Below are 72,089 nucleotides of genomic sequence, written 5' to 3'. Positions count from 1 at the left end.
GAACAGTGTTCACATGTCACTTGATGAACAGAGAGGAATGTAGCCCTAGAACATGGATTGACTTGGTCCATCAGATTGTCACCTCATTCTCAAGGAATGAGCAGTCTCGTACTATAGAATTATAAATATTTCCTGAATTGTCAAGTCTAATTTACTGTTCATCAGTATGCTGAACTAACTTCTTTTAACCAGTCTAGTCATCTTGTCATTAAAGGAAACTGAGTGTAGTCTAGCGTGCTGATTTCTGTTTGCTTTTCCAAGGGCTAAGAAACTGGAGACAATTCTAAGTTCATCCTTTTGCACAGGAGTAGAAAAATAATGGTGTTATCCAAAGATTAGGTGCCATACTGAAAAGGCCTGCAAGAGAGGCATCCAAAGAGCAGTGAGAGAATTTACCTTTGGTCTGTTCTATTTATGATACTTTAGTTCTTTCACTCATGCCTTGCTGCTTGAACCAGAGACACCGTATAGTTAAATAGTCCATTTGTTCTTGAGAAAAGTAAGACTTGTTTTGTTGGTATGTTTGTTGGAAGGTTGGAAATTTAGTGGCTAGGCACTTTAGAGCAGAGGTTATAACCTGATGGTCACAGCATTTTTTAGCCTGCACAATGTAAACATCGGCAATGTTTTGTTTTGCTGTTTTTTCTTTATTGTAGCCATCTATATTTTAGATTTTAGCCAAAAATAAACAATATCTTACAGCAGAAAAAAGGGATTTTGTCCTGTATTCTCATGCAAAATGATACCTAAAATCACCTTTATGATTAAATTATCTGGATTAAAATCAACGTATAGTATCTACTCACCTTCTATAATGTTCTTATTTAACTCTTTCTAAAACTAAAAGAATAAGATTGTGACTGATACGTTGATCAATTATCTGAATTGTGTGGCCCTGAGAAGGCATAATGCGTTAATGGGCTTCTGAAAATTATAGACTTAGTTTGATTAGTAGAAATACAATCTTTAAAGTAGGGGAGATAATGATCTTATTCTACTATTTACTGTGGTCAGATTGCGTCATAGAATTATGCTCAGTTTTGGAGAACACTCTCTGTGATGTTTAATTTTGTGTCAACTTGACTGGGCCTGGGCTGCCCAGAAATTTGATTAAACAGTATTTGGGGAGTGTCTTTGAGAGTGTTTCTTGGTGAGATTAACATTTGGCTCTGTAGACTGAGTAAAGCTGATTGCCCGCCTCGGTGTGGGTGGGCTTCATCTGACCCACTGGAGAACTGAATAGAACACGACAGAGCAAGGGAGAATTTGCTGTCTCGGCCTGGCTGTTTTTGATTTGGGACATTCGTCTTCTGCCTTAGGACTTGGACTGAAACTATATTATGGGTTCCCCTGGGTCTCCAGTCAGTTTGCTGACTGGAGGTCTTGGGACTGCTCAGAACCACATTAACCAGTTCCTTATAATAAATCTCTCTGTATACCTATACTCCTATTGCCTCTGTTTCTCTGGAGAACCCAGACTAATACACACTCTAAGAGTAGTATTGGTAAAGTAGAAGTTATTTATAGGATATATTCAAAATGGTTATGGGGTGTATTGATTATGGAAGTCTAGGCTACAGGAATGTATAAATTAAAAACTGTATAACTGTTTCAACATAATAGATTATCTGTAGCTCACCTAAGAGTTCAAGCTGATTCCAAGGTAGAGACTGGAATTTCCACACATTCATTTAATGACCCGGTTTGACGGAGGCTGTGATGATTCAGTCCGTGGGGACCATAGTCAGCTTGGGCATTGCCATCTCAGGTGGTTAGAAGGCTAAAGCACGAAGGGGCAAGCACAGAGTCTCATGAGTCTAGCAGTAGAGATAGACTCCAGATGTCATGAGAAATGAGAACAGTGAGAGATTTCTCCATTTTGTATCTGGGAAAGGCGCCACATATAATGCAGAAGTTGAACCTGATAATGAGGTAGAATTTTGCTCGATTGAAAAGAGAAGGAGAAAAGTATTCACAAAAAGTGACAGATATAAGGCAGGGGATCTGAACTATAAAATTCTGAAATTTGTTAATTGCGGTGGAATCAAAATCATAGTGTTTTGGGACCTGCTCAGGGCAGTTTCATAATAGTTAAAATTAAATTTGAAAATTAAAAAAAAAATGTGATTCTCATCTCAAAAATAGTCTCTCTCTCTCTCTCTCTCTTTACATTTTAATTTTCTGTTTCATTAGGATACCAAATCCTTCAGCATGGGGACTTTCAAGTTTTTATATTCTGTTAAGTCTATTGCTAATACAATGCCTCCAACACAGATGTTTTGAAGAAATATTTGTGTAGGGTGTCCTGATGTTCCCCAACACATACACACAAAATTTTGTTCTATCTGGTGACTGCTACTTGAAATATATTAATAGGAGACAGATGCTTCTATCTCTTGGATAGATAGCACCTCAAATCCTTATTCTCATAGATTAAACATTTTCAGCATAAATTAACAAGAATTTTAAAGATTTTCATCAATCACTCTCTTAAAGAAGGTTTTGCTAAGGAGCTTTGGAGAATTCCTAAATGAGGAGGAGGACATGGAAGTCAGGGCTTAGAAGTCTGCCTGCCTCTATTTAAACTATAAGTCTTGGTTTATAGACTTTATATTATGATGTTGCATTGGTTCAGTTCTTTGCCAGAGTATAGAACTTAGATCTCTCAAGTGAAGGAGGAGGAATATCCAATTACTCCCTGTGTATGTTACAGTGTGCCTGTTAATCACACGAGGTGGTGCATTACATTTATTAATGGGTGGCGCTGGGAAATGTTACATATTCCCAGTAAAATTTAGAACTAATACAAGGAAGCATAGAGTTAGAAAATGAACAATATCAGCAAAATAAAAGTCTCCTTTGTTAGAAAACACATTACGTGAGACAACATCCTATCAGACAAATATGTACTGGATATAAGTTCAAAAAATGAAAAAGCATACTAGGGCTATCAAGCTTCTGTTTGACTCATTTTTACAGAAAGGGACTGTGAGTTGATTCCAACCCTCTTTTGAATAATGTTTGCAGTTAATTCTCCCTTGGAAAATTTGGAGCTGTTCCCCCTGCCACCGAAGAAAACTACAGGTTATTAGTGAATTTTCTGGTACTATTGGCCTCAAGTTGTTCTCTGTCGGCTGCCTCATAGACATGCTGTCCTTCATTTATGCAGACGGCACAGATGACCCACTACCAGTAGGATATTGCATCAATTAATGGCACATAATTGCGAAATAACAGATTGGGGTTAGGGGTGCAGTCTGTGAGTAGAGAACAGAATTTTCCCAGTCAGAAGTGTACTAGCCCGTGTGGAAATTAAATATGTGACCTTGACTTTAATACCACCAAGATCTAATTGAGTTAACCATCTCTGTCACACAATGTCGTATAAATAACTAATATTCTTGTCATTATCACTCCATGATACCTACTAATGTTATAAATCTCTAAGTTTCACTATTCAAATAATACTGTTTCTACAATGACATTTCTAATGATATATTTTTTTTCATGTAGTGCAGACTTCATACTATCTGGAATCATTTCAAACTTTATTTAAAGTTATAATGATAAAATATAATTTTGAATTAAAATTTATAAACCGCTTAAAAGACAATTACAGAGAGCATTTCTGGATTCTAACTCATAAGAGATAAGACATCATGGTTGCTTGTTGTTAATAAAATAATAGCAATCACATGTTAGATTTTTAAGGAGACATAACAAGGATCTCTCTCTCCAAACACCATACTTACTTTTCCATATCAGACTTTCAGTGTGTTTGGTAACATGCTGGCAGTTTACATGGGTGGCCTCATTTCATCTTCCAGGTAAGGCCTGAGTCAGGGATTAGTATCTCCAAGAGTAGAAGAGGGATTGGAGATCCAAAGAAGTTAGTTAACTGTCTTAAATATTAAGTGAGAGATCCTGATTCTGAATTCAGGGCTCTCTGATTCCAAAGTCTGCATTCTTTGTTTCTATAATTTTCTGCAAATAATCACTTGTGTCTTATTATACATAATGTCAGCAGATACCAGCAGATAGAGAAAAAAAACATTCTTCTTTTTGAATGGTTTTGTAGCTTCAGATTTGCAGAAATACTTTTTGAGCTGCTAATAAGCTTTACAAATATAATCTTCAGCTCCTAAGCTCTCTCCTCACTTCTCTCCCACTTTCTTTTCACTTCCTCACATGTAAGAGATCCAGAGAGAAGGCTTGGAAGCATGTATTGGAAAAAATAAACTCTGTTTTTCTTCTCACTCAGTGTTGCTCCAAATACTTATTCCACAAATATTGAAGAATTGTGTACAAATCTCTCTTTCTCTCTCTCTCTACACCTATCTATCTTTCCTTCTAGCCAGCCAGCCAGTCAGCCATCCACCTACCTATCTGTCTATCTATCCATCCATCCATCTAACTACTGATCTCTCTATCTTATTTATCACAATTAAATAGAACTCTTGCAAGAGTTTAGCTTTTTCAATTAACAATGTTCAACACTTGTGACATTGGTGTCCATTTTAACTGGTAATTTGAGCAATCTAGAGTTTCTTAGATAACTTGAGGATATATAACTAAAAGTCTGTCTTTAGGCAATTCTGCCATTGATTTTTCAACTAAAGTTGTGTATAAGTCTTATATGGTCACTGATCTTAAGTTTTCTCAAGGTAATAATTAACTTGAACACATCATTGCAACTTACTCTTTCATTTCTGAAAATGAAGTATATTTCACATCTCCTTGAACTCTTCCCGCTGCTTCTTTAATCTTAAATATCCCTCTCTTTCTGTGGGTCCATTGAAACTCCTACTCTATGAAGTCTCAATAGTAAGCTACTCAGTAGAGATTTTAACTTCTTCTTTCAACACGTCTATTTACTACTTCATTTTCATGTCTTTCTTCTATTTTTTGTTTGTACTAAAAAGAAGAGATGATTACATCTCAGTTATTTCTCTATACCCCATACATTTATTCTAGTCTATTTCTTCACATAAAGTAAACATAAAACGTATTTATCAAGTGAATCCTATCATAACTTATTCAAATCCATTATTCACATAAACATGTTTGCACTATTTTGCCAAATATAATATTTACAAATAAAAATGCTGCACACGAAAAGTCACCTAATTTTGGTACAATAGTTCCCACCAGACTTGAAAAAATGATGTATTCCTTAAATTATAGTTGCTTTCTCTTTTTTCCTCTGACACAGATACAATAATTATGTGTTGTAGAGAAACTTCTGAGTGTATTTGTCTCTGTTCCATTATCAACAAAATAATATTTGATCCAGTTTCTTTCTTTTTCTTCAGCAAATGTGTACTGATTTTTTTAATTTACAGAAAGTCATGTAACTGTCTTTCCATCTTGAAGTTTGAAGTAACAGTTCCCAGGCAGTTGCCTCAGATTCTACTTTTTCCTCAGTGCTCTATTTTCACAATTTTACAACCATTCATTATGTTTCTCTATGGATTTTAATCCTCTTAGAGCCTACTCATTTCTAAATTTGTCACTGCCTAAATATCATCATTTGCTTCCTCTTGTTTATCCCTACAAATAATATTTCAATCCATTTTATTATATAGCTTTATTCAAATGTAAAGTGTTCATCTTCCTCACCATAATTATGTGGTGATGTAACATGATAATCTGATGAGGAAAAACACAGTACAACATAGACATGACTGGCTCATGTGTTGGCATTGACTTGTAGGAGAACCTTGCAAAATGATTCCTTTGCTTTGTCTCCCTTGTTTGTCAATCCTCTTCCTGTCTTAGGGAGATGATTCTCAAATTTGATGTGAATCCATTTTAGTCCAGGTACTTGCTGATTCTGCATGATTGTACCCTACATGGCTCTCCTTGATGAAGACTGGCATGAGGACCAGCTATATCTATATATCTCTATCAATCTAGCTAGCTAGCTAGCTAGCTATATTTTTTTCATCTCTGGTGATACAGTTTTTGTAGAAACCCTGATCAGCATTTGAAAAGTGAAGCTTAGAGAACATTGTAAATTACAGCCCATAATTGAGAAAAATTTTTGCTGTACATTGGTGATTGATTTCACCCCCAAACAAGATGTTACAAATTTCTGTTGTCTCCCCAAACACTGTGGCAGTCCATTCCTTGTTTTAAAGTTTTTGAGAATTGAATTCCACCCTATGTATATGTAATTTTGTATAATCATAACCTCAAGAGGGCTAAAATGTTTTCTGGATTATTGAGGTAGGATTGTATTTTGCAAGACTCTCCTAAAGGTAATATAACATTCAGTAGGTGGCAAGTAGACCTGTGTATGTGCCCCTTTCAAATCTATTTGCATGCATGCACGTGTGTGTGTGTGTGTGTGTGTATGTAATTCTACTCTATGTAAAGAGCATGTGCATAGCACAATGTCAGTAGTGCATAGCAATTGTAAATGGGCTTTCTCATATTAGACAGCCTTTATTTCTCTTTGTTCTGCTTATAAAATTTGTAATGTTTAGCAAATTATTTCATATCTCTCTATCCCATTTTCTTCATCTTTATAATGCAGAAAAGGACAGTGTTTTTATAAACATTTCATGAAATAATACAGGTAAAGCAGCCTTCAAACACTGTTAGATGATACCATAGGCAGAGGGGCATAAAGATGAAAGTATACAATTTCTGTCTCTCATGACTTAAATCTAGAACTGCTCATATCAAATGAAAAGGAAAAAGTTAGAGGCTTATCTTTGGAAAAATTTATATCACTGATATAAAATGACAAATTTTTAAATTTCTTTATAGAAAATGACAATATTTAAAACTTCTTTCATGTGCTAGCTGCTAATTCTTTCTCCAGAATACTTTTCCTTTAAAATAAGCATTTTAGCAAGCAACATGAACTCATAAAATACTATAAAGTCAAAAGTTTGAAGGCCCTCAATACTACTAGCTGAAATGTAAGAGATGTTCACGTGAAAATTTTGGTGTTGTTTACATGTGAGGTATTTTGACTTTTCTTTCATCATGCTCTATATAAATATGGTATTTAATATAGAAATGAGTTAATGTCAGTGCGTCTAAAGGATCAAATTCCTGGCATCTTTCTCAAAGGCAGAACTTAATAAAGGATGAGAGAGCCATACGAATATGCATTTTATTGTGTGGACTAGCTCACTAAGCTACGTGAGGAAAGATGGGGAGAAAAATGAGAATGTGACATTATGCCCAAGCTTGGCTCAGTAACAAAGAGGGAAAGCTTGTCAATGTAAAAAACTAAAAACAAAAACAAAAACAGAAACAAAACAAAGCAAAAAAAACCCAAAAAATAAAACCCCAAAAAACATTGAAATTAAGGTGGTTATGACAGAAGAGGGTTGATATTTCCCAGAATATTTTTCTGACAATTGGCAGTAAATTTGGCATGCTTTCTTAGAAAAATCATAGCCTGCCCTGATCAGTATTGAATGAGCTTTCTTTTAATAGAGTTAGAAAATTTATATGCAGATACCACCATTTGACAACTAAAGAAACACAGAAGAAAGCATGGCAACTTTCCGGCATTTTCAAATTCCTATGAATTTCATGCATTTGAGCATGGATTTCTTCTCCACAGGATATGACGTAGGACAGCTGCACAGTGTTTCTCATTGGCCTCTGCCCTTTTCTGCTTGTTTCTTATAGGGAACTCTAAGACTCTAAGAACTCTAAGAATACTTATCATGCAACAGGAATTTTGGTTATTGATGCAAAGTACTTTACTTACTGGCCTTTTATCTATAAATCAAGATTTAGGTATGTGCTTCTAATGATTTTGTTCAGTAATAGTTAAAATAATTTTGCTGCTGACATATTTGAAGCATAAGTCCAATTCACTATATCTTCTATATTATGTCAAAATAGGAAAGAACTCTTAGGAACCTAGAATCGTAGCACTAAGGGAAATGATTCTTTTTGTCTCAGCCCAACTACAAATATCAAAATTTGGTGATGAAACTGAATTCCTTTGAGTAAAGAATTTGAGCATCTTTTTATATGGTGCTTTGAGATAAAAACCAAGAAGTTCTGATTTTTTTGTTGTTATGTAACAATCTGATGATGTTAATATGCTACACATACTTTTTGGACTCTGTAGCGCATTCTTGGGAAGTTAGCAATTTATGGGTATTACCACATGAGAAACAAGAAGCTGGACATAAGAAGACATTTATTTCCTAGGTTACTGGGAGAAGATTTAATAATTAGTTGCATGTGAACCTCAAGGCATATTGCCAGGAAGCCCAATACATAGTGTCTAAAAGGTGTTCAAAGTGAAGTTTAGTTCAGACCTTTCCAGTAAAGTGACATTCTTCTCCTCTCAGTAAACATAGACTTTCTGTGGCCTCATAGATGGCAAAAAAAATCCATCTTCAAAAACCTCAGGATCTTTGATTCCCATTGACGTTAAGAGAACTGTTCATGTGACAGCTCAAATGTTTCACAGAAAATAGTATCTATCCTCTAAAAAAAGCCGAAAAAAAAAAAAGAATGTAGGTTTTCATTGCCAAGAAAAACAACTACAAATATCAAAACTCTATCATATGTGACAAAATGGTAGACTTCTATTCCTTGTTCTAAATGGCAAATATAACTGCATTATTTGTGTCATGCTAACATGGATCATATTTAGTTTCAGGTAGAAAGAATTATCATAAGTGTTTCAGGAAGAATTATTAGTCTTTCCAAAAATGTCATTCCAAATATGATGGAATACTTTATGTGGTATTACAAGGAGCAGATGTGGAAAATATTGTGATGATTGTTCTCTAGTTTGTGGATATCCAAGTCATTGTCATGCCCAAATTCTAGGAGAATGCTGGAGTACTGAGCATATTAACAGAATAATAACATGGGGTGAAGGTTGGAAGGCAGAGTTAATGAATACACTGCAGGAGGCATCTGGATACCAAATGGTTGTGACTGAGTATCCCCATCTGATTTCCAATGAGTATCACTCATTCTAAGTTTGTGTAGATGCTAAGCAGAAGCTGATGATCTTCTGTGTGGGGCGTAGGAATTACAGATGTAGGAAATTCTAAACTTGTGAGTAGGTTTCCTATTAGATTTGTTTGAAGGGAAATGCCAAAGTCCAAAAAACTAGATTGGAGCTAACATAGTGAAAAAGTCATTTCTTTTCAGATGAATTGCACAAATAGGACAAATATAAAATTCTGATAAGCATTGCCACCTTTTTTCAGTGGCACAGCATTCATGAATATTCATTCATTCAAGGTTATCTTTCTATTCATCATATATGTTACCTTAGTTACCAGGGGAAGAGGCTTTGCTGGTTGACCTTGTTCTGCACAGAGAGCACTATCACGTTGTGAAAATACTCTCTCCTAAACGGAAACTTTTAACACAAGCTAGCGATTAGATATGGTAGAAGATTAACTCCCATTTGGTTGGCTTTCTAGTACAGGTTTTACCCTGTTCCCTGCTTGTTTGTGTCAACTTTTCTGAATCTTTTTGTACAATCAAAACACAAAAGTCTTGAGTCAAGATCTCAAAGTTACAATTTCGTCTTTTCAATAACTTGTTATGTAAATTTGGTAATTCATTTGTTCACGGTAATCCCTTTCTCAGCTTAGAGGAGGAAATGATATCTATCACTTGCCCCCATTCTTATTGACATTCTAAAGAATTAATTATTAATGGCTTCAAAGCACTTTTCAAACATAAAGAAATAGGTGTTCTTTTAAATTAAGAAAGTACTTTTCACAATACAATTTATACTGACTCTTTGTATTTGATAGAAATATTAGTCTATTTATAATATATTGTAAAGAAAATGAAATTGTTTACAAGGGAAAATAAAAATCATCACCAAAGAAGTAGTTAAAAGCTTCCAGCTAGGGTTTTCATTTTTATCCCTTTGTGTTCAGACTATATGCAGTAGTCCATACTTTCATTTAGTGATTTTTGTAACATTGACACATAAATGAAAGGAGTTAAAACTCATATCTTGTGTGTATTTGACAAGCTCTAACAGAATTGTTTGCAAAATTTTATTGAAATCCCTGCTTTCATTTATCTTTGTTAGCACAAGCCTCAGAAATCAGTGGTATGGAATTTTTGTATAATTTAACTCTAAGAGAATTAAGTGTGCAGGTGTTCAGAGAATAGCCTATTTTTCTAAGTAAATAAAATCTCTTGGAAGAAAATGTATTATTTTTATTACCTTATGAAAGAATATTCAATTGGTTTGATTCATTTCTAAAAGAACCAACAAGAAAGGTATTGCAAAGGAGTTGAGAGACCAAGAAACAAAAATGCAATTAGTTGCCAGTAGTTTCATGAACTTGAATTAGTAAACAAGCTTAAATTGCTTGAACAGCTACAAGAAGTTTTAGAGTTGCAGTGCTACTTAAGGTTGCTATATTAAACAAGGGTATGTGCATACTTAAAAGCTGCATTTCAAAGAATTTGATCTGCGAACACTCTTTTCCTTGTCATGTACTTTACCAAATCTGTAACACAGATTCACAATTCAGACACAAATGGAAAACGTTCATAATTCAGAGGGGGAAGGGGCAGGGGGGATAACTTGGGGAAAATAGTCCTTGCAAAGACTTCATGTGTTTCTCTTTGCTCCCCACTTGTTAGGCTGGCCTTCGTGTAAACTTCCCTAGACAAATGAGTTTCAAGTGCATTTTGAAAGGTCTATACAGAAGGAAATTTAGTGCTTTCTGTTTTAATGGCTTGCAGTCCTGATGGAAGTTCTTTCTTTTAGCCAACCTAAATGCTTTGTACAACGTTTCAAGCTCACTTATTCTTGTTCTGCCCTCTGTGGCATCGGAGTACTGATCAGCACCTCCTAGGTAATAATCCTTCATGTAATTGAAAACCAACTTGTTTCCCCCAGCCTGTTTTCTAACTTAAATAATATTAGTTCCCTTAACCTTTCCTCTGAGATTCTATTTTCCAAGCTATTAATCATGTTTATTGCTTGTCCTTAAACCGTCTTCAAGTTTTCCAAGGTCTTTTTAACTTAGTGAGTCCAAGCCTGTACACAGCACGGTGATTATGCCGGGAGAATTACTTCTCACATCATGGGCATTGTTCTTCTGCTTCGGTGTCCAGGGAGTTCCAATTGCTAATTCACCTTTGAGATGTGACTCTTGTACTGTTGTAGTTATTACTGTTGTTGCCTTTACTCCGACCAAATCCATCCTTTCACAGGTTATGATCAAAGAGTTCACTTCTAAGTATTCTCCTTCTGCATTTGTTTAATCCTGAACCTTTCTGGTGGAGAAAAAACTATTTTAATTTGATATTTCTTGCTCAAAATGGGGTCATCCCTCCCACCTCACCTAACTTAGTATTTGTTTTATTCAAATCATCATATGTATTTGAGGGTTTAAAATACACATACAATTTTATATCAAAAGAGGTACTAGTATTTGATTAAACACATTTCTTAATTTGGAAACTTTGTTTCATGTGTCATTCAGATTTTATGCGTGACTCATTCTGAAATGAAATAAAATTTAAAACAAGGGCAAGTTATTTCTTACATAGCTATAATCACTCAAACATTTTTCACTTCCAATTTCATCGGTGCCACTGTCCACAAGATAATTTTCTACCAACATCTTAGTTGTATTTCAGAGTTTCTCCATTCCCACAATGGAGTATATTTAACTCGTACTGTTACTTGGAGTACTTAGCACACTAATTCCAGTCTTTCTTACATTCTTCTCTCCAATTTTTCTCCACAAGAGCAATAGGAAATAAAATTTTATTCCTCTTCCATCTTATATGATTTCCATCATACAGTTCTGCTGATACTTTTACCATGCCTCACCTTCAAGTTTTTAGTCAATTTCATATGCTATAATAAAATGTACATGCATTAAACCAATAAATTTTTCTTTACCAGTATATTTTAAAAGTTAAATAGACCATCCATGCGTTTTACAAACACATCTACATAATGCAGTGCATCACTTAGAAAGGACTGGTATATTACTAAATTTTCTATAACTATCTATTCTAGAATTAGTTTAAAACCCATTTGCCTGGAGGAAAAATAAATTATCATCTTGTAAAAATAGAAAGGTTAAAATGATGAAGTGTGGTTCCTTCCTTGTCATGGGCAAAAATCGATTGAAATTCTGATTCCTTAAGCCAAGATGCTATCTTATGGGACAGATTAATTAAAGGCTTTATTGTTTATTTCTCACTTAAAAAAAATTATTCTGAACAGTACATTTTGGAATTTATGTAAAGATTCCTGTGAGTCTCTCCAATTTTGCTGAATCTTACAATTCTTGCTTTGTGTTTAGTTTATAAGTTGATCACATCTTTAATGTGCCTGCTGTTCAGAGCATTTTGTCTTAATTTGATTTCCAAGAATCTGTGAGGTATATGAAATCATTAAGACCTAAATATAAATGGGTGAAACTCTGCTAGGCACCACAATTCACATGTTTATCTAATCATCACAATAATTGTTGCTATTAAGCAGCTACGAATAAAGTTTAAATAGACTACCTTATACATACTCACAACAAACCACGATTACTTAACCACTGTCATCATCTCTGTTTCATTGAGACATGAAGTGGTCCCATCTCTTGATTGTTTATGAAGGTGACAAGTGGTGAAGCTGGGATTTCATCCCAGGTTCTAAAACACCAGAGCCAATGTGCTTCTAACTAAATCACCCAGCAGGGCACAATTGATGTTTCAAATGCAGTTGCTATCGGAAGGAACACCTAACTGATCCCCCATCAGCCATTCAGTACATTGTTTGTTAATTCTCTCTGGGGAGAAAATGAATGAAAGTCTTCATCAGCGTTTTTTCTGCTACAATTATTTGTCAGTTTTCTGAATGATTTATTGTATCATTAGTTTACAAAATATGGCCACATTTCATGTTTACATTCATTTTTAATTGGTCCCACAATAATGATGCATTAGAAAAGTTTGACCTCCATTTAAAAATAAGACTAATTGACACATGTTTGTAAACTATCATTTGGCAAAATAATATTGTAAAATGTACAGCTTTTAAAATAATTAAATGCCCATGGTAGCTTATCATTTTCGTTATTTATCAGAAACTTGGAAATGAAATCTCTTCTCCTTTTAAAATTGTTTTAATAAACAATTTTATAATTAGGACCTCCTGAGAATATTCTAATACTGTGTTAGAGTCCTCAAACTTTCTACCTTGTTTTTATTAAAGATTGAATTCCTCTACTTTGCATTTCAAATCTAAGACCAGGCAAAACCAATCCTGGCACCTGAATTTATGTTTTCACTCTTCACGTCCAGATGAATTATAAGTATGTATATGGGAGAAATGCATGACCTTTCAGTCAGTCTTTTCATTTAGACCATTAGTATAGAGATTGACATGCATTGGCAAACCTATAGTGAAGCCAACAGAGGTAAATAGTGTAATCAGGGCAGCAGCTCGGTTTCGGGTAGGCCAGTCATTAACCTGGAGCTACTTAGGCAGCTGGGGCCGGTGTTAGTGATCTAAATGAGGGTGGTGGAAAGACTTTTATTACTTTACAGTAGTTCTGGCAACTAGACCTATGTTCCTGCCATTCCAGTCTTGGTTCCCACTTTGTTTTCTACGGTTTTCCAGCAGGTTTTTAAAAGTTTTATATCCACCTCCCCCCCACAATTGCTTCACTACCACGTCTCTCTCCAGGCCAGATGTAGAAGTAATGCACAAAACTGTAGTACTTCATTTTGCAGTATACGTTAGAAGCAGAACCATAATTTAAACATCCTGCCAGTAGTTCTTTTATTAACAAAGTGACCCAGCCACAACTGCAAAACCCACTCTATTTTGTAATAAAAGGGATGTATTATCTTTTCCTCAAACACTAAATCAACAAAATTGATGGAGTGCCTACCATATATAAGACATTTTTATAATAACTATTTAGAAGTAGTTTTCCTGTCTTTAAGGAGGTTAAAGACGTTTGGGGAAGCAGGCTATAAACTCTGAAATAAAACTAACAATAGATGCTAGCAATTGACCAGTGCCAAGTTAATGGTCTAGGTATCAAGCACTATAGGATGTTCAAGGTGAGAGAAAGTACACAGAAAATTCACACAAATGCGCTCTGTGGACCTTGCTAGGCACAGAGATAGTTAGAATTTAGAGAAAACAAAGGATATATAAACAGCATAGAACTGGCATTTATTCCAGTTTATCTGTAGCAGGTGGCCTGTATGTGAGAACAACGGGAGATAATAAGGGAACGTAATGAAGTAGTTGTGATGACAGGGTCACAATAATTATAATAACAATCATAATGATGGTAAAGAGCTAAAACGAGGATTCTTCCTGTGAGCTAAACACTGTGTGCATTCTTTGTGTTAAATAGCATCTAGTTTAATCCTTAGAACCAAGCCACATAGCAGGTGGTATGATTTTCTAGATCTTACATGTAAGGAAATGGAGGCTTAGAAAAAGAAAATACTTGAATAAGAACGGATTTCCCTAGTGGTGAGGCCAGGGCATGAATGTACATCTCTTTGATGTGGAAACCTTTTCATTTAGCCAGGGCTCACTTTACCACCAGAGGCACAACTTAAGGTCTGGGGCATGAGGAAACAGCTAGGACAGAGAAAGTTCTTTAAGAGGATTGATTTGTTACATATGTATCAGATAGATGAACACATCTCAGATATATTTCAGAGTGGGGAGAGACACAAAGTCATTTAGTCATTTGAGGTAACTTAGATTCTCTCACCTCTTCTCCAGTGTCCCCTGAGACCCCTATCTGGCCCCCTGTTCTTCCCCAAATGTGGCAGGCACATCATGGCCACTATATGGTTGTTCCCTCCTCCTGAGAGGTACTTGCTGTTCTCTCTTCCTCTGGATGTACACGTGGTTCTCTCTCCATCTCCATCTTCATCCTAGCCAGCTTTACTCAAACATCACTTCACATTGGGGCCCCTTTTGACAATTCTACCCAATGCAACCGTCCCCTTCCCCAGGCACTTCTGATCTCCCTTCTGTTACTCTGATTCTTCCTGTTTTTTGATAACACTTTTAACTTTTTAATACATTCTATAATTTAATTACTTATTATGTGTATTGCTCTTTGATCCCCTCCACTTTCTAAAATATAAACTCCCACAAGGGCAAAGGATCTTTTCTGTTTTATTCACTAATGTACCTAAGAGCCCAGAAGAAATTCAAATACATATAGCTTCTCAATAAATATTTTTGCGTGAATGAGTATATTAACAAAACTTTGTTATGCAAATAGCAAATGCTAATTCTAACAAATATTGGAAATACACAAAACATAATAAAAACAGTCAAAACAACCATAATCTCACCAGTGATTAATATTAATGCTATTATTACATTTGTATGCATTAACATCTTTTTATTACTAAAAATTAGTTCTGAATCTATTCCTTTTAAAAGACATCAAAAATAACTCATTATCAAGATTATTTCTGAGACTCATTAGGAAAAAAATATTTGTTACTGTGCATTTTACTTATTCAAAGGTCAGAGTGACTTGTTTTTCATAATTTCAATATATTTTACAATATTTATATATTTAATTTTGAATGCAGAATATAGTTAGAGATATAATGATCAGTAAGTTTTTTTTGCATTGAAGATGAAGGTACTGTTTAAAAGTATTATTCAAAGATTTATAATCTCAAATGTGATTTCAAAGTAAAATCTTTCAGTGAGATGAGCAGGAAAGATGAATGCCGAAATGGTACTACTGCTAAAACACTAAATGTCCAGATCAGTAAACTACTCTCAAATGAAAGACTTTCAATGCTTCCATAGCAATATTAATGTACCTTTAATATCGCATTCGTCACCTTGAACAGGATTTATTAGTTATACATTTTGCTGTCTTTTATATTATTTGTCTCTAAATCATTCTCCATATTGCAGGAAGTGATGTATCTGGTATATCTTACAACCAAATATCTGACTTCCACATATATGTGAGCATTTGCAATTTTAAAAAAGCCTGAATAGTAATAAAATGAAAGAATTGTAATTTTATTAAAAAACCAAAAAAACTAAAAGACTGCAAGCATTAGTGTTATGATTAAAGTAGATGGGGTACTTCCACAGAATGAAATGCTGAGAAAGTGTTTTAAATTTTGTGATCAGGTAGAGCCTCTCTGAGCAGGTGAAACTCTAGCTGGGAGTTGAAGGATGAGAAGAAATCAAAGAGTCTATGAGAAAAGACTTCTAAGCTAGTGGATCTTTAAGTGAAGAGCCTTGAGGTGGAAAATGCCGTCCACGAAATGTGACTGGAGCTCTTTGAACAAAAGAGAGTGGTGTGATCTGAGGTTGGTAAGATGGACGGGTGCAAGATCATAGATATTCATAATCTCTGGTTATGAGTTTGAATTTTATTCTGTGTGAAATTAGAAGCCCTTGGATGATTTCAATGTAAGGTGTTCCATTATCTAATTTAGGCTTTCAAAATCTTAATCTGACTTCAGCCTGTTATTGGACTGGAAAGAGGAGCAGCTGGGATTGGCTATAATGAGTGTTAGAAGATTAGAAACTGATTACTATATAATATACTCTAAAGTTACTAAGAGAGAAGATCTTAAATGTTATCATCACAGGAAAAAATATCATAATTATGTGATATTGTGAGGTGATGGATATGTTAACTCACCTTGTTGTGGTAATAGTTTAATAATATATACATGTATAAAATCATCATGTTGTATCGCTTAAACTTACACAATGTAATATGTCAATTAAATCTCAATATAACTACAGGGAAAAGAGAAAGGTTAGAAGCATGGAGACTGCAGGACATGGATGAGCTAATCAGATGTTCTAGCCAAGATTTTTAATCTTGAGACCAAAGTTGAAGGAATTAACTTATTTTTTTCTAATTTCTGATACCTCACCATACACTTAAATGATTTGGGAATCAATGTATTTTTATATTTATTATTTTTATATTATGGGAAAACAATGTTGACAATTACATATAACAAGGAATCTTGATCTGTTAGCAGTCTTTTAGATATACTCTGTTTTTAGACAATTAAATATCATAATTTTCTTGAAATGGCTTCCCCATTTGTAAGTTAATTCATTTATCTTTTCATTTGACAAAATTATATCTTCAAATAAATTCTTCTGTAAGTGTGTATGATTATATTATTGAATCATTAAATAGTTTAAACTTATTTTCCATTTCCTTTTCATATAAAAATAAACTTAATTGGGTAAAGGGTCATCGGCATGGGTCTTTTCCCCTGTACTTACTTGTCAAAGTTGATTTATTGGCTTCTGGCTTCTGGTGTTGTTGAGTAGATGTTGAAAACTGTAAAATAATTCCAGTTATTTGTTTGCTTTGTGGGCAGCCTATTTTTCTGCCTAGACCTTTGTAGATTTTTCTTGTTCTTTTTTTCCTGAAGTTAGTGACTTTACAAGGATACGTCTTACTTTGCTCTTATATGTTAAAGTTTTTTATGTCAATGAGCTGTTTTCTTTGGCAGGATAGGAACAATTTCCTTCTCTAAAGTTTCTTTTACTATACCAGAGAAGAGTTTTGCTGTAGTTCAGCAAAACTAAACCAGACAAAGGAGTGATAGCTATTTAAACAAATTTTCCAGAGTTTTGTATGCATCCTGGATATTTTTACTAGAATCAACTAACATTTTTAATTATATGTATTTTTTCTAATTTTAATATGTAAATTTATAAATAAATACAAAACTAAGTATCTTACAGCCATTCAAAAGTAAAGAATAACAATGTCAAATTATTCTATGAGTAAATTATTTCAAATGAGTGAAAGATATTTATAAAATGGCAAAATGAAAAATTGCTATTTAGCTAAGAAGATAAAAGTAATTGGATACGTATACCTGGCCATATGATTTTTTGAGGATGATTTTATAATATGTTATATTTTCCAAATATTTCTTAATAAACATGTACTTTATAATTTAAAAATACGAAGTTCATGCTCAGGAGTATCACAAGACTGTCTTTGAGAATATTTGGTTATTTATACATTTTTGGAAACGTTCTGCCTGTATTTAAAAACCATAAGTTTTGTGACAGCCATAAAATTAAGCACTGGCTCACAAACCCTATATCTAAATCATAAAATTTAAGTAATTAGTCAAAATGAAATGAAATAAGCTAGTGTTTTCTAATTCCCTTTTTGTTATGTTTCCATGGAAATCAAAGGTTCACACTATCTGAATGCTTAAAAATAAACTGGAATCAGTGGCCTGATGCTTAGAACATTTACTGGCTATCAATTATATGCTAATTATAGTAAAAATGTACATTCCCCTTTGTCCTAGTGTCCCTGAGAAGAAAATCCGGTTAGCTAGTGGCTAGAATTGATTGGTAGGTGGAAGATTATAAATCCTTTTGTGAGATTGGTATTGGAATCTTGGTAGTCAATTTCATTTGCTCAAACTTACTAACAAATGGAAATTCTCCTTTTCAAAATGTCCATTTGTAGTTATGAACACATTTTTGCTGTTATGATTGCTCACAAAAATTTTTGACCAAAATATTTGTAATAGGAGCTTCGTGTACTTAGCTTATGTGTACTGGGAGAAATTTTCCCTAGCTAAGGTGTCAGGCAGATGCTTTAATGTCTTTGCTAAATTTTATCAGGTAGGATTATATTTAGCTATGATGAGAGAAACCCAAAATAGCTATGATTAAAAGAAGATAGAGAAGTTTATCTCTTTCTCAAATAAAAGGCCAGAGGTAAGTAGTCCAGGGCTGGTGTAGTTTTCTGTTGTGGTAGTTATTTCAGCTTCTTTTATATGTGCTCTGCTGTGCATGTATTTAATTTCTAGGGTCATTTCATGGTCCATAGTGGTAGTTCCAGCACTGATATCACATGAATTTCATGAAGAAGCATGACACCTACGTTTTGCTCCTACTGGCCTGAGTGTGGCCACCTTTCCATGTCTAGTTGCAAAGTACAGGAGGAAATGTAATCTTTAGGCAAAATGGAATGTATCCTTCCAAAAATGTAGGGCTGTATTTCTAAAGAATTTGAGCAACTGATACTGGGGAACAAATATTCTTTGGCAGAGACCATTATTAGGCATATACAGAATCTGTCAACACCTTATTTCTGTACATGGGAAACTTCCCAAATTAAATATACATATACATATACATAAGAGTGCACCCTGACTTTTTCCTTTTGCTTCTAATCCTCTTTTTAATGTAGGTGAGTAATTGTATTGAAACATAAGGTAAAGTATCTCATCTCTCTGTTTATAAACTTCCGGTGGCTCCCATCTCACTTAGAATACAATTTATTCTTCAGCATGGCATGTAAGGCCCTCCATGAGGTTGGCCCTCTCTGTTTCTCCAAACTCCTATTTCTGAATCTCCATCATATTTAGGTACCATGGCTCCTTTCTGTCTTCCAACTAAGTCAAGCATGTTTCCAAATTAGAGCACTTACACACTGTAAGAAACATTTCGTTAATCATCCATCATTCTCCATCACTGACACTTGTTTCATTTTTCTTCATAGAAATATCACCTCCTAAAAATGAATTTATTTTTATCTCCTCCCACTAAATGTAAACTCCTTGAGATCAGGGACTTTTAAACATTTATTGTTAGTTCTGTCTACTCCAATTTCCTGTTTCTTTAAATAATGACCTTTTTTTAAAATCTATTCTCCTAATCAGATATGAATGACTAATATTTAATTTTTAAGAGGATAACTGTTCTTCATCACTGAGATATATTTTCCCCAACCATGCCACTTTAATTTACCTCCCCTTCAAAAGAAGGATCTTTATAATAATCTAACTTTCCTCCCATCTGTGAGTTTTTGTCACATTTTTCCATGATACTTTAGAATATACTTACATCCTCCCTCTCAGCCTTCATTTCCTAGCTTTTTTTTTTTTTTCCTAATCATTAGTATCTAATAGAAATTTTCTTATTCTATGACCTTCTGATTCAGGAAACTTCCTTTGATATTGATATCACATAGTCCTAAAGAGGCTGTCTTTAGCCATTAAATCCCTAAATATCAAGGTTCACTTCTTACCACTATTTCGTCTGCTGTTCATCTTGCCCCATATTGAGTTCTCTGTTTCAGTTTATTATTTTGGCTGAAATCTTCCTTCAAGTACTTAAATAATAAGGTTTCTCAGTTTTAAATTAGCATAATATATCTTTTTTTCTCTCTCTCCTATGACAGATATGGTACTGTTGGAGTGAATTACTTCTCTCATTTTCTCATTTCTTAACTCTTTTGTTTTCTCATTTCTTAATTGTTGTAACTTGTATTTTTGCAAATAAGTTCAATGAAATTTTTTTAGGTTTTTGTCTGTTTGTTTGTTTTATGACTCCTTGAATTTTAGACCTGTGTTTTGAATATCAGTAAGAGTGGAATCTCCCATCTAGTGAAAGGTAAAAAAGCTAATGACTTTTTCCTGACGTTTTTCAGTGTCAAGGACATCAGCATACTTGTTCCAGTTGAAGTTCTTTTTAGACTTGAGTACTCAGACCTTTGACATCTAAGCTTTTCCTGGGACATATTGCCTGGACTCTGCCCTTTCTACTGATTTTTTTCCCCCAAGACTGTTGAGGGAGCCCTTTGAATATTAACAGAGGATTGCCACTCCAAGTTGTTTTCCAGGTTTAGCAGGATCCTCGTTCAGCAAAGGCAAGTAAATTATAGTTGAGATTGGAGGATAAGGAAGGTGTAGTCAGGTTGCCATATTCCCAGAATTCCTCAGCCAAAAAGGATCTCTTGTTAATAATAGCAGGATGTTGAGATTAAACAAGCTATGGCTTTTCTCTCATGAAGATTTGTAAACAAAACAGTAAATTATGAAGTGTTAATATTGAAAATGTTTACTTTCAAGTGATTGAATTATTAGCTTTGGAAATTATTTATTGCATACAGTAAGTCTTTTCTAGGACATAATGAAAATGGTTAAATTTTAGTTCAAAGTGAAGATAGGAACAAAAATAGATTTAATTGTTAAACATTGAGAGGGTACACTTATGTTACTATAAATCACAATGACTTTTACAAGTGAACTTTGGAGCAAAGAAAGGTTAACCTAATTATTCTGTTCTGGCAAGATTGGTTTTTGTTTTTTGGTTTTTTTAAATATGAAATAAAGGAGCTTACTAGGAAATCTAATTAAGAAAAATTCATGGATTTCAGAGAAAGTTGGTAGCATATGAATAGACATGCAAAGATAAACTTTAAACATCTGACCTAAATCATCAGAGAAAAAGATGCCTAAAATTATTTTAACATCATTGAAACTAAAAATTCTATGAGAATGAACCTCATGAAATCACTTACATTCAACCATTTTTGATGTACAAAAATTACAGTTTCATGTGGTTCAACTTAATGTAAAATACATCCTTAGGAAAAATTCTGCAGACACACTATAGCTTGATCACATATGATAAAAAAACACATAACTCATATTAAAGAGAGTTACGCATTATTATAGGAAGTTAAAAAAATTTAGTGCATAGCATTGGGTTTTTTAATTACACAACTACTGTATTGTAATTTAATTTTAATTAAACACTCAGTTGGCTGGATTATGTACTCAAAATAAATTTTTTTCAAAAAAGTATACGCATGCTATGCTTTCATAATTCCTGAGTATTTGAGAATGTATTTCTTTGTTTCAGTGATGTAATATGAGGGATATTATTTTCCATAAAAATACATAGATAATCCTTCTTGTTTTCTTTCTTTAGAGGCAAATTCCACAGACAGGATAATTCCCTATAGAATTCATTTTTTTAATCCATGTAGGTCAGTACATTCATCAGGAAATGTCTTAATCATTATGCTTTGTCATTTTTTTTTTGTATATTGAATAATTTATACCTAAATTTTAGGCATTTTTAGTATTTCAAGAACATTTCTTTAAATTTTTGGAAGTTTTTTCCTGTACCAATGTTTTCCTATTTCCTTCAGGAACACTAATTATCTCTACACTGAATCTTAGTTGTCTTCTCCTTAATGACCGTTTTCTCACTGAATCCCTTTAATTCTGATGGAAATTTACAATAATTTTCTGTGATTTTTCTTAAGCTTTTTCAATTATGACTTTAAATAATATTTTACTGCAGAATAGATGCTCTAGTATAGCTTGTATTATAACAGAGCAAATTGATACTATTCAAATAATTATGCAAATACATATATAATTAAAAACGCTGAAGAAAAAGTACATGGACTTTTAAAGTGTATGTGAGAAGAATCTTATATTTTCCAGTTGCTATATGAAGAAAATTAACAGAAATTTGCTAAGCAGAATAGTAAAAAGGAAAGAGGGTTGCACACAGTGAGAAATTGAATCAAAGGCCCTGAGATGGGAAGGATTGTTATTGCACATTGAAAATTCTACTATGAGGCTAATGTAGCTACACTATAGAGATTGAATGGGATTGTCACAAACAGAAAGCTAGGAAAAATACGGCATTTGGGGTCTTGTAGACCAGCTTAAATTTTAATCTGTAAACAATGAGAAACAGTTATAATTGAGGGATAATCAGATTCTTTTAATCGTATCATCAAGCTGAAGTATTAAGAATGAATTTGGTAGAGGACAGAGATAGATGAGGATTTAGGAATCTGTTGAAGTAGTGAAGTGAGAATCGGCAGAATATAGACATAGACTATAGCACAGAATAACACTATGGTATTAATATTATTTTCCAGCAGAGTTCAGATATCCAGACAAAGTATATATTTTATTTCACTTATATTTGGAATATAGATACACAGTTATAATGATAAAGCTTATGGAAATGATGTTCCATAAAATCTAACCTGGAAAATACAGGTAAATTGAGAGGAGGATGTAAACTGATATGAGAGAGGAAGGAATAAAATGAGCTGGGGCTCTTAATACTTTGCAAATAGCTTATTTAATCATCATCACCACACTGAAGTATTATTATTATCCCAGTATATCGATGAGGGGGATAAAGTACAGAGAACTTAAGCCCCTTGTTTCAGCTTGTAAATGTTGAGATATGGTGTGAATCAACCAGAGAAGGGAGAAGCAAGCAGGTTTAAGCATCAAATCATTCCTGGAAGCGGATATGGGCAGCACGCACTCATGTTCGTCATAAACCACAAAGGAATACTTTTGAAGCAGTTATACATTCGCCTTGTTTCAATTCTAGTAACTTCCCTTTACTCTCATTCTGTTTTACTGTAGTGTCTCTTTTGACTTCTTAGTTCATACAGATGATGAAATCTAAAAATTCTCTTATGGATCAAAGCAGGAGAATTTTTTTCTTTTTTCTGTTTTCTAAAGTAGATCATCATCTAAAGTGATCTCTTCATGGTTTTTTTGTTTTGGTTTGGTTTTTTGTTTTTGTAATCATTTTTACATACTACATTTCTCTTCCATTTTTGAATAGGTTCTGTATTGTGTCTTTGCTCTCATTTCATCTTTGACTTAAGACCATTTTATCTGAGCATGACTGATACCTCTATTAGGCAGTATTCAGGTAGATGATGAAGTATATGATGCCTTATAGCTAATGAAATGAACGAGCCCTGCATTTGGTCTCCCCATTTTAATGAATAATAAATAAGTCTCCTTCCTGATCCCTGCAGGCTGGTTTACTTGAGAAGTTTAGGAGCTCTTCCCTAATAACTTGAACTACAAAATGGGTTTTTTGCAATGTCATTTAGTGTTTAAGTGTACAAGGGAGAAGATGAGAGTAATAATCATAGTCTGAGTGGACAGTTTTGGCAGATACTCCTCTTCATTTATCAACTTTCCTATCTTGGCTTATCTGTTCTTGTGGTCAGAGAGGGGTACCTCCCTTCCAGCACTCACATCTGCTTCCTTGCATCTTTATCCTTTCTCTAACACAATGCCAAGAGTAGACCCTATTAAGAGGTAAGGCCATTGCAAACCTTTGTGGCAAACATACTTTATTCCATAGATTTTTCTGTATATTCCTTTGTTCAGTCCACTTTGGTTAGTACTTATGAAGATGTTATAAGGATTTTCTTTTCTGTCTTGCCTCGCCTGCCTCAGCAGGCTTCTATTTCTCCCTCCCCTGTGCTGAACTCTCTATTCAAATTTTAAAAATACATCAATTAAAACAAAAATGAAGGAGCCATTTCGCCTCCTCTTCAGCCATCTTCCTTTGCTATTGAACTTCATCAAAATTTAAAATATTTGCACTTCAAAAGGTACTATTATTTCTTTCCCTGAGAGTACTATTTCCAGCTTTGTACTTCTGCTTATATTAATCCCTGAGACTATGATGTCCTTTCTTCTTTTCTCAACTGTAAAATCCTACTTGTTCATTAATATTCAAATGAAATGTCATTTTCTCTATGAACACACTTCTTATTTCCCAATGTAGAAATACATTGGGAAATAAGAAGTGTGTTCCTCCCAAATACTTCTTTCCTCCCAAATACTTAAAATTATCTCTTAACACTGACAAGTAGTATAGTGTTTATTTCATCCTGCTGTGTATTACAGTTATCTTTACAATCTGGTGGCCAACAAGTGTGTGATCCCGAGGACAGAGATCGTGTCCTTTCTAATTTTAATTTATCACATCAAGCATAATAGTGTATTCATTGGCTAAATAATGATACTCTTAATAGCTACCAAATAAATAAGTCAGTATAGCCAATACTTCACTCTTACTAACCTAATAATAGAGACAATGTAAAAATCCAGTTTCATAGATATAACTAGAAATAGTGTCAGGGTCTCTATGTTGAAAGCTTATTGCAAACCAATCTAAAGTTAGATTTTTAAAAGTATTTTCAAAACAGATGATAAATAAAGAGATCGAAATAACTTAAATAGATTAAAACTATTTTCTATTTAATGTACTGCTGGTCCTTGGTAACTCAAAGCTTAATTTAAGACACTTTATTTCTTGAAATCACCCTCAATAATTGTCTTCTACACAATGAACTGAATCTTGACACTATGTAACATAGTCATCTTTGTAAAATGGGACCTTTTACTTTTCACGAGAAAAACATTGAACAAAGGTCTGTGTGTTAAGGGGAATTATGAATCACAAAGACAAATCACTAAGACTTGTTACTTGAACAACCAACTAGGATTTATAAAGTATCTACTAGCTAAGTTAAAATTGAATAAGCTTATTTTAGGACCATATCCTAAATAAATAATTTGATCTGTAGATAAGGATTGATGTGTAAGATTGCTCCTTAAAGTATTACTTTTAATTGCAAAAAATGGAAATAACTTAATGGGCCAAGTATCTTCTACTGCACCTGCAACTGACTGTCTGTAAGTCCTGACCTTGCTTGGATTTGGGACCTGCCTGATAAGGACTACATGAGAAGGCTCCCTCACCCTCTGATTTCAGGTTAGGTTTGGCCTGTAAGGAACCTTGGCAGGAGGTAGGAAGAAAAGAGGAGAGACAGGTCATACTGTAATCCTGCTGTTTATCCCCATGGGGTCTCCTTAGCTAGGTCTCCCCACGGAGGTCACTGTCATTCTCCAGGGGCCCCATCTGCAGTCCCCTCTCTTTCCAGGTTTGCTGACCTCTTCTTCCCTCATCCAGCTCCCATTCCAAATGTATTGCACTAATTGCCTTAGGCTCCTTCCTTTGTATTTGAACATTCCTCAAGTTATTCTTCATTATTTACCATCTGTTTCCTGTACAGACCCCAGCTAAGACAAAATATAAAAAACTCTGAGAGTCAAGTCATGCTTTCCACTGTTCCCTTTCTCCTTTCTCCATGATCATGGAGACATGTATGAAATGGACTCTCCAGCAGCCTGGATCTCTGACAGACTGCAGTGAGGGAAGGAGCCCCTATATAGGATATGTAACATACACTAAAATAAACTTTTCATAAATCACTGGTATGAGGGTGTTTCTTACTATTGTATAATAAATAAACCTATCATTACTAATAAACATTCAACTGCCAGGCACTGTTCTAAGTGTTGTGAATAAAACAAAGAACAAAGTTCTTGCCATCAGGAAGTTTACATTCTACTGGGTAAGAAAGATCATTTAAAAAATAGAGACTATAGTGTCAGTTTTTGAGTGAAAAGTTTTATGATAAAAAAAAATGAGAGCAGAGGTAGTTTGCATATATTTCCTAGGGCTGTCATACAAAGTATGACAAACTTTGTTGCTTAAACAAGAGAAATGTATACAATCACAGTTCTGGAGGCTGTTAGTCTAAATTCAGGCATTGGCAGCACCACGCTCCTTCTGAAACGTGTAGGGGGGGACCATTTCTTGCCTCTTCCTAGCTTCTGGTGATGTCTTTTAATCCTTGGCTTCCCTTGGCTTACAAGTTGCATCATTCCAATCTCTACCTCTGTTGTCACACTGTATGCTTCCTATGTTTCTATGTCCTCTCCTTTAAGAACATCAGTCATTCTGGATGAAGACACCACTCTACTCAAGTATGAACTCATCTTTATTACATCTGTAATGACTATTCCCAAATAAGGTCACATTCTGCAGTAATGGAGGCTAACTCTTCAACATATCTTTATGGAGAATATAATTCAACCCTTAAAACTATTAGCTTCATTATCTCTAAATGCAATGGTATAATAACAAATCTTATTCAAATAAGCATATTCTACATTTGCAATGAAATAATAAAATAATTTGTAATTTCTAATGACCTCATTGTTATCATAAATCATAACAGACTGCTGTTTCTTTTTTTCCTGTACTCTATAAATCTATAATCTGCCAAAGCAAAACTGAAGAAAAAGAACAAAGCTGGCGGAATAACCCTCCCAGACTCCAGACAATACTACAGAGCTACAGTAATCAAAACAACTGTGGTACTGGCACAAAAACAGACACATGGATCAATGAAACCGAATAGAGAGCCCAGAAGTAAACCCATGCACTTATGGTCAATTAGTCTTCGGCAAAGGAAGCAAGAATATCCAATGGAAAAAAGAAAGTCTCTTCAGCAAGTGATATTGGGAAAACTGGACAGCAGCATGTAAATCAATGAAGCTAGAACACTCCCTCACACCATACACAAAAATAAACTCAAAATGGCTTAAAGACTTAAACATAAGACAAGACACTGTAAAACTTCAAGAAGAAAACATAGGCAAAACATTTTCTGACATAAATCTTAGCAATGTTCTCCTAGGACAGTCTACCCAGGCAACAGAAATAAAAGCAAAAATAAACAAGTAAGACCTAATTAAACTTATAAGCTTTTGCACAAGAAAGGAAACTATAAACAAAATGAAAAGACAACCTACAGAATGGGAGAACATATTTGCAAATGAGGTGACTGATAAGGGCTTAATTTCCAGAATATACAAACAGCTCATACAACTTAACCAAAACTGTGCAGAAGACCTAAACAAACACTTCTCCAGTGAAGACGTACAGATGGCCAATAGGCACATGAAAAAATGCTCAATATCACTAATTGTCAGAGAAATGCAAATCAAAACTATAATGAGCTATCACCTCACACCAGTCAGAATGGCCATCATTCAAAAGTCCACAAATGATAAATGCTGGAGAGGGTGTGGAAAAAAGGGAACCCTCTTCTACAGTTGGTGGGAATGTAGTTTGGTGCAGCCATTGTGAAAAGCAGTGTGAAGATTCCTTAAAAAACTAAAAATAGACTTACCATATGATCCAGCTGTCCCATTCTTGGGCATATATCTGGAGGAAACGCTAATTCGAAAAGATACGTGCATTCCAGTGTTCACAGCAGCACTATTTACGATAGCCAAGACATGGAAGCAACCTAAATGTCCATTGCAGATGACTGGATAAAGATGTGGTATAGTTATACAACAAAATACTATTCAGCCATAAAAAATGACAACATAATGTCATTTGCAGCAACGTGGATGTCCCTGGAGAATGTCATTCTAAGTGAAGTAAGCCAGAAAGAGAAATAAAAATACCATATGATATCACTTTTATGTGGAATCTGAAAAAAATTACACAAATGAACTTATCTACCAACAGAAACAGATCCATAGACATACAAAACAAGCTTTCAGTTACCAGGGGAAAAGTGAGGGTGGAGGGATAAACTGGGAATTCAGGATTTGCAGATACTAACTACTATATACGGAACAGATAAACAACAAGATCCTACTGTATAGCACAGGGAACTATATTTAACACCTTGCAATAGCCTATAATGAAAAGGAATATGAAAAAGAATATATATATATATACATATATATATATATATATCTGTATTACTGGATCACTATGCTGTACACCAGAAATTAACACAACATTGTAAACTTACTACACTTCAATGAAAAAGGAAAAAAAAAATTTATAATTTCTAAAGACCTCATTGTTATCATGAATCACAACAGACTGTTGTTTTTCCTGTAATCCATAAATCTGTTTTTTTTTTTGTTACAACCAAGATGTCCCACCACACTTTTGTATGTAGAGAAGTGTACTAAGAATATTTATCAACATATAATCTTTTACACAGTATGAACCCATAGTAAATAATTCAGTGAGCCCTGAGAAAGTTTTGTTTTTATTTCTTTAAACTGAGTATCTCTGCGATGGACAGGATAAAATGTTTAACTATGAAATACATCCATATTGCTCATTGTGATGCTCATCTTTGGGTAATTTTACTTTTATCCTGTCAATTGATTTTGTTTGGAAACAAAAATCCATTGAATATTATATAAATATGTTAATGCATTCTTATAGATTAATAATTCCCTGTTACTGTAACATATCTTCTGAATAATAAAAGCATATTTAATTACTGTCTTTACTGATTAGAAAAGAGTCAAGCTAAGCTAGAGGTTATTAAAAATACACCCTGAGAAAGAAATAATGGGCAAAAAAATATTAGGGAATTTATATATATTTAAAAACTAAATTGCATGTTGCCATGACAATATGCTTGGCTTACATTATCTTTTGGTTTGTTTTATTAACTAGTAGACTTAATTTATTAGAGTAGCTTTAGGTTACAGAAAAATTGAACTGTAAGTACAGAGTTCCCATATACTGTCTCCCTTCTCATCACGCCCCACCCATGCCATCAGTTTCCCTATTAACATCTTTCATTGGTGTGGTACTCTTACTGCAGTTGATGAACTAACACTGATACATTATTTATGAACAAGCCTGTGGTTTAGAGTTCACTATATCGCACAGCTCTGTGGGTTTTTCCAAGTGAGCAATGCCAAGTATCCACCATAAGAGTATCAAACACAGTATTTTCACTGCCCTGAAGACCCCCTGTGCTCCACCTCTTTATCACTCCACGCTCAACCCCTAGCAACTACTGATTTTTTTTTTAACTATCCCTATAGTTTTTCTCTTTTCAGAAAGTCCTATAGTTGATTTCACACAACATGCAGACTTTTCAGACTGTTTTCCTTCACTAAACAAAATGCATTCAAGGTTCCTTCATGTCTTATCATGACAGGATAGCTTATTTCTTTTTATCCCTGAATAATATCCCATTGTATGGATATACTAGAATTTATCCATTGCATTCCATTCACCTACGGGAGGACATCTTGATTGCTTCAAAGTTTTGGCAATTATGAATAAAGCTGCAGTAAGCTTTTATGTGCAAGGTTTTGTGTGGTACAGCATGATTCCTCTTTGTTTTTAAATACTACTGTATAAACCAATCGAAGATAGCATTGCATTGCTGTTGTTCGTTTCTAATCTTAAAAGCAATCTACCGTAATTTTTAAAGAGAAGGTTTTTACTGCTAATTTTGTAGAATGGTATACTTTGTTGGCCTTGACATAATAATGTGTTGCTGTTCACTGTCCATTTCTTGATATGTTCAAGAAGTTAGCCAGCAAACATATCCCTGGACCAGCATCCAGATTACACAAAGAAAGGGAATCATATCAGGAATTGTGCTAATAAGCATTACAGATCTATGATCTCCACCTACATAAATATGATAAGAAAATTGAGGCAGAGACAGTAATAAGACAATGCTAATATTTCCATTTTTTAAAGGAACAATCTATATTCAAACTCAATTTACTTTTACTGAGAAACAGTATACAAAACCAAACAAAAAACCCTTTAGTTAATTCAAAAAAATTCTAAATTATATACTAACTGAATCTTTATGCAGACTGATTATTTTCTTTAATAGATCAAATCATATTCAAACCATTGCAGTGCTGCTCCTTATTTTGTTTTACCTAATTTTATATTTATACACTCAAGTTCATCTTTTCTTCCCTTTTCCACTACAGTAAATGATACTCTCTTTGGTTTGGAAACCCGGTGGCAAATTTAAGGTTTCAACTATATTCTCTTAATTTCTCCTTTTTTCATTGCTCCTTTCAGAACTCATATCTGATTGATGACTCAATTGTAGGGAGTAAGCATTGTATTGGCAAGCATCATGCTTGTCTGTATTCCTGTAGTCATTGTCTTTTCCAAACCTCATTTTTTGATTTCTGGATTGCAAAATTCTAGTCCTCTCTTCTGTCTTTTTCTCACTTCTCTCTAGGCAGAGTAAATATAACCACTGGAAGCAATTAACCCTCAGTGTCAACTTGGAAAAAATTTTAACCTAAGGTCGGGGAAATGATGAGAGATGGAAATAATAATTAAATATACTAGCTTGATCAGTGTCAAGTAGTAATTTAGAAACAAATAAAGTTTAAAACTTGAAGGGAAAAATAGGTTTTCACCAGAAGAATAAATAAACAAGAACAATAAAAACAAAACAAAAAGATGAACAAAAACCAAAGCAATAAGGTCTATGACACAAAGAGGCCACAAAAGAAGAGCTGAACAAATTTAACGTCACCAGATATTTATCAGAAATAACAGAAATTAGACATCTATACTCTGTAGAATTTGAAATAAAAGTAAAATACGATGCTTTTCTCCAGGCATTTTGGCCAGTGGACATACCTTGAGTGATTTAAATACCTAGAAATCTACTTGCTACATAGCCAAAATATGGTCATTTTATTTTGTAAAATGTCCTGTTTGTTCTTGAAAAGGGTGTGCCTTCTGTAGATATTTCAATTAGGTCAAAACAAAATTCTAAAAACAAAAGAACAAGAGCTGATCACCTACAGAGAGCTGAAAATTAGCTGTATATCAAGTCTTAATACCTGCAGTCTGGTTGCAAGAAGATAATGGGGTATCATTACAGTGTGGAAGGAAAACAACTCTGATGTAGAATTTTACATCCAACTAAAATGTTACTGAACACTGAGAATGTTAAAAAAATACTCCCAGGCACATTCAGCCTCAGTTGCTCTGGTATACAAAGCGTATACTGAAAATATTTTTAAAGAAAGTATTCAAATAACAAAATCAATATAGATTACCTGCCAAGAGATATAGGATGTCCAAATCCTAAAATGTCAATAAAATTTATCATTACTTATTTATTCATTTTTCAAAATAAATGTTTTAGAGATGTTTCACATGCATAGAAAATTATATGCAAATCATAAATATAAATACATATCTTAACAAATAGTACATAAAAAACATTTCAGTGGATACAAAATAAAAAGAAAAAACTGACTAGAATTTTGCAATAAACATAAGTAACAACAACATAGGTCAGAAATTAAACATTACTAGCAACACAGAATCTCTCAGTTCCTTTCTAGGATAATTTCCTCCTAATCTTTTCTAAGTAAGTAATATCTTGATTTTCAAAATTTTCTGCATAATGCTTTTTAGGTTTCTCTTTTGAAGTCTTATACTCTATTTAGTAGATTAGTTCCTGGATAATTGATTCTGATATTAATATTAGTGGAATCATTTTTTCAAATTTTATTTTGTAAGCTCCCTTTTTTTGGTAAATGGAAATACAATTGATTACTCATCTTATAGCTAACTACCTTGTAAATGTATTCATATATAAAAATAGTTTATCTGTACATTACTTAAGCTTTTCTGAGAGAAATGAGTTTCATTTCTTCCTTTCAAGTTCTTGCACCTTTTTTTATCCTTGCCCTTTTCACTGTCTATATTGTCAGGTAAAGTGTTTAACAAAATTGATAATAGAGAGTATAATTTTCTTGTTCCCAATATCTAGAGGGAAATGTCCAATATGTCACCATTACAAAAGATGTTTGCTACACTCATTTTGGAGATAACCTTTGGTCAATTGGGGAATTTTCTCCTATTCATAGTTTTGGTAATAGTTTTTACCATGAATAAAATTAGGAATTTATTATTTTTTTAATTATGGAGTATTTCTTATTATTTTTCTACTTTCTGCTATTAAGGTAATAAATTGTTTTTAAAATTCTGAATATCAAACTACATGATTTCTTTAGCAAATGCAACAATTGCTAGATTTGATGTGTAATCTTTAATTTAGAATGTTTATATCTATATTTGTAAGAGGGATTGGCGTATAATTGTCTTTTCTTGTAATGTCTTTCTCAGATTTCCAAATTAAAGTTATGCTAGATTCATAAAACAAGCTGGGAATTATCTCCTTTTTATCTCTAGAAATAGGTGTATAAGGTTGGTTTTATTTCCTTCTTAAATGTTTTGAAGAATTCCCCATTGAAGCATCTGGACCTAGAATTTTTGCATGTGTATGGCAAAGTTATTTATTATGGATTAATTTTTAAAACAGGTGTAAGAATACTTCAATTTTCATGTCTTCTCATGTCAGTTTTAGTAAACGGTAATTTTCAAAGATTTTTTTTCCATTCAATTTGAATTGTCAAATATATTGGCATAAAGTATCTCAAATCTTACAAATTCCTTTAGATTCTGTAGGTCTCTCATTATACTGTGTTTTAAATTACTGTACATTCTGCTGTCCTCTCCCTCCCTCTCTTCCTTCACCCCTCCCACCTCGAGTTTTGCAGATTAGTGATTTTACTTTTCTTTACAAGGGAGCAACCACTTTAAAAAAATGTTTTTGACTGTGTGATTCTCTTTTCTGTTAATATCTTAATTTTTCACATTGCTTCTATTTTCATTGAATTTGGTTTACTGTTTAGTTTCTAGCTTCTGTATATTAAGTTTTTTAGGCTTATTGTTTCTTTAACTGTTGATTGTAACCTGAATTTAGATTTTCTTTTTCCTTTTTAATATATACCATTGAGGTTATACATTTTTCTGAGTTTTCAATATGTCATATTTTTATTCCCATTCATTTAAATGTTTTCTAATTATTTTGTTGTGATTTATAATTACTTAGGAATAGATTGCCTGACTTTAAAACATTGAGGGATTTTTAAGTTGCCATTTGTAGTTGATTTCTAGATTAATTCAACTGATGTCAAAAACTGTGTTCTCTCAGTCCTTTAAATTTGTCAAGACTTGCTTCATGGGACAGCATATGGTCTGTTTGAATGAATATTAAATCTGCACGTCAAAAGGATGCATTTTGCCATTCTTGAGAGCAATGGTTTATGTACGTTAATTAAGTCAAAATTTTAATAGAAATATTTAAATATGCTAAATTCTTATTGATAAACTTTTTTCTAATTCTTCCTATAGATAATATGGTAAAAATTCCTAATATGATTATGGAGTCATATTTTTTTTCACTATCACATGCATACAAATTTAAAAGTGCCATATCTTCCTGATTTACTGCTCTTTTATCATTATGAAAAATGTTTCATTATCCCTAGTACTCGTTCGCAACAAAGTTTATTTTCTGTCATGTTAGTATAGCTATACCAGCTTTCTTTTGGTTGTGTTAGCATAATAGAGCATTTTTCATCTTTCTTACCTGGGTTTTCTATGTCCTTGCTATTTTTTGCAAAAAGCTTTTAAATAATTTTAAAATTCATTTTGGAAATTTCCCTTAAGTGAAGTATTAAAATCATTTGTATTTAACTAAAGATACTTACATTTTAAGCTAGCACCTTGCTGTTTTTTCCAGCTATTATAGGTTCCTTTTGTTCTCCTTTCTTGTCTTCATTTTAATTAAGCATTTTTATTCTTCTATTTGCCCCTTTATTATCCTGTTAGTTTTAATATCTTTTGATTTTACTCTAGATATCATATGATTCCTTGCCTTATTAATGTCTAATATAAAATAAAACTTTAATCATTTTCTTAAACTATAAAGATCATAGATTACCTCTGATACATTTTATTTAGGTAGTTTTTGTCTATTTTTATTTAAAATTTCACATTATAGCATTTTTTTGCTTATATGGTCACCATTCATTTAGATTTATTGACATATTTTATCCTTCCCTTACATGACATTTGTTTGAATTCCTTTATCTATATATCTGGAATAATTTTTCTTTTGCCTGAAGAATACTATTTTTTTCCCTTTAGTTCAGTATTTATATCTGATGTAGACAAATACCTCATTTTTTTTGTTTTTCTGAAATAATATTTCCTTATGTTAAAGGATACTTTAACTGTGTGTTGAATTCTAGTTAGCAATTGGTTTCCATCTGAGAAGTCATTGCTGTCATATTGTCACTCCTTTTAAGTAATATCTTCCTCTAGAACTACTTTTATGATAGTCTTTTGTCATTAGTTTTCCTTAATTTTAAATTAGGAGCTATTTGGTCATCTCTGTATTTGTCCTGCTTTATTGCAGTACATCCTGAATCTGTGACTTAAAATGTTTCATCATTTGGAAAAATTCTAAGTGTTTACCCCTTTCATTGTGGCTTTTGCCCATTATACCTCATTCTTTCTAGAATTCTACTTACTAGCTAATTCTGGTTAACTCTAAACATATGTTACTGCATATAAATGCTATTAGGACTACCTTTCCATTTCTTAATTTTGATTATTATGTTATGCTTAGAATTTCTTTAAGTTTCTTTACTGAATCACAAGTATTTAAAGTCTAAGTCTGATTCTCCTAGTATTTGGATCCAGGCTTGTTTCTACTGTCAATATTTTTTTTTTCTTTAGTTTTTAGTCAAACTCATTCTTTAGAATTTTACTGTTTATACACGCGCACACACCCACACACCCACACACACACACACAAACACACCCACACACATGCATATTTAAATGATGCTCATTGCTTATGAAAATTCTTTTGAAAAGTTAAAACATCAGGTTTATATTACCTTTTTCTGCTAAAGACTAATTTTGTTTTTTAGGGGTGGTCTGAGAGTCAATGCAGAATCACTTCCAAGCAAGTAGCAATTAAACTGGTTTGTGGTTGGGCTGCAATTCTTCTGAATGATAATCTGTTTCATTTCCATCCTTGCTCTTAGGCTTCTGAGGTTTCAGATGAAAGCTTTGAATGGTTGAAAGGGGACTTCCTAATAGTGAGTCTTGAATCTTTTTTTTTTTTCCACTTTTTTTATTGAAGTATAGTCAACTTACAATGTTGTGTCAATTTCTGGTGTACAGCACAATTTCAGTCATACATGAATATACATATATTTGTTTTCATATTCTTTCTTATCATAAGCTACTACAAGTTATCAAAAATAGTTCCCTGTGCTATACAGCATAAAATTGTTTATCTATTTTATATATACCAGTCAGTATCTGCAAATCTCGAACTCTCAGTTTATCCTTTCCCACCCTCTTCCCCCCTGGTAACTGTAAGTTTGTTTTCTATGTCTATGTTGAACCGTATTTTTTTTATCCCCCTCAGCACTGTAAGACTGTTAACGTTTCTGTCTAGCTTCTCAGCCTATCAACAGACATTTACAGATGGGAAAATCTTTCAAGGGGCAAAGGATAATCAACAGTGTTCTTTCCTTTCTGAAGTGCGCTTTTCTTCAGTATTTTGGCCCTTTAATCTTTAATGGCTTGGTATCTTTTTGACACTTCCATTCAGATTTTTATACTGTTTTTCTTAAGGCGAGAATTGAATCCAGAGGGAGTTTATGAGTGGTTAGAGAAAAATAGGAACAATAGAAATAAAAAACATATAAATTAAAAAAAATTGAAATTATAGAAATGCTAGGATATCCATCTGGTTAAGATTAAGGAACCTTTTCTGAAAGAAATTTTATAGAACCATGAAAGACAAAAATGAAGTTTATTGAATGACATCACAAAGATTGGTTTGTTCATTAAAAAAAAATGGATTGTTGCTCTGTAATTTTCACCAATTTTAATTTCCTGAATTCTTTCTGATTTCCTGAATCTTTCCTATATTTTTCGTGAATTCTTTTATTATGTAGAAATATGTGAGATGTAGCTAAGATATCAGAGAATTGTTAGTAAAGGTACTGAGAAATAGCAAAATATAATTTTATTATGGAATTATAACCTAACCGTGTTATAACGCAATTATACTTCTGTCTTTCAAAATGGGTTAGTTAAACTCCAATCTGTCAATAAGTAGAAACTAAACAAATGGGAGTTTAAAAGCTGTACTATGTGGTAAAATTATTTGGGAAAGTTTGGTATTCAGTTGTTTTTGTTTTCTGCCAATACTGCAGGTTTAAGGGGTAACTGAGCTCATGCAACACAGAAGTATTATTTATGATATTTATGATACAGACCCCTGAGCAATCAGAGTTCAGTGCTAAAACAACAATGGGGGAAATCGTACTAATATAATCTTAAACAAAATAAACAGAAAACATAATAAACCCAAATGGTGATGCTTCAATGGATAAAACTAAAAGAAGATTGTAACTAAACTTTGAGAATGTGTGTTTACCCTTCATTATATTTCATTACAATAAAGAAGCTGCAGTTACAGTATTGAGTGCATTGGCCTTTCAGGTTCAAAAGGCTGGAGTTCAGGCATTATGAATGAAGAGAATCATCAGGACCTTTTAATCTGTATTAGTTCCAAGATGGCTGGGCAACTGGTTAAAAATGCAATTTTATATGATCGACAATTTCCTGATTTTTTTCCATAAGTATTTACTCAGATTGCTAACTGTAATCAGAATATATGTGTGTGTGTGTGTGTGTGTGTGTGTGTGTGTGTGTATAGTTGCATAGTTGTTAGATTTTTCAAAAATAGAGAAGTATATTAGAAAACTGTATGCAATAATTTGAATGTTACTACTTTTTCTTTCTTTTTTTTTATTGTGCTGCTGAGTGCAGACTGTTCTGTTTCACATTTGATTACAAGACTCAGTGAATAAAACATATTTGATAGCTTGGCAATAGAAGAAAAATTTGTATTTAAATGAGGACAGAAGACATTGGGCTCGAATTGATATGATTATGCCACAACTGATGAGTCATAACTAATGACACAGTCTAGTGCTCGCAAAACAAATCTGCTGATGGGAGTGAGAGGAATGCAATCAGTAAGAGATGTGCAGGGAAGACAGGGGCACGTCCACACGTGCATGAGAGATTCGTGAGCAGAGAGCTTGCTTCTGATGGCGTTATCTGTGGGAAACAGTTTGTATGATTTCTCAGCAAAGGTCTTTGGGGTGAAGATATTATATATCATGAAACAACAACAAAAAAAGTTGAGCCGAATGACACTTGAAAATGTGCTGGTTTTGACATACATGTCTGTACTGTTAAAGATAGATATATATGTATGTATGTATATGTATAACTGAATCACTTTGCTGTACATCTGAAACTAACATTGTAAATCGACTACACTTCAATTAAAAAAAATAATTAGAAAAAAATTTCTGTCCACAACCACACACACATACAAAAAGACAAATCAAATGGTTAGCTAACAGACAGTTTGGGACATTTAAAACTCAGATTTATTTTATGTCCTTTTTATATATGAAAGTGATATCACAGATTAAAAATTACAAATTTTTCAGAAATAGCCACTCCTGCTTTTTTCTTTTTCCTTTTTTTTAATTGAAGTATAGTCAGTTACAATGTGTCAATTTCTGGTATACAGCATAATGTCCCAGTTATGCATCTATATACATGTATTCATTTTCATTAGAGGTTATTACAAGATACTGAATATAGTTCCCTGTGCTACACAGAAGAATTTTTTTTTATCTATTTTTATATATAGTAGTTAACCTTTGCAAATGTCAAACTCCCAAATTTATCCCTTCCCACCCCCTTTCCCTGGTAACCATAAAATTGTTTACCATGTCTGAGTCTGTTTCTGTTGTATAGATGAGTTCATTAGTGTCCTTTTTTTCTTTCCTTTTCTTTTTTTTTTTTTTTAATTCCACATATGAGTGATATCATATGGTATTTTTCTTTCCCTTTCTTTCTGGCTTACTTCACTTAGCATGGTGATCTCCAGATCCATCCATGTTGCTGCAAATGGCATTATTTTATTCTTTTTATGGCTGAGTAGTATTCCATTGTATAAATACACCACAGCTTCTTTATCCAGTCATCTGTTGATGAACATTTAGGTTGCTTCCTTGTTTTGGCTATTGTATGTTGTGCTGCTATGAACATTGGGGTGCATGTATCTTTTAAAATTCGAGTTCCCTCCAGATATATGCCTAGGAGCCATTCCTACTTTTATCATACATTTTGAATGATTCAACATTGACATTGTGTTATTACTGTTTTTCTTATTTCTCACTGAAGTTCATCACCTATCTTGTCTAATATTTTCCTTTTCTTCTGATAATTTATTGCTTTGTTATAGTCATACATATGACTATAACAAAGCAATAACAGACCCATGAAATTTTGCTTTTCTTAGCCTAAGAAACTCTCTGAGGGAATGTATTGTTTCTTTTTTATCTTTAAATTTTGAACTGAATAGAATACCTTGCCTGTTAAGGTTAAAAAAGGATAAATGTGGAATGACTGAAAATAAGTATATAAAAAAGCAGCCTTAAAATGAAAAGAGATGGGATATTTATAAAAGAGACATCTGTTTTATTTTTTCCTAAAGCAAAGCTATTACTATTAGTTGAAGATTGTGTCATCTTGAATTCCTTTATAAAAGGCAGAACAAAACTAGTGGTTTAAAAAAAGTTGCCCCACCTCCTCACTATTCTTCCCTCCAAGATGTCTGGAATAGTTAGCCCAGGGTGGATACAAGAGCAAGCCAAGGACATAATCAAGGACCAAAATTCTTGAAATATTCATACTCCAATATTTTAAGAGTCTTGCTTAGTCTTCATAGCTTACAGCACTTAACACTGTACCTACAGCCTAGGTAGTAAGGACACAGAACACTGGACTCACGATGCTGGATAATTTCCTTTTAAAGGGCTTTCCTAGAAGCATCACCTAGTACCTTCTATTTGCTTTTCATTTGCCACATCCGTGTCAGGTAGCTTCTCCTAACTGCCTAGGAAATTGGGAAGTGTTTTTTCACCAAATTCAGACTACCATAAATACAATCAGGCTTCTCTTAATAGATAGAAATAAAGAATTGTTTGGGGAGGCACCTGATGATGTCTGACACAGAGATTATCAACCCAAATAGACTTATCTGGGACTTTCTGTGATGACAGGAAATTTTTTTTTGCATGGACGTGGGGAAGAGTATTATTTGATTACTTTGTCATTTGACAATATCTGGAGAAATGTTTGCTAGTCACAAATGTGTGAGGGTGCCACTGGAATCTAATAGTTAGAGGCCAGGGATGCTGCTAAACTTTCTGTAATACACAGGGCATCCTCCAACAACAAGTAATTTCTGTCCCGAAATGGCAGTAGTCTAAGTTGAGAGAGCCTGGTCTAGGTCACCTGGAGCTGGGATTTGATCTCCAAGGGAAATGTTAAAAGAAATGCAAGATGAGGAAGCAGATAGGGATAAACTATAGCTACCAGGATCAACTGCAGAAGTTAATTGTCTTCAAAGTATCCAAAAGATTATTTAACTTGTCAAAAACAGAAGCAAGTTCTCAGTGTTTCTTTAAAAGGCAACCCTAAAACAATGCTTGAAATTTGTAATGATGAATATGTTAAAATTTTACAATCATTTGAACTGTCCAACAGTAAAACATTAGACACCGAGTACTGAGTATGCTCAGAGGGTATTATCATGTCTGTTTGTGAAGAATTCTTTATACCAAAGTTTTGACTGAGCCTTTGAACCAGATCAACACAAAGGTTATTTCTAACTCTTTAATAAAAACCACTTTGAGGACGAGAAAGAATATCATTGTAGGTCTAGAGGGGCTGCTAGTCTATGCCCCAGATAATTTATGCACCAAGAGAAATGTGATTGAGTAATAGATTGTCTTCTGGTAGGCTCTCCTACACCTGCTGGAAGAAGAGTGGCTGTTCTTAATCCCCCTGCAGTCTTAGAACCATTCATCAAGACTGACCTCAATTAACCATGAGAATTATATATTGAAAACAATGTGGTAAAACTATGACCCGATCAGAAGCATTCTCTTACCAGTGAAGGATTTTCCTACTCATCCTGGCCTCTTTTCTAATCCAAGTGCAGACAGAATAACCCTGAACTCAGACTGCAGGTGTTTTAAATCAGCAATAAGAGCAGAATTACAACTTTAATCCGAAAGCTAGGAGCATTTTAATTTCCTTTCCTTAAATGTCTCTCTCCTCTGGTCTTTTCCCTATATAGTTATTTACTATTTTTCATTCATTTTTGGTGGGATCGCTGATTAAGATTTACAATAAACTATCCTTGAGAATACAAATGCATAACTATCCTATATAATTATAAACAGAAAATGCAATTACTTGATATATTTATCATAAATATCAGTCTATAACATTTGTGATCCACATGAGGAATTTATTTGTAAACATATGTTTAAAATTAAGTCCAATTTTTTGTACTTCAGTGACTCAGCTTAATGAGGGTTATATAATTAATACAAATATTTTTAAAGTTATTATAACTTAGCACACATCTAAAAAGTATATTAAATGATATACTTCTAAAAGGAGCAAGTCATATCCACTGAATACATATAAGTATTGCTTTCATAATTCTCACTTTTAACCGATAATCTTTATATCAGAATTTTATCTTTTACAGCATGTTAGCTTTTCTTTGCTATTTGAATGGAAAAATTTAACTATTTTTATGAGAATAGAGAAACTTATTTCCTCTGTATCCCTTTCTATTTGTTGGTTGTGATGGCATTTATATTTGATATTTTTCCATTGAAAGAGTGGGTTAAATTTTGGGGAAATGGTAATACAGTCTCAGTTTGCAAGGAAAAATAAATACTAGAATGAGCAGAGAACTTTTTATTAAGATAGAAGGTGGCACATTATTTGGTGATCTATGACAACTCACCTCTGAAGTACATCATGTTATAACACAGAGCCATTTACTCTGGACAAAGTCACTTTCAGGAATGGTTTTATTACCATGAAAATGAATAGATGTACTGGCTCTAAAGTGCCACCATTGCTCTTTATGAGAATGGTGAACTAGATTAGCTGGCACGCTTGCTTCCCTCGCTCTTTATGAGCCTTATGTGTTTTGGGATATTTTCAACATTTTTATCTGGATGATGTTATTTTCAGAAAAATCCTATAATGTTTTTCATATAGTCAAAGAAAAGGTAAACACTGAACTTGCTTAATAAAAATTCAGTCATAAAAATGCATTTGAATACATTTGTTTAGCAATCCTAACAAAGTGATCTTTAGACTCTGCCTAGAGAAATCTTTGGAGGTTTCACATTAGAGTAACTTAGAAAATCATGAATGCAGGGGGTTAAAAAAAAGGAAAATAAAGAGGTTTAAAATGATGAAAAATATCTGTTCATTTAGTTTCCTGATTAAAATTGTTTTGCAATTCTGCAGAATATAAATATATTTGTATAGTCATAGAAAAGCAAATAGAATGCATGAGATTGGTTGTCTAGGTAGAGAAAAAGACAGTGTGCTTTTTTTCCTGCCTTTGCTGTGGTTAGTGCTAATACATGTATATTGAATGAGTACCTTATTAGAAAAGCAATTCAATGGTAATTTACATATACCTGATATTTTATATAATACGCTACAGAAAATATTCATGTAAAAAAGGGCATTGCAGAGGTGAACTGGGAAAAAGTAATTAGTGAAGATTAATTCTGTGGGGGTAAGTGTTTTTCAAATATTCTTGTGGAAATTGATTGGACAAAAATTTTGAGGAGGTTATCTTCCCCTACATCTTTCTTACTTCCACTTTTGAAAGAAGGTAACAGTACTACTTAGTTCTGTAGCTTTCTAAGATGTCTTTTTATTTTTCATGTTAAACATAAAGCTATGCACACACTTCACTGATTGTATGCAAGGAGTTCTCTATCAGGAAAGTGTCGACATGAAAGCCCTCTTCCCACGGAGGAGTCTCTCCATTACTGAAGGTCAGCTGGTAGAGGTTATTATAGCCCCAGTAATAACAGTTTGATCCTTTGTTAGATTTTTGTGCACTCCATTATTAAATGAATCTCTGCTGAAAATTATGAAATCAAAACTGTTGTGCCTTAATAACAGAGAAAGAACATTGTGAGGCAGTCTCTCAACATCAAAGCGTCAGGGTATGTCTTTTCAAAGTGAAAAAATATAGCTCATCTGGTTAACAAAAAGGGCAGCAAGTTCCTTTATTGGTGTAAAATGGAGGCAGCAGAGTGGTGATTGTCAGGCATATGCTGAAGTTCCAACTTCTGTGTTCGATGATCAAATATATATTGTCTGCATAAAAAATGCAGTTATCACAGGATCCAACATACCGTATCAAAGAGAGGGCAGTCCTCATCCGTCCCAAGTAGAGGGATTTCCTTTTTTTTTTTTTTTTTTTAATTCCATCCTATACTTGCAGACTTCCTAACTAGCCTGGAGAAAAACAGGGGGAAAATTTTTCAAGGTAAGCCTTGAATGATGAGGAGAGGAAGTGAAGTAAATGTTATGGTATAAAGATGTAAAATCATGACGTTGTGGGTGACCTTGTGTAAGGATGGTACATTTCCACACTAGAGCTGAGAACAAGTGGACTTTTTTATTCTGAGCTCTAAATATCCATTCTCTTTTGGTCCCTTCTTTGACATTTTTACTAAATCGGCCAACAGGATGTTCAGAATGGTCAGATCTTCTGCCCCAGGCAGCTGGGATTTTCATTTAATAATATGTACTTCATAAATACATAGATTCAGTCCTTCACACTCTCCTCCCATAGTAGATGATGTGTGTGTAAAGGGATGTCTAAGGGGATATACACAATCAACTGTGTTATTGAGAGTCAACTTTGAAGTGCTCGAGAAATATTAGTCTTTGTATCAGTTGCCTAGTAAGCTTGTCATATAGATATATACAACTTAGGTCAAATCAGTGCAGAGATTCGATTGTTAAAGCATGGCTTTTATCCATCAGGATGTCACCAACTGAACATAGATATATTTTTAATTTTTTAATTAAAAAAATTTAACACCTTTATTGTGGTATGATTCCTGTACAGTAAACTACACATTTCAGATGTACAAATTGGTGGATTTTGATATAAACACCAATGAAACTACCACCACAATCAAGATAGCTAACAGTTCCATGACTCCCCAAGGTACAAATTTTGAATTCCCAATTTATCCCTTCCCACCCACTTTACCCCCTGGTAACCATAAGTTTGTTCTCTATGTCTGTGAGTTTGTTTCTGATTTGTAGGTAAGTTCATTTGTGCCCTTTTTTTAAAGATTCCACATATAAGTGATATCATATGGTATTTTTCTTTCTCTTTCTTTCTGGCTTACTTCAGTTAGAATGATGATCTCCAGGTCCATCCATGTTGCTTCAAATAGCATTATTTTATTCTTTTTATGACTGAATAGTATTCCATGTATATACACATAAACCACATCTTCTTTATCCAGTCATCTGTTGATGGACATTTGGTTTGTTTCCATGTCTTAGCTATTGTAAACAGTGCTGCTGTGAACACTGGGGTACATGTGTCAAATTTTATTTTCCTCTGGCTATATGCCCAGGAGTGGGATTGCTGGATCATATGTTAAGTTTATTTTTAGTTTTTTAAAGAACTTCCATGCTGTCCTCCATATTGGCTGCACCAGTTTACAATCCCACCAACAGTGTAGGAGGGTTCCTTTTTCTGCACATCCTCTCTAGCATTTATCATTTGTTGACTTTTTAATGATGGCCATGCTGGTTGGTGTGAGGTGATATCTCATTGTAGTTTTGATTTGCATTTCTCTAACAGTGCTGTTGAGCATCTTTTCAAGTGCTTGTTGGCCATCTGGATGTCTTCTTTGGAGAGAAGTCTATTTAGGTCTTTTGCTCATTTTTTGATTGGGTTGCTTTTTTTATATATCAAGCTGTGTGAACTATTGGTATATTTTGGAAATTAGTCCCTTGTTGATCACATCATTTGTAAATATTTTCTCCCATTCTGTAGATTGTTTTTTTATTCTGTTGATGATGTCCTTCGCAGTACAAAAGCTTTTAAATTTAATTAGAGCCCATTTGTTTATTTTTGCTTTTATTTCCATTACTCTAGGGGCTGGTTTGAAAAAAATATTGCTGTGGATTGTCAAAGAGTGTTCTGCCTCTGTTTTTTTCTAGGATTTTTATAGTATCTGGTCTTACATTTAGGTCTTTAATCCATTTTGAGTTTGTTTTTGTATATAGTGTTAGAGAATGTTCTAATTTCAGTCTTTTACAAGTAGCTGTCCAGTTTTCCCAGCACCACTTGTTGAAGAGGCTGTCTTTTCTCCATTGTATATTCTTGCCTCCTTTGTCGTAGATTAATTGACCGTAAGTGTGTAGGTTTATTTCTTGACTTTCTATCCTGTTTCAGTGATCTATGTGTCTGTTTTTGTACCAGTATCATACTGTTTTGATTACTGTAGCTTTGTACTATAGTCTGAAGTCAGTGAGCATGATTCCCCCAACTCTGTTCTCCTTTTTTAAAACTGTTTTGGCTATTTGGGGTCCTTTGTGTTTCCATACAAGTTTGAACATTTTTTGTCCCAGCTCTGTGAAAAATGTCATTGGTAATTTGATAGGGGTTGCATTGAATCTGTATATTGCCTTGGGTAGTGTGGCCATTTTAACAATATTGATTTTTTCAATCTGTGAACACGGTATATCTTTCCATCTGTTTATGTCATCTTCAGCTTCTTTCATCAGTGTCTTATAGTTTGTATTTTGAGTTTAAACTTTTAGAACAGCACAAATAGAAAATTCTGTAATGATGGAAATTTATATAATATATAAATGGCCTTTTAGGTATGGCTAGAAAAATTGTGGAGTGCATTTGGAATTTACTTACTTTTGATTAATTTAAATATAAATGTAAATAGATGCCTGCGTCTGTTGGCTTCATACTGGACAGCACATATTTAGAGTATCAACAAGACAAAAATGCAAATCCACAAATAGTTGGAAATATCTAATCTATTGAAACAAATGGGCAGGACATATACTTATTTTGGAATAGAACCAAGGTGACATTTTTGCTGTAGCCATGTTCATATAAAGCAACATTATCAACAGTATTTCCTAATTACTGTATGGCTGAAGGAATTCTAAGTATATTTGGCTAAAAGCAAGGCAAACAAATTAATCAAACACAATTTTATTAAGAATCCTGAAAATTCATAGGTCAATTGATGGCAGGTACTAACTTGAAGAAACAAATTATTTATTGAAGAGCAAAACAGATTAAAAACCAACTAGGATAGATGCTGATGAAATAAGATCTCTGGTATAGGTGAAGCAAAATGCTGTAGGAGAATATGTGTATTTAATTCCACTATCAGATAAAATAAGTTTGTTTTCTAGAAGAAGTGGTACTTGTGATGATCCTTGAAGGATGAGGAAAATAAGAGAAGTAAACTACATAGTAAAGAGACTTAGAGGCATGGAATGGCATGTTATATTTATGGAAGTTTAAATTAGAAAGGTGCAGTTTAAAGTCATGCTAATAGGCAGTTTGGCACCAGGATACGAAAGGTCTTAGATGTTATGCCTAGACATTTGAAACTTATTCTGTGAATGATGGAGCCCACAGATAGTTTGATACAGATACTTTGACAAGTATAGTAACCTGATTTCACCCATGCTTTAGGAAGCTAACACTACGGCAATGTGTAGGGGTGATTGCCAAGGTAAGAAATTAAGGGCGGGGAAACTAATGCAGAAGCTACTAAGTATAATCCGAGTAAGATGATACGGTCTGAACCAGGTCAGTATTTTAGAAGGAATAGGACACTGCAGAGTTTGGAGTTGATTATTTAAGTCCAACATCTTCAGGAGAGAGAGAAGTCAAAGATAGTTTACACTGTCTCATTTCAAGGCCTGGTATAAAAGGTGATGTCCCTAACAGAAGATTTGGTTTTAATTTGTTTACTTTTTTATTTTGCTTTTTAAAAATGTTTTGGTTTCTTTAATTGGTGGGAGTCCTGTATTTTTGTGAAGTCAGTGTAGAAACTGATAATTAAAAGGAAAGAATGTGAGTTAAACAGACATACAACTCACAAACTAGAATCTGATTATAGTTATATTTAAAAAATATATCTTATGGAGGTAATGCAAATTCAACTGAAATATTCAGGCCATACAAAGGTATGTAAACAAAAATGAAAAGCAAAATTAACCTCACCTCTATCCTTTCCACCATCCTACCTATTAAGGGTTTCCACTGTTGATAATTAGCACTGTTTACTCCGTAACTTTTTCTACTAGATGGGAATACATTTTTAAGTGCTAATAATTTCTCTTCATTGTACATTTGTATGCAGAAGTATCTAGAATGCATATACAATACTGATGCGCTACTGAATTATGCACTTGCTAGAGGTGCACAATGATACAGCCCTACAGGCGTATAATTTTACTTATACAGACAGAATAATTTTCACTTAAAGAAACAATTTACCAATATATCAGATACCCCTTTTATGTCTACGTATATAGATGTATGGCATTGTTTTCAGTGGTGTGTGAAGTATTCCATAACATGGAGGTATAACCATTTAACTCGTCTCTTTATAGTATACATTTAGGTTGTTTAAAATGTGTTTATATTATAAATAATATTGATAATTTAATACCTTGATGTTTTTAAGAATATATTCCTTTTTAAAAAACAAAATCATTGATTTAATATAGGACCTCCTGAGAAATATCTAAGTTAGGCAACATCCAAATATTATCATGCAAATAAAAATTGAAACATATTTTCATTTACTTGCAATTTTTAGATGTTCTTCTGAAAAAACAGATAATGGTAGAAATAAGCACATGTAAAATTTTTGGAAAAGAAGTAAATTTTTTTGGTATTATTTTCCACTATAGACATGATCTCATTTTTAATTATTAGGAAATCATTATATATGCATATATGGTTTTATGTTTTTTTATCTACCCGTCCACATAGCTTCCATGCAATACTGACACACCCCCTCCACACATGTACATGCACACTTTGAGTCCTTTTACAATATATCATTTAAAGGTGATATGTTCTACCTGAGTTTCAGTGTGTGAAATAGCCACACAATTGCAGTTCAGAGACTCTCCATTTAAATAGAGGTGAACACAATTTTCGCCTTGTGAATATTCAGAAATTGAAACTCAGGAAGACATTTACTCTCAGTAAACATTATTGTTATGTGGAAAATGAGGACCTAGGATGTGGCTATTTTCAGAATGATGCAAATTCTCAGCTACAACTAGAAATACGCTTTGGCTTAGTGAGAATTGCAGAGAACTTTCTACATGTGCAGATGTAATTCTTCCCTAGGAGGGAATTTGATGCTGTGATTTCTCTTTAACTTCATGCAGCTTAATTCTAATTTGTAATGACCACTTCCCACAAAAATAATAATAATAACTTGTTCTTCTGAAGGTGGAAAAATGAGCCTGTCATAAACTATCAGCATTTTGGAGGACATAGCTACAAGTTATACACATCCAAAGCATCCCCTGCCAATGCTATGTTCCTCTATGTCTCAAATCACAAAGACCAAGAATTATGCAGAAATTTTTTCTTATATTTGTGATCCTTAAATGTTGGAACCAGAATAAGGAAGTTTTTTCGTTTGTTTTTTGTTTTTTTCTGAGCAGGGACTAAAACTTAAAAAAACAAACCAGACCACCTACCTCATGGGGTTTTCTTCATCTGCTTTAATATATGGGCTGCATGTCTGCCTTCCTGTGAGACTAGATAAAGCATATCCATTGTACACATGGCTTTGGTCAATCAAAATGCCTTGCTTCATCAAAGACACAAGTGTAATTTAGCCACCCATGTGGGTCATTTCTTTTTCCTTCTCCAAAAAGATGCTAATAAGTCTCCCAATGCAACCTCTGTGTTTTTATACTGAATTTGGAACTTTCAATACGCACTAACTTCAAAAAAATCCTTCGCTTTTTGAATTGGAGATCAGCAGAGTGAAACCTAGAAATACCCTGGGAGTTCCAGAATCTGTTTAGCCTTAAACTTGTGGGTACAGCTGGGAGAAAAAATGCAATTTTTCTGTTAGAGTTCCAGTTTTCTCTTAGCATATGAAAGCTTTCTGTTAATTATAAGTCTCAAGACATTTTATGTGGACCCTAAGTGTCCCTCAACAAAGAACTAGCTAAATAAATTTTGGCATGCTATGGAATGAACTATTAGGCAATTTGAAGAAGGAAGAGGAGAGGAGGAGGAAGAAAAGGACAAGAAAAAAGATCTGTATGTCCCTTTGGGAATGATCCCCCGAATGTGGAGAAATAGAGAAAGAGAGAGGGGGGAGGTATCTGCACACACACTCACACATTCTTCATTAAAAAAAGATAATGACTATATTCAGATATGCTTGTACATGCACACATATATCTGAGGCATTAATACAAGAAACCAAGAGCAGTTGCTGCTGAGGAGAAATCTGGTATGTGTAGTCAGAGAAAGCCTTTTTTTTTTACAGGCACACCATTTGGCACTCTAATTTTTTATTTCATTCAGCTATCAATTTTCCTGCCAAAATTTGAATTTTAGATAAAAACAATATATGTCTTTTAAAAATCTGTAATTTCATAGCTGCCCCCTTTTTAACACTTTAATAAAGTGAAGAAGATAATATGTATACAAGTACTTCATGTTTCAATTTTGAGAAGTAGCAAAGTAACAGATGTAATACTAGGCTTTGATTATCATTATGATGGATAGATTTATTCTCTTCTAGGAATAATTTTTCTTAGTGATTTTTCAGTTTGTTGACCATTCACTGCCCTTAAAACTATCTTCCCGTGATTTCTAAAATAATTGCATTTTCTTGTACCTTCTAATCCCTCACACTTCTTTGATTTAACTTTGTATTTGTAATCTACCATAAGATAGAAATTATCATTGAGTAATAATTTATATTTTCTCACTCTCTGCAAAACACACACACACGCAGGCACACAGACCCCCACAATCCTGTGAAGGAGATGGTATTAACCCCAATTTATAGATGAACAAAATGAGGCTAACTAGTTAATATAAAAGTCTGAGATCACATAATTAGTATGTGCTGAAACCAAAATACAAACACAATTCAGTCTGATCTCACAGGCTATGCTCTCTCATTACACCTTGCTGCCTCTTCATTAATGCTGGTATTTCTCAGCATCCTTTGGTTCTCTTACTGCCATCATTTATAATCACCTATTTGGAAACCTCATCCAAGATTTGAATGTCCACTTCTGTATGGATGACACTTAAAGCAATATCTCCAGTCCTGGCATTTTCCATATATTGCATATGGTATATATTCCCATGATTGCAGTCCCACGCTGACAAGGCACTGACTCTCAATAGCCACATAAATGGCCAGCCATGAAGTTCGAAATGCTCTTAACTGGAAATCGTTCCTCCCATAGCAAATCATTGGGGTTTTTTTTGTCTGTTTGTTTTTTAACTGTCCTTTAATGTCACTTGTTACACAGATCTTCTCATTGCCAGATTATATATTTTGAAATCATTTTTCCCTTTTATTCTTCACTATAAATTTTAATCTATTATTGAGTTCTTCCACATTATCACTTTAACTTCTCTAACATTTGTCTCTTCTTATCCACTTTTACTTTTGAGATTTTTACCCAAGGCCTTCAGTCCCTACATTCTGATTGACAAAATAATCTTCCAGTTAGTGTTCCTATTTCTAAACTCTGCCTTCAAATCTGTGTCTTGTAGAACAGTCAGTATTCCTCTATTCAGGACTTTTATTCAAAAAGAATTTAACATAAGACAATGATTTTAAACAATAAAATGTGGTATATCCTAGGCTTTTTTGAAGACAGTTTATTAAATTTCGACTCCCACAGTTCTGTTGTGATGCTTTCTTCAACATGGGTATTATTTCTTACCATTTTTTCGTAACTAAACTTGCTAAACAAAGAATCACTCCATCTGCTTAAGTGAAGCTTCATGTTAAGGAAATACGCCACTAGCACACAAACATTAGTACAGAAAGTCATTTTTTTTAATATTTATAAAACACAAGAAATCTGTCCTGTTACCGCAAACGGTAAAGACCCCGGTTCTTATCATACCCGAAAGACAAGTTTGCAGTCGGGAGATGGTGTGTTGTGTAGCGAAAGATTTCAAAGATTTATTTAAAGGGAAAGGAAAAGTACACCCCAGAGAATGGGAGGCGGGCTGATTCAAGTGAGGAAAAAGCAGCGGTTTTTGTCTCCCCTTTCTCTTATACCCTCACTTAGAGGTTGTGTCTTCAATGATTGATGGCTCTTGTCCCTGGAAAGCTTAGTCATGTTTGGGCCTTTTGCCCATGTCCTTACCCATGGTGAATACAGAAAAATCCAGGGGGTGGGGGATGGGGTGCCTAAACTGCAATGTTGATTATAATACAATGAACATTGGTGGTGTCCGGTTAAGTCCTTTCTGCTACTGAGCAGTCATGGCTGTTGGGTTTTAACCAGTTGTGGGGTTTTGTTTGGGGGGGGGGGGGTTCCTTTTTTTGCTGGCACTCATTTAGAAGAAGTAAAGTCTCTTTATGCTGGAGGCGGGCATAACACTATCTCCCGGACCCTCCTCCCTCTCCTGCACCTATCTGCCCAGTGCCCCCACTTACCTACCTACCTAACACGGTCGTTTTGGTTTTGTTGTTACATGGCCCATATTTAGATCAGCAAATAGCTAAGTAATAAGCAAGATTTTACTGCAGCTGTGCAAAGAATAGAAAGCAAAAACTTTTGAAGAAAAGTAGAATGGTCAATTTTGACAGAGGCTCAGTATGAAAAATTGTTAGGAAAACTGAAAATAGTTAACTGGACTTGAAAATCAAGCAGATATTGGTGCTCTTTAAGAGAGTAGTTTCAGGGGAAGTGTAAAAGGGGAAGCTAATTGGAGTAAAAGAGCAGGGAATGAGCAACTGTTCCTGAGTTTGTAAGGACAGTGGCTTTCAAATCTAACCATATCTTAGAATCACCTGGGGACTTAAAGAAATTGCCAGTGCCTGTGCTCTGCTCTAGACCAGCTAAATCAGAATTTCTCAGGGAGGGGATTGGTTGTCAATAGGGTCTACAGTTTCCCCAGGTGATTTCAATACTTAGGTTTGAAAACAGTTCCAGGGAGCATTCTTTTCAGGAGCTTGACTGAAAATGGAAGGAGAGGAAACTGCGAGGGAAAACTAAGAGACTTGATGATAGCAGTTGTGAGAAAGCCAACTGTTTCTGAACAGAAGCTGGAAATGTTTGAGATTATGGAAGAAGTGTGAGCATAGCGACCACAGTCACTGATGGAGAAATCATCCCTGAAAAGAAAATGGTGAACAGCTCATCCTGTGTGACCAGAGAGAAGGATGTTAGAGTGAGTACAATTACAATGCTGTTGATTTTCTTTTTTTAATTGTTACATAAGGAGATTAGGACAGGCAGTTGAGGGAATTTCACCGGTAGCCACAATTTTCGCTAAGATTGTATTCACTTTCTGTGATAGTTGTGACAGAAATGTGAGGGATTTGAAGAAATTGGTAACAATTTGGAACAACTTATGAGGGGAAAGGTAACTGATTTAGGTAACTTTCAAGTAGTTCATATTGATCAGGTGAGATTTAGAACAGCGTAATCTATATAAATATGTGATTTTCTCCAATGATATTTTGATATCAAGATACAGGAAAAAAAGAATGGTGAGTGATCCAACAGTTGTCATTCTCAGGGAAGTATGATGTAAGAGCAAAAGAGTTCAACATTGAGAATATTGGCATAAATTTGCTTGAAATAGACCGTCATTTGAATAGATGAAAAGCTGATGTGATTTGAGGTAGTTTTGGATGAAGTAATGTCCATGAATAAGCATGGACACTGTAAAAAGTGTAGTCGTGTGAGGTGACATGTGGAAGAAAATCAATAAACTCAAATGTAAGAAGTAGAAATTCTGTTTATCAAACTAGCTTCTGCTCTTGGCCCTTTTTTCTTCTCTTTTTATAAGGGCACTAATGACTCCCTCCTCCCCACAGTTTTCCATTATTATAAATGTCTTCCATAATCCACATTTTAAATCTAGACTTGTGCTCTACAGTTTCAGATTCATACTCCAGCGTCTGCTTAGTGCTTCCAGCTGAGTGACCCAACATGCATTTAAATTCAGTATTTCTTTCTAATCAGCTCTTCACCGCAACTGCTCTTCCTTTAGTATCATGGTTCTCAGCCCTGACTCCCATGGGGATCACCTGGGGAAATTTAAAATTTTGGGGCCTACTTTCACAGATGTTGATTTTATTAATCTGGGGTTCTACCTGGGTATTGGGATTTTTAAAAATGTTTTAGGTGCCTCTAATTTTCAGGCATGTTAAGACACACTGTGCTGAGTTCTATAAAGTTTCTCAAGTCTGACATCACATTAGAACTATGAGGGGAGAGGTTGTTGAATACCGTTTTGGACACAACCCCTTATCAATTGAATTCAAATTACTGAGGTTGGATCTTATGCTTTAGTATTTGGAAAAGCTTCCCGGGTGATGCTCATGTGTAGCCAAGATGGAGAACCATTGCTCTCATGGTTCCAATTTCAGTGAACAATCATAAGTTAATAATTTGTACTCATCCAGACCTGGGAGTCAAGATAAACCCTAAATTTATCCCCACCTTCTTTTCATCTGCACTCAATTAAAAACCCAGTCTTGTGCATTCTACCTTTGTAAAAGATTCTTTAACATCTTTTCTTGAATGTTAATAGCCATTTTAAGCTTAACATGTACAAAACCGAATTTCTGATGTTGCCAATCAAAACGAGACTTGGCAAAGTCTAGAATATCATTTTGGTATTTCTCTTCTGGAAATGGTACTATAGGTTTAAAAAAAAAGTAATCTTGTCAATTTGATTAAAGCTAACTTATCTGATAAGGATTAAAAACATCTGGTGGGATAAAATTTGGATTTTGTATATCTTTCTCCTTCCCCTCAGGTTAAATTATTAGATACTAATATTGAAGATTCTAGTACCTTGAGTATACTTACATAGAATGGCAGAAGAAGCAATTTCTAGAACTTGTTTTTGAAAGAAAAGAGCTTATAAATCTGCTGCTTCATCTCTTTGTCATGAGTCAAAACCAGAAATTTTAAATGCCAATGAACTGCCAAAGGAAATTTGTCTGGTAATAAAAAGCAGGAAGGGTATGACATTGTGAGTTGGTCTGAGCTTCTTTGAACTTGAGATGTTTTCAGGCCTACTTGCTCTTTTTTTTTTTTTAATTAAGGTTACCTCAATAATACAAGTTATATTAGCCTTTTTGTTGTTAATATTGACTCACATAATTTCTGTGTATGCCACTGCTTTGTTCTTTCAAGAAAGATGAAAACTACCCCCCAACGTGGGTATCTAACAGGTTTTCAATACGTATTGTGCCCCTGAGTCAATGAATTCAGTCTGCTCTGAACAAATTGTAGCCATGACATAGGTCAGTCACTGATAGGAAAAAACTGTATTGTTAGTAAGAGAAATATGTGCATATTTGTGCAAATATCAGGATCTATCACATCCAGTGTGTATCTGGCGATGTTAATGTATAATACTCCATTTGCTTACTCTTCCATAAATATGTAAATAGGCAAAGAGAGAGAAAAAAATAAAAACATTCTTCCAGGCACACAAGTGGCCAAAAAGGCCTAATCAATACTACATTGACAGTTTCCTTGTACCGCTACATGTTTAGCTTTTAGAAATCTGTCTTTTAAATATGCTATTTTTCTTAATTTGGAGTTAATCAACTGAAATAGGCTCATCCCTTTCATTTCATCAGTATCACAAAGTGACTGGGAGCCTGAGTTCTAATGAGGCAGCCATTCCGAACACGTACAGACAAAGCAGTGGTTTCCCTGGCAACGAGCACCATGAAAAAGCTCTTAGAATAGTTATTCCCATCCTTACACATGAGTCCTTTTCATTTCAGTAAAGCTTCCTGTCAGAATGCATTCATCAATGTAATTTATCAACGAAGTTTGAGAGATTAAATCCCTTTCCCCACAAGAATTAAAAAATAAAAACTACAGCTAAAAATCAACAGCTGTGCTGAAATTGTACTTGTGTTGTCAAATGGTGTTGCAAAGGAAGTACAGGACATCATAAGATTCCTGAATTCAGTTAACGTCACTTTGAACCTGAAATTAATTTTCATTTGATTTTAATCCTAGGACATAGAAGGCAGATGTCTTGGCAGGAGGGGCAGGTGAATTTACTCACTACCTATGAAAGTATCCTTTATGATCCAAAAGCAATTTTTATTCAATAATGAAAGTTCATACAAGCTTATATCATTAAACGCATCAAATTAAGATGTATGGTATCCTTCATAAACATTACTCTTTGGTTAGTGATGTTTACCAAGAAAAGCTAATTCTGAAAAGGTGGTATCTCTTCAACTGATGGAATTAAGAACAAGATTTTCCAATGAGATAATTGAACCTACTTTCCATTTATGTATGCAACATGAAAAGGCACAGAAACAGGCAGCATCTTGTGTTATGTAGCATTTCAAACAAGAAGAAAAAAAATCTGGAAGTAAAAGGTGTTCGGGTGAAAGAATCACCCATAAATAAAACAATTGCAACATTTTATTTGGCTTTCTTGCTAGAAATCAAATTCCTGGAGTATAAGATACACCCAGTATATGTAATAGAAAATGAGAATAACACACTATCAGCATTTCTCAAAATGTTAGCACCTAACAGATGCAGGTAGAATTTATATGCTAGTGATTTACCCTGGTGTCTTCACTTGAGCATATATCTATGCTTGTTTTTCAGCCAACATGCTACAGCAAAGCAACATTCATGTTGCCCAAGGCTTTTTCTTTAAAACGGTATTAAAATTCCTTTTACCATAGATTAGGTTGTGCTTTAACGCTAAGAAAAGTCTATCTTGCCTTAATTTTTGTCCCATGACACAGTTAGCCTTATAAGAGTATGACGAGGACAAAACTACCATTGCAAAATAAAAAGCAGTCACACACAAACATAAGTGATTTCTTAAGAAAGAGGCAAGAAAAGAATTTACATGGATAGAGAAAGCAGGGCATTCTCACTATTTTTTTTTTTCACCTGAAGATTGAAAAGGAAACTTGTTTCAGTTTGTAACATTGCACGGATTGCTCCAGACACAAAATGAATCAGGTCTCCTGTTGGATTATATGAGTGGTATTTCTTTTCTTCCCCAGTGAGATAATTCGTTGCTTACAGCTGTGGCATGCAAACTCAAATGCTCTTTCTCAGGATGGTTTTAAAAAGTGGGTCCCCATTTCACTGTTGTTTGGGGAGAATAAAACCACAAATTTCATTAAGCGTCAAAAAGAATGCAAAATAAAATATAGTGGGAAAGAAGTAACAATTTAGGATACAATAGATGAGAATTTCATGCCATGAATATTCATCACTTATAATTTGCATATCATGCATAGCCTTCAGGGAAAAAAATGCTGTCTGTATGTTTAAATCTTAGACTTTATCTCTTCCTGCTGCTTTATCTTTTCAACATAGGAAGACATCTACATTACAAACTGTAGAGAGCATATTTTTAAATATTCAAATCTGTATGCTAGTCGAGTCAATCTGTATCTCTGTATTAGTTATCAAACCTTTTAAGATAAGTAAAACACAGGGTTTTGTTCATTTGTTTATTACATTTCTTTTTGTTTTCAAATGGACATTCAAATTTATGCTTACAAGAAAACATGTAAGTACTTCCATGAAATAAAATATCATACAGTTCTCTACAATTAAACTTACAGTGCAAAACCTCAGCTGAAAATTACTTATAAAAGTTCCAATTACAATTTTACAAGTTTCGATATTCTCATCACAGTTGAGAAATATAATGCAAATAAAAGTTGAGTGTGCTCTCTGCCTCCAACTACAACATAAAGTTGATCTTCCATGTCATGTTTCTTAAAAGCAACTCTAAAATAAGTTTCCTCCAGATCCTCTAAATTATTCTCTTTCCCTAATGGCTTATTGCATTGTTCCCCAGCAGAATGACTAGGAAAGCCCTATTGCACTTAATCTAATTAGGGATTTTTGGAGAAACAGAGGTTACATAGTTCTCATTAACTGACTTAAAAAAAACAAAAAAACTATACCATCTCTAGAGGTACAGGAAAAAAACAAAACAAAACAAAACAGAAAAAGAGAGAAGAAAAACAGATGATTCCTTTTAAAGTTCCAGAAATGAATGTAAGTGTTCATATTCTGGTACATTAACAGTTTGTTCCAGTACATTGATATTTTATGTGGAAGCCCTACTCTGCAATTAATATGCCTGATGCAAATTGAAAAACCCATAATCCATCCTTCTCTGTTGGAATGTAAGAGTATATTATTATTGAGAAGCTACAGGATACCAGAGCCATTTTTTAAACTTGAGTGCTCATTACCTTAAATCTGCATATAAAACAGTTTTGCATTCAGACGAGGTAATACATAACGGAATATATTGTGGCGCATATTAAAAAAAAAGAAGTGCTCCAAATAAAAACGACCTGTGGGCTTCCTTTGTAGAAGAAATATATGCCGTTCCAGGCATTAGGGATTAATGATAGCTAACAGCGAAAGAGGAGGCATGAGCATTAAAATACTGTGCCTAACTTTCCTGACTACCCTAAGGCTACAGGACAAACTGAATTGTCTAAATATCCTTAAAGGTAAGAACTAGGTATTTATCATTAGGCAAATATGGTATTTGGGGATTGCATCTGATTTTGTCACATTAGTATTCAGACTATTTCTTACAGCTTTAAAGGAGAAAAGACAACCTTAATGGAAGTAAGAGAGAAGACAGAGAAAAAGAAATCCTTTGTTTCTAACAGCTCAGAGAACCTCTTTCCTTGCTTCCATAATTACACATGCAGTTTTTCACAGGACATGTAGTTCTGCTATTGTCGTTTATGATTTACAGAATCTAAGATTTTAATGAAAATTTTATTACACCTATTTTAAATGGAAGACTAACTATACACCATTAAGGAAAGAGATTCAAATGTAATATGTTCTTAAAAATGGAAAGATCCCTTGGATACAGGCTTATTTCCTTCGTGGATCTCTCTTAAATCTGTTCAATTCACTTGATTTCTATTAATTTTAATTCACTTGAAACCTGTTCATTTCATTTACTCCCATCACCACCACCTGAGATCTGAGCCTCATTAGCATTTTAGCATTCACAGGGACACTTCCTTCTTAGTTCTCTTCCTATCCATCATTTAGGACATTTAATGCTTCCTTCTGGCTATTATCTGTACAATTGTTTTATTTCACTTAGCAAGTGATAAGATTCTAGAGGCAAGAGGCCGTGTGAAGAGGCCTTTGTCTTCCAAAACAAGTCATCATATTGATTGGCCTGATTCACACACAATACATTTTTGTTGAAAAATAATTTTCTATTTATCCATTTTGGAACACAGATTTTATCTCCAGAACAAAAAAGGGAATTCTACACATGGACACTTCGGAGTGTCATAGGATAATCTTCATGATCAAACGTCATAGTTTTCACTTGCTGCTACTCTCATGTAGTAGACTAGGGCAGAAAATCTCCTAGAGCTTCAGAGAGTCTCAGAGAAAAGAGACATCCTAGGGACTTTGTGAGATCAAATACCTTTGTTTTACTGATACAGAAATTTACAACTGTAAAGACTATCAGTGTGGTCAAGTTCACGTGTAAGTTAGATGCAGAGTCAAATTTCTTTCCTCTCATTGCAATGTTTATTTCTACTATGATGCCACTGTGAGGAAAAAAATTAAAAGTACATACTAGATTTATGACAGCATGTGTTTTTATATTGCAGACCAGCAAGTAACTTCACATACACTTGGAAAGATAATAGTTTTCATCAGACGAATACATACACACGTACACACACACCCATCCATACACACTCACTCAGAACTAACTTTGGCTCCAATAGAATAAGGCTGGGTGAGTCACATATTTTTCCCTAGTGTGATGTTTCAAGAGGGCTAAGGAGATCATTTAGGTGAAATTTCCTTCGACAGGGTAAAGTTTATGTTCCTCAAAATGACTAACACATAATCATTACTCAAAAACTGCTTTAGGAAAAAAGTGGAAATGAGAATGCAAAAATTTGAGAGAAAAAAGAATAAGGGTAGGAGAAAAGGTTCTCTCACAGATGAAATTCATTGCATATGCATGTGTAATCAGAGAATTGAATTGGCTGCCATGTGATTTGACTTGTGCTAAAGTGACTCTCACATTGAAAAAAAATCTCCCTTATAGTGGCCCTCCACAGTGTTTGACATTTTCACTATTAAAACCTTTGGTTTAAGATACTGCATCTGACGACATCTTTGTTAGAAAAAGAGTGAAATTAAAGGAGGAAAATAGATAATCTATTAATTCTGCAGGCTATTAGATCTGAGTTAGTGAGTATGTGTGAGGGGGGTGTGTATGTGTATGTATTTGGGGAGGGAGGGAGAGGGAAACTGGAAATAATTGTTATGAATTACAGCTCAGTATTTTAGTTTAGACATGAAGAGGGTATTCTGAATGTAAATAACATTACATATAACACCAAGAGAAGTTATGGAGTTGCCTTCCCATGACAATTTTTAAGAATAGTATAGCATATTTAAATCAACTATAGTTCAGTAAAAAAAAAAAACAAAAAGAAAAAGTATAGCTTAACAGCTGGTTAGTGGGGTAAGGAGGGAGATGTGGGCAAGATAAAATTCTTAATGACGAATCCAAAGTTTAAATTGTTCTTTCCAACCAGGATGGTTCTTTTTTCATACAGATGATCACATTGCGTTTTTCATTAAGCTGTTTTCAAAATCTTTGTGAATAGCATGAGTATAATTTTAATGGCAAGTAGTGCTTTCTCTAGCATCATAAAATTTGTTTACAACAACCAAGGTGGATTGATGTCATTAATGGAATAACTTTCACTCCTATTATTAAGAAAGTATGTGTGTGCATATATGCATATATATTTATATATAGTATGTATGTGTATATATATGGAATTCACTGGCATAGAATGCAAATGAATAAAGAAGGGGCCTTGAAATGGTAAGCAACTGTTCTGTCTACTGAGATTAAGAGAGTGGGCCTATTTTAAATTTATGACAGGAATGGTTACATTGAGACATTAAGTAAATCATTTTGACTGTTAGGGTTGTTAGATCCTGTGATGTGTTTCTGTGAGATGTTTGAGAACTTCCTTTGGATATGTTCTATAAGTAATTTTAAGTAATTTTCTTTTTCTGATGTGTATAATCAGAAGCTCTTGAAATAGACTACTTAAATATGATCTCTCAGGCTCACTTGCTCACTTCCAACACAATAATTATTTGATGAATAAAACTGAAGATGGTTTATATCTCGTCCTTGGTAAATTATACCAAAAAAATCAAAGTATTTCTCCTTCAGTGGATATTCCTACAGTTAAGCTGATATACATTGCTGAAGTATAGTCATTTTGTCTAATTCCCACATCTACATTCTTTTGATACCTTAGATATGTAGACAGGTCATTGCTCTTTGTTTCATCATCAGTTAATAGTGGACATAAATTCTTTTCTGAATAGACCAAATGGAGAAATTCTAACATATTCAGCTAAGAACGTGTATACACCACATGAAGTAACTCCTGGATGTTATAAGTGAGATAATTCAAGTGATTAAAAAGTTAAATCAGACTCATATGAATGAGGGATTTACTAATCGTTCTGAGGCCCTGAAAGACTAGGATCTAGAGGCCCAGGGAGTAGCAGAGAGAGATCTAGGACTCTCTGGGTCATTTCTTACTGCATCAGATAGACTCTGGTATGTTACACAAAAAATAAACAGTATCAGTTATGAAACATCTTCATTCTTAAGAAAAGAGACACATAACATATTTTCTAGGAATTCAGGCCTCATGTATTTATGGATTCTAGGTGTATTTAATAATAAGGAATGCTAGGCCACCAGGTACATCCTGATAAAAATACAGCATAGATAAGAACTCTTCCACTAGCCAATATATTTAGCTTGCCTGCCAGGAAGTCTTCCATTAGCATATTTATAAGTGTATTAGTCTGCTAGGGTGACCATAACGAAGTATCACAGATGGAGTGGCTTGAAAAAGAGGAATTTATTTTGTCACAGTGCTGGAAGCTAGAAGTCCAAGATCAAAGTGTCGGCAGGTTTGTTTCACCTGAGGCCCCTCTCCTTGGCTTGCAGGTGACCACCTTCTCACTGGGTCCTCACATGGTCTTTGTTCAGGGGGTGCCCACCCTGGCTTGGCTTTTCTTCCTCTTCTTATGAAAGAGGATTGGATTAAGCCCCACCCTTATGACCTCATTTAACCTTAATTTCCTCTTTAAAGACTTTATCTCCAATTACAGTCACGCTGGGAATTAGGGCTTCAACAGATGAATTTGGGGAGGCCCGATTCAGTCCATTAACAACAAGGATATAAATTTTTTATTTCCTCGATGTTTCCCCCAGATAAAGAGAGAGTATGGATAGCAAACCTGCTTCTTGTCCCTCAGCTCCTAAATGCCTCAAAGCCTGCAGGAGAGAGGGGCTTCAAAAGAACAACTAGGAAGTGATTACGGAGGATAAGAGATAAGTTAAATCTTCTCAAAGGCTGTGCTAAAGCAACAAAGAATGCTTATTACCAAAGAATTCTGGGGTGACCCTGCACTTGAACGTGTAGTAAAAGTATACAATTCATTTTTTTGAGAGCTACCAAAGTATCTCTTCTTCTAAAAAAACAAATATATTACTAATAGTAATTCCTCTGAAGTAAAAGTGTTCACCATTTAATCATAGCTTCGAATTAAGCAAATAAATCTTAGGAAACATGTGTCATAATATAGACCATAGCATAAAATGTGGATTCATACAGTAACCCATTTCACTTTTACATCACGAGTAAGTCATTAGTTCCCCAAGTCATTTCCACAATTACAGTAAATATGTTGTATCAGTTATTCAAAATCTTAGGTTATCAAATAGTTATTTGCCATTCTGGAAACTCAGAAACTAGAGTCACAAAAACCAGTCTACACACAGATACATTTTATCAGGTATAGGAAAGATTAGCCACAAATATGCAAAGGAGTATGCAGTGAATTCCAGAATTCTTAAGGAAACATGGTGTAGTGGACACTGCTGGTTACCCAACACACAGCTTCCTTTGTTAACAGGACCCTAACTTCATTTAGCTATCCCACTATTTCTACATAGTCCCTGAGACTTGGAGAAGGTTGACTTTTATTTCCTAGATCCAGACTTAAGCCCTATTTACTTTAAGGCAATCCTAGTCATTCTTTGTCATCGCTCATAATTATTTCAGAAAATCAGAAGTCAGTCAGTGCATGGATTTGTCTAATTGTTATCCAGGGAAAAGTGGATAAAAATTAGCTACTTAGCTAGTTCCAATTATCTCAATTATATTGAAGGGAAAGACTTTTATTCCTAAAAGGGGAACACCTCTTCCCTTTTATTCACTGGATTTGGATGAGAAACCCTGTAGTACTCATCAGTCTTGGCAACCATTTCACATTACAAGGGGAACCAGAGGCAGGATGAAGCCGATAGGTAGATTATAAAGTAGAGACACACAAAAAAATGGGGTTCCCTGCTAATATCCAGGAACCATGAATGAACAAGAACTGAAAACTTTTCTTCCTAGTGTCCTTTTCTTTTCTTGTTTCAGATTTCACATATGAATGATATCATGTAGTATTTTTCTTTCTGGCTTACTTCACTTAGAATGATGATCTCTAGGTTAATCCATATTGCTGCAAATGGCATTATTTTTATTCTTTTTTATGGCTGAGTAGTATTCCACTGTATAAATATACCACAACTTCTTTTTCCAGTCATCTGTCAATGGACATTTAGGTTGCTTCCATGTCTTGGCTACTGTATATAGTGCCACTATGAACATTGGGGTGCATGTATCTTTTTGAATTAAATTTCATTCCATATATATGCCCAGGAGTGGGATTGCTGGATCACATGGTAAGTCTATTTTCAGTTTTTGAGGAATCTCCATACTGTATTCCATAGTGGCTGCACCAAACTACATTCCTACCACAGTGAAGGAATGTTCCCTTTTTTCCACACCCCCTTCAGCATTTATTGTTTGTGGACTTTTGAGTGATGGCCATTCTGACTGGTGTGAGGTGATTCCTCATTGTAGTTTTTATTTGCATTTATCTGATAAATAGCAATATTGAGCATTTTTTCATGTGCCTATTGGCCATTTGTATAACTTCTTTGGAGAATTGCTTGTTTAGGCCTTCAGCCCATTTTTGGATTGGGTTTTTTTTTTTTAATTATTAAGTTGTATGAGCTGTTTATATATTCTGGAAATTAAACCTTTGTCAGTCACATCATTTGCAGATATTTTCTCTCATTCTGTTTGTTGTCACTTTGCCTTGCTTATGATTTCCTTTGCTGTGCAAAACCTTATAAGTTTAATTAGATCCCATTTGTTAATTTTTGCTTTTATTTCTATTGCCTGGGTAGACTGCCCTAGGAGAACATTGCTAAGATTTATGTCAGAGAATGTTTTGCCTATGGTTTCTTCTGTTAATCGTGTCTTATCTTATATTTAAGTCTTTAAGCCATTTTGAGTTTATTTTTGTGTAAGATGTGAGGAAGTGTTCTAACTTAATGCTACTGTCCAGTTCAACACCACTTGCTGAAGAGACTGTCTTTTCTCTTTGTGTTGTATATTCTTGCCTCCTTTGTCAAAGATTAATTGACGGTAGATCTGTGGGTTTATTTCTGGGCTCTCTGTTCTTTCCCATTGATTGGTAAGGTAGCAGGATACAAGAGTAACATACAGAAATCAGTTGCATTTCTTTACACCAACAATGAAATAGCAGAAAAAGAAGTAAAGAAACAATCCCTTTTAAAATCACATCCAAAACAATAAAATACTTAGGAATAAATCTGATCATGGAGGTGAAAGACTTATACATGGAGAACTACAAAACATTGATTAAGGAAATTAAAGAGGACTTAAAGAAATGAAAAGATATCCCATGCTCCTGGATTGGGAGAATCAATATTGTTAAAATGGCCCAAGGCAATTTACAGATTTAATGCAATCCCTATCAAATTACCTATGATGAAATATTCCATAACTGTAAAAAAAAAAAAAAAAAGTAATGAGAATCCTTCATATGTATTAACATGGAAAGCTCTTTAAGGACATACATTATGCTGCCAAAATAAGGGAAATTGATAACTTACATCTCTGATTCTTATATGTGCATTGAACTCTTGAGACACCAAGAACAGCACTCATGGTAAGAGGTGAGAACTGTTCACATGAGCAGTAAGGTAGAGTGGAAGGTTTTTCTAATTTTGAGTCATGTACATATATGACCTATTCAAAAAATAAAATGTTCACTTGTGCCCTAGACCTACTATTATCCAAATTCTTTAGCTGGTTGTTTATAGCCCTTCACAACTGTTCCAATAATATTTCTTCTTTCTTACCTATGCTAAACCACCTACTCATCATACTCTTCAGTACCTTCAGTTTGCCTGGCATTTTTCTACCTATGTGATGTTGCACACAAATTCCCTTCAATGCCTTCTCTTTTCATCTATTATCACCTATAGAAATCTTGCATATCTTTCATGACACGTCTCAAATGACAGCTCTTTCAAAAAACCTTCTCTGATCACTCAAGTAGAAATGATCTTTCCCTCATCAAAATCCTTAGTGCACTTTTACCCTCTTCTACACATAAGATAGTTTTTTTTCTTATACAAGAGGTCTATCTTTTTATTAGTTTTGAAGTTCCTTAAGAGCAAAGATGCTTTTTATTCATTTTTGTTTTTAAAAGTATTATGTGCCAGATCCATGCTAGATATCACATTTTCTCAAAAAATTTAGCTTAAAGAATAAAAAATAACTCAAAATTGAATGGTAAATTGTTCCATCTGTATACCTTAAGAAATATCATCAACAATATTTACACCAACAAACCAACTGATAGCTGAATATGGTAAAGGAAGATGATTTTCAATGGCATTAAACTCTGGCACCAAGTCTATTAAGAAAAAGAGGGGGTGTATGGAATTAGGGATTAGATTTGCTGTCAATTTAAAGATTGTTGTAATCCAGGGACCTCACTGAAGACCCAAGAAAGTCATTACTTTCTGGTTACTGTAACTCATGTTAGATAATTAATTTGTAAACCTGCTTCCTAGAGTTTAATATTTTCTCCTCAAGAATATGCCAATAATTTCCACAAAGAACGAGTTGCCATTTAGTTCCAAATCCATGTTTAATTCATTAACAAATAATTGATAACCTAGTATATTTTAAAATTTAAAAAACCTTACAGTATACTCTAAAATTTCCTGATTCTGTTAACTGTATTGTAATGTTAAAATATAATGTAATTATATAAGAGAATATCCTGGTTTTTAGGAAATACACTGAAGTATTTAGGGTTGAAAGTCCACAACATCTCCAATTTACTTATAGATGGTTCAGAAAGGATAACGAGAAAGAGCTGGCAGTACATCAAAATGTAATCAGGAGTGAATCTAGTAAAGGGTGCATGGGAGTTCCTTCCAGTATTTCTTGCATCTTTTTGTAAGTTTAAAATTATATCAAAGAGTTACATACATATGTGTATATGTACATGTACAATGGGGAAAATTGTATCTAAAATTCAATATTAAAACTTAAAATTCAGGGTAACTGCTGTCTTTGATGGCAGAAATGGAGTGGGGAGTAAATGGAAACAAGAAGGGAAAGTTATGAGGATGGGAAATCACAGTGTTCTGGTTCTTAATCTGCATGCTGATTACCAAAAAGTATCATGCACTTGAAGTTCCATCAAGTCGTGCATTTATGATCAGTATGTATGCAGATCACGTTTTCTGTATGTGTTATCCTTCAATAAAGTTTAACAAAAATACGACCAAAAGAGGGGGGGAATAGTTTGATTAAATTCACTACTATGGAAGATATGTTCTTAGTAGCTTCCTACAGTGAGAAGAGAAAGTCATAAGAAAAATACCTCAAATAGGACTTACAGAAGTATAACCAAATATAAATGTTACTTTTTTCTTAATTAAAGGTCTTTAATTAATACAAATTTGGTAGCCTCCTACCAAACTTAAAATTCACAATAAACCATGGATACATTTAGCCTGCTCATTCTAAATACTTGACAATAATCAAAATGTGTGTATAGTGTAGTCGTACTGTAACTTTTATAGTGTGGGACACAATGTTCTTTAATCCTTCTAACTACTGTAATTAGGGCTTTACCTGTATTTATATCCTAAAAATTCCTTCAAATAGAAGGGGTGTAATAACATTTACATTATTTTATGTGTATCTGTTCGCCTTTACTGGACTTTGCTTATTTGTATTTTTTTAATTCAACTTTTAAATTTCTACTTTTGGCTCCAGAACTTTAACAAAAGGTTTAACTTACCTTCCCTTTGTGTTTTTTTTTTTTCCTTCTGCTCTTCTAGTCTTCCATTCATCCACCATATATATTCTTAAATATCTTAAGAAGTTTAGTATAATTCTAAATGACAGTATATTTTTATGTATAAACTCTTACGCAGTTAGAAAACAGTTTTGAAAGTCATTTGGTATCCTGAACTCAAACTACAAGCTCTAAAGAAAGCACTTAGACGTTGTGGTGCATATGCATTTATTTTGCTGAAAACTAAAATAACCCAGACAGAAAGTTTAACTTTCTTTGGAACTGGTAAAGTATTTTCCACTCAGAAAAGAAGTCGTCATATACCATAGTAAGTACATTTGATTCCAAATGTTAGGCAGTTGCTCACATGTGGATTCTCTCATCTGCTAGGCCTTGTATTCTTTTTCCTAAAGACGGACCCTATATTTTATAAACTTTATTCCCACAAAGCCTGGATCTATTCCCTTTAAAAATGGTCTAGATAAAATTTCAGTTGGGAAACCAGAACTGGGGCTGTCCGAAAGTGAAATGAATATACGGAGAAAGAGCCCATAGACACACATTTCCTTCCTCTGGTGGAAATAAAGATAGAAACCAAAAAGATGTTTTAACATAAAACACAATAAGCACATTATATCTGAACCTGCATTCTCCCTCCTAGATTGAACCTGAGAAGGCAGGGAACATGTTTGCTCTCTACCCTGTGCTTAGCACAAAGCCTGGCACACAAGTAGCAGCACAGTAAATACTTAAGAAATAGACAAATCAGCATTTCTCTGTCATTACCTTGTATATAGAAAATCTATTAAATACCACTGACTTTAGAAAATCTTCACATCTTCCTAGGGCAGAAAGTAGAGATTACAGTGATAGGAAGCCCTGTGGTTCTTAGTAAGTGATAAGCAAACCAAAGAGACAGAGGAGCAAAGCTGGACTACTCCAAGATACTCTCTTTTCAAATAATTTTTATTCAGAGTCAACTGCTTATTAAAACAGCCCAGGGCTTGACATCATCTGTGGCTTCTGTATTTTTTCCTACGACAAAGGAGGAATTATTCACTATTGAATTGGGCACATGTCAAAAAGCAAACAGGGAACTAAATGAACAGTTGCATTTCAGTTGTAGCCACTATCTAGCTAATAGTTGATTGTAATTCTCTGAGGTTTGGTCCTGAGATGCTCATGCAGGTTCATCCTTTGCTGACCTCTCACAGTCTTTCTGTCAGCATTTTGAATGCTACTGATTCTGTAAGCAATATTTGCAACAGAGGTCAGGAAGGCCAGTGAGTTCAGCGTGCCCTCTCACTCGTGAATTCCCCTTCTTCGTGGCTTTTCACCATGTGTTCATATGTCGTGGCCCCTACATCCCAAACAGCAGTAAGCAAATTGCAGTCCTGAGTAAATGGAGAGAAAAGCAAATCCCAACTACTGCTAGCTCATTTACACCATAGGTCTATCTAGAGCAAGCTGAAATCAACAGGGTGAAAATCAAAGAAAGTCCTCTTGCAGAGCATATACACTCATACTTTCAGATTCTTCGTTGAAATGCAGTCTTGGATTTGTCACTAGCACTTCATTGTTATGGGAGGGATATGCCTATAGCTGTCAGAAGTGTCGCCAGTGCTAACAATGCCCACCCTGTTTTGTTTTGGTTTGGTTTTTTTCTATTGCTTATTCCGTCTATGGGCTTGGTGAAATTGGGGTGGACATGAAGCTGATAAGATCTTCGTGATAAAGCCAATAGGATCTACTCCATAATGATCTGTGTAAATACCTCAGATCCTTGATGTTACAGGTTATTGCTACTAATACCCCAGAATGCAAACAGAGACCCGTGCTGCCTTTGCTGTAGATGCACAGCAGCCTGCTTCCAATACAGAAGCAAATGGAAATCCTGTCGTTGCTGATCTTCCAGAGCAAAATGGTCTGAAAATCTATGTTAGGAAGGGTTTTCCTTCTTCCTCTAAGCTTTAATCTAGGAATGATGACAGTCAGAATAGTATTTCATTATACAATTAGAGTAAGAAAGAACAGCACAACAAACCAAGGTACAGAAGATGAATGAATAAGGTATATGTGGCCACCTTCCTGTTTGCTTTGGCTTTGAAAGTATTTTGCTATTTTTCTTGGCAGCTGCAATGGCTTCAGCTGCAGTCTGCACAGAGTGAAGCCTTAATCACAGAGTCGCACTGAAACATGTTAACAAAGGTAAAATGAATAGATATCTCGTAAGTGAGATGTATTTCTATGGCATCATTAATATGCTTCAGAATTTTGAAGTAAATATGTTTTTATTCTTACAACATATTGGAATTGGAATTGGAGTCATGTCTAGATGTTCCCGTTTTCAAAGACACGAGGAGGTTAAAATGGCTCTGTGTTGGGCCATAACCTCAGGAGAAAAAGATCTAATAGAAAATAAATGGCAAGTTTTTGGGGTTTTTTTTGTTTTGGGGTTGTTTTTTTTTTTTGCAATCATTTGTATGATAAGCTTATAATGTACTGATTTCAATTCAGAAGGCACAGGAAAAAGAATAAATATGTACTCACTGCATTGGTAGCAAAGCACTAAGCACGTATGTTGTCAGAAATTCAATATCCCTTTCTTTCCTCTATATCCTCTACCAAACAGAAGATTCCACATAAATCAGAGATGTTAGATGTCTATGTGACTTGAGTATAATTTCCCTTTCCTTTGTTTTTTCTTTTATTTTTGCCTGAGATTTAGAGAATGTAAAAAAAAAAAAAAAGTCCAAGTGTATTCTTTTATAGGTACTTATTTTATTTAACCTATTTATTTTCTGGGTAATGTAGAATAAGTATCCAGACCATAAAGAGGATAATGATAGCATTTCATGAATTTGGAAACCAAAGTGTTTTAGACCAAATCTTTTACTTACCTGGATAATGATTCACTTCTGATTGGGAACAATAAGTTTGAATATATCAAAAATAGTCTTAACAGTACAAGAACAGATAGCCTTTATGAATTATCTTACTTAACCTGTATAGTTATTATAGTTAGCATAGAATCTAAATTAGAATGTCATTCTTTTCTCTAGAAAGGAATCAGAATAGAATTATTTTAAATTAAGAAACTGAGCACATAAATTTATTAGTCTATGGTCATAACTTTAGCAGAAGCCATATGTATAAGAATGTCAGTGGTCAAATATTGAATAATAGAAAAACAATATTAAAATTTAAAAACCAAGCAAGCATTTGTTATAGAAAAATGGATACAAAAAGAAACAAGCATTCCTCTTATAACTACAGAGCTTTATAATATTTATAAAATACTTTCATAAACATTCACTGCTTTTCATTCTCACAGAAATTCTGTGAGCCAGGCAGGGAAGTCATTTTTGTCCCCATTTTACCTCTATAAAAACTGAGCCTCAGAAGAAATGTGCTCCCCAGAATAATAATGATTGATATTATTGAATAATAATATAAGAATATTCTAATAATAATGATGATTGATGGCCAGAACCATGTCTGCATATTTTCTTATGTATCTCACTTTTTGTTTTGTCCAAGTGTACTCTACTCCTATGGATACTTGTTTCGTTTCACTGTTGGTGACTTTTACATTTGTATTCATATAGCAAAGTCATTGACAAACCCCATTTTGGGGGATCAGAAATGAGGATTCAGAAACTACCAGTTGCTGATGCTTTATCACTGGCTGTGTGATATTTCAGAAAGATGCACTAAGAAGTATATTCATCACAGATTCATCTTATAGGAGACAGTTATAAATCCTGGATTAATCCATAATTGATTAGCTTCTTGAAATTTCAAAGTTATTCAAAGAAATTTGCGTAAGTGGGAGTAACTTGAAAAGAAAATAGATGGGAGCTGTGGATATCATGAAAACTTTAAAGTAGACTAAGCTGAGCTTTTTCTGATTAGATGGAAAACTAACATGATATGTTCTCCCTTCCAAGAATATAACTCTGGAAATGTCACAGAAATAAGAGGAAGGCTGATATATCTACTACTAAAGGGTGTGATAAGCCCTTGAAATTACAAACTATTGTGAGGCTAGTGGAGGAGAAGATAGCAGCAAGCAAAAAAGTAGGCTCTAAGGATAACAAAAGAGGCTAAGGCAAAGGTGTTTATTTGTACCAATTTCTTTTCCTCACATTCATTCTTTTTTTGCTGACTCAAAATTTAAAGTACCTACTATGTGCATAGGTTTCTTCTAAGTGATGAGAATACAATAGAGAGCAAAGGCAGCAAACTCCTGCCCCAGTAGAGCTTCCATCCTAGCAGGAGAGGATTTGATAAAGAGACCATTGCAAACTCCTTCCAGGCTAGTTTGGAATCTGCCAGGCAGGATGTTACCAATAGGATGAAACTCAACCCAGCTTGGAAAATAAGGAAATAATGACAAGTGAAGAAAAACCATCTGAATCCTGGGCATTCTCTTCCAAATCTGCTACTGCACATACTGAGAGTTAGGCTGGTGAGTAAAACTGAGGGAGATCACTCTTGCTAAAAAGCAGTAGTTAGGATGCACGTATGCATCAAATCTCACGATGGAATGGTTATGGGGGAGGAAGGCTAACAAAGAGGGGTAGAATCCAGCTACTCCCCTAGGCTGCCCCTCATTCTAAACTGACTGAATGGGGTTAAACTTGGGCCTGCTCTTAGTGCCCTCTGCCACGTTTCCTTTTCCACCTCAGCATAATAAAGATCACCAAAACCAAAATGAGACCTCAGAGAAATTCAACCATGCAGAAAGTCAACATGCAACAAAGACAGCCAGTTAATTGTGCTAGAGCGGCAGTCATGTAAAACGTGTATCAAATGTTCTCAAAGCCATAAGGGAGAATATTTGAAACCTGAAAAAGAAATAGACAATCAAAAAATATACATTGAGTATGAAAACTGTTATCTGTTGAAATGAAAGATGAAATATATGGTATGAATAGCAGAAGGGATAAATTTGAGGGGTACATTAGTAAGCCAATGAAGTTTGGAGAGTGGTAAATAATAAAGAAACGTTTGGAAACTAGAATATACATAGACTGCTGATGGGAGTATGGACTGGTGCCGCTATTCTGGAAGGCAATCCAGAAGTACTTAGAGAAATGAAACCAAACCTGTGAAATAGCAATCCTGTTTCTGATCTACTTGCCAAATACACTTCCACCCAAATCTATGAAAGGACATATTGATGTCCATTTAAGATTTATTTGTTGTTGGGGGAACCAAATACGCAGCACTATGAGAATAATATATACACATAATCGCTGAAAATGATGGATACTGTGCAGCATAAAAAACTATAAAGTAGAGATACACACAAGAACAAAGATAGATCTCAATAATAGAGTGTTGAATAAAAAACGTAAAAAGTAACATAAATATCCAAAAACTATAAAATTTTACATAATGTTCAAAAATACATCCATATTCAAGAGTCTACAGCAAACTCATTGTTCACAGAGTAGCAGAACTGAAGTGGGAGTGAGAGGCAGAGGGAAATATGAATAGCAATGTGATGTTAGGGCCAGAAAAAAGCAGTTAGAGATGAATTCAGAAATAATCATGTTATTGTGATAAGAATGTAATCTAAGACATGTATGACTAACACACTTTTTGAATGAATGTATAAATGTAGATCAGTAAGACTTGACTTGTTTCTTCCATGATATTCTTCAGGCTTTGCCCAGTGTCCTTAAGATCCCAGTTACCCCTCTTCCTTTATTCTTGGCAGATGGACTCTTTTATTTATTGAGACCATCTATGACTGTCTGTGGAGGGTTCCCTCGTGTGCCTATAGTTCTCCAAGCTTACATTTCCTGCATTTGGTTCTCATCCATCCATGAATTTTCAAGAGGTCTATTATCCAGACTAACTTTTCCACCAGAACTTTGATCTCCATCTTTCATCTCTAGTACCAGCTCTTCATCTAGCAACGCTAAGCTGCTCATCTGCGGTTCCTTCTTGACTCACTGCACATGTGTGTATGTCTATCATGAAAGATTTCACTCAATGTGGCTACCATTTCATACTCCCACTTTCTTTCACTAAAAATATTTCCCCTGTAACTTCCTAACTGTAATTGCTATGTAGTTACGTCCCCTCTTGATTTACTTCTCAAAGCCAGTCATAGTAACATACTGAGAATTAAAGAATTCTAGCATTTTAGTCTTGTATTCCTAGAATATTGGAAATTTGGTTTGATAATTTATTCAAGGAGTATATTTCCCCGTCATATTCTCTGGGAAAACAGGACCTAGGCAACCTGTCTTTCCTCTAATTGTACAGTACCACCAGCCTCCCCTGGATTTGTGTCTCTATGTGAATCAATAAATACTTCAGGAAGGAAGTATAACATAATGGTTAAGAGCATAATCTATAAAATCAGACAAGATAAATTCAGCTCTCAGTCTTACCACTCATC

This window comes from Camelus bactrianus, chromosome 6, assembly GCF_048773025.1.
Source record: "Camelus bactrianus isolate YW-2024 breed Bactrian camel chromosome 6, ASM4877302v1, whole genome shotgun sequence".
Classification (NCBI taxonomy): Eukaryota; Metazoa; Chordata; class Mammalia; order Artiodactyla; family Camelidae; genus Camelus; species Camelus bactrianus.
The sequence above is the reverse complement of the archived record's forward strand: the minus strand, read 5'-3'. Positions refer to the sequence as shown.